This window comes from Onychomys torridus, chromosome 2, assembly GCF_903995425.1.
Source record: "Onychomys torridus chromosome 2, mOncTor1.1, whole genome shotgun sequence".
Classification (NCBI taxonomy): domain Eukaryota; kingdom Metazoa; phylum Chordata; class Mammalia; order Rodentia; family Cricetidae; genus Onychomys; species Onychomys torridus.
In genome coordinates this window covers 85,041,602-85,113,690 of record NC_050444.1, presented here as the reverse complement: position 1 = coordinate 85,113,690, position 72,089 = coordinate 85,041,602, and the positions used below count along the sequence as shown (strand labels likewise).

Genomic DNA, 72,089 nt, shown 5'->3' with positions numbered 1-72,089 from the left:
TAACCACGTGTGTGTTTCACACAGGCCTGTCACGTCTGTCTCTTCCTACCCTATATTAATAAACAGCTCTTCTGTGGATTTGTCGTATTCAGGACGTGTTCCTCGCGGGGTTAAGAACACCAAAATAACTAACAGGTTCCCCAACCTCCAAGAGGGTTTGAATTATCTTGTGTAATGTTCTCTATATCTGAGTGTTCATCCCCTGCTGTATTTGATCCCTAAGTAAAATGGCGTCACAGGCTTTAAGGGTGAGGGGAAACCAAAGAAATATATATCCCAAAGAAAACCGTTCAATGCTTTTACATCAAACAGCTCATTCATCCCAAAGGCCTGGCTAACTCTGGGAGTCCAGTGCCTGTGATAAATAAGACCAACAGTCAGCTCATCTGCCAATCTGTTTCTCATCTTTTATTGTCTCCTGAGCACAGGCAGACAGTCATGCCCTGGAGGAGGTGCACTAGAGAATCCTGCCTGCAAAGCTGAGTTGTATCCTACCTAGCTCAGGAAGAGTCAGGGGAGCCGCCCCTTCAAAGTCCCATTTGGAAAGCTGTTAATGACTTAAAAGGCAGCTCAGAAGTGTCTGTGAGCAAATAGGCTGCTCTGTGGACTCCAGGAGAGCAGGGTCCCTGTGCAGAGGAGTACAGTATCAGGCCTGGCAATGGGACTTGGCCCAGGGCAGCTCAGGAACCACCAACCCAGTATAGACTCCAGTGGCCATGGTGGCCAAAGGAGGTCCCAGCACTCTTCAGAGTTGTACATCTGAAGCCCTTGTGCTTGCCTGATCCATGAAAGGGAAGAAAAACAAAATGAAACAAAACAAAAAATACCAGAGTCAGCATATTGAGGGAAGAAGAAAGAAGGGAAAAAACAAACAAACAAGCAAACAAAACCCCAAACCTTTCAAGGGCAAAATAAATAAAACTAAAATCTCAGAACTGAGAGGTCCTCTGCCCCCATACCTTGCTCAGTATATTCTAATGACAGTCTGACTCCAGAAAGAGCTAATTCCAAGAGAGATGGAAATCCTGCGTTTACCAGGAGCTGTAGTAAAACAAACCAGGGAAACAAGAAGCTAGTGACAGACAAGAACTGTGGCAGCTTCTCAGAGGAAATCACAGCTCCTCTTCAGGAGTCTTGAACATTGTCAAGTAAGTGTGACATTTATTCAACCCCAAGAAGGCCCTCCTGAACATGGTCCTCCCCCCAGCTTCACTAAGGAATCTACCAAACAAATTGTATTTGACTTCACAGATGGGAAAACCAACTTCCAAAGAGGCCAGGTGATATACTCAAGCCAGCACAGCTTCTATTGCTGAAGATTAGCTTTATAGACAACATGTGTGTTTTAAAACATGCCAATTGCCTGTGAAACCTTAAGCAGATTGACAGGTGAAATGAACAAAGAATAAAAGGGAAGCTGACCAAGTCAGGTTTTAATCAAGGACTGTAAAAGATGCGAGCCTCAACAAACATCCACAGACCACTATGCAAATATCATTACTCCAGTAAATAAAACAAGGTCACTACATATTTATCCACACAACACAGGAATGGCATTTTTCAAATGCAGAGAATATGCAATGCCCTTTGAAAAAATGTTCTAAGGAATATGAGAAGGTGGATCCCAGGTTTCCAGGAATCCAGAGTGTAGTAGAGAAACAGTGTGAACAGTCACCTGTGTGGCAGAGACAAAAAGAAGAGGGAAGACTGGAAGGAAGTCAGTAGTCTTAGAAAAGCTAAAGCCTTAGTGTCATGCAAATGATGCCCAGTATTTACCAAAGAGGAATGAACAGTGAACAGTGACACTCTTTGGCAGGCTGGTGCTAACACTTTCTCATTGTGCAACCCTTGGCATATTGATTAACCACTGAGCTTACCACATTCAACAAGGAAAGTAAAGTTGGGGAGATAGCTCAGCAGTTAAAAGCAAGTACATCTCTTTATCAGAGAAGCAGAGTTCAATTCTCAACATTTGCATTAAGTGGTTCACATCTTTCTGTAACTCCAATTCCAAACAATTCAATGTTTCTGTCCTCTGTGGGCACATGCACACCTGTGCACATAATCACACACATAGATAGAAAATTTAAATAATAATAATACATCTTTAACATTATTGTGCAGGTGAAAATAAATGAAAATGCATTTATTTCTTACCACATTTTTGAGTGATGAGTGAAATCTTAGTTCTTTATAGTCTCATTGTGATCATCTGGCATTTCTCACTCAGTCCTCTGTAGATGTCATAAAGAAACCTAGGCAAAGAAATTTTATATAACCTGCTAGAATCCATTCACCTAGTAAACAAAGACTCCAGTCAATGCATTCAGGCTCATTGTCTCTATACATCTGCAGTGTCACCTCCAATGTCATTGATTGTAGAGAATTGGAATATTGCAAATGGCCAGCCAAAATTATCTTCCACTGTCTTTAGTTACTTTAACAGCTATTTATTACCTGTCCTGTTATCTGCCCCTAGTATCCTTGTGACTATCAGAACTTTTGGAATATATTAATACTTATTAGCAGATCACTAGCTTCTACCAATCTAGAAGCTATGAATGTCATCAGATTGTAGCTGAGTGTATAGAAGAGATATCAATGCTATGTAATCTAACCCCTGTGACCCCACCAATGCATTGAGTAAATGATCTATGACTACCTTTTTTCTGTGCCTACAAAAAGTCCACACAAAATATTTTCCAAGTGAGACATATTATTCCAGGCCAACTTGTCGATGTTTCTGGTCTACAGTCACTAATATCAGGCTTAGAACAAACTGTCTCTTATAAAATCTTTGAAGTAAGAGTTGTAATGTGAACAGACAGAAAATTTACAAACTTAGATGCAATTTCTTCCTCTTTCTACCACTGTCTTTATATTGCCTATGAGCTGAAAAATTCGAAAGTAAGGCAAAGCTATCAGTAAAACAAAGACACTGGAAAAGGAAAATTTCTATGAGATGTTTTAATAATCCTCTTGTCTAGCACAAAGATTACAAAGAATATCCTGAATGTCCCCTGACATGTGTGTCACTGAATATAGGGACTCCCCCATTCCACAATGCCACAGATCCACCTCTCAGATAGTTTACTTCCTTTTTTACATTTCATTTTTCCTTTTATTGAAAATAGATTTCATTCTCACTAATACAGCCTGATTACCAGAACTCCCCCCACTATTTGTCCCAGTTCCTCCTCATGTACCCTCCCATCCAGATACCTCCTCATTCTGTCTCTCAATAAACAAACAGGCTCCTAAGGGATAATGATTTGATACGGTGATATGATATGATATGCTAACAAAAAATAACATATCAGAATTAGACAAAACAAACAGATGGTAAAGAGGTCAAAAGAAGGCACAAGGAACAGATACCTCCTCCAGATATTTCTTCTTATATGAAAATGTGAATACTATCCAAAAGTATTCTGTCAGTTGGGAAAGAGGGATAAGTCTGATAATTTTCAATTTCTATCTTTTAAAATTATACCCTTTCCTTCACTTTAAATATTTCACCTTCAAATGGATCATCTTTATTAAACTATACCCTCTTTAGAGAACACCTCACCATTTTCCTTAAAAAGGGATGGAGCAAACCAGCATCTATATTAAAACAAAGATGCTTGACAGAGACAGATGTGTGGGCCCAACCTTAGTCAGATACATGAACTCCCATTTGGGTATCCACTTCATAAATGTCATCTTGGACATTCCCTTCCACCTTGGAAAGGGAAATTTTGGTGCCAGCCAAAACATTGTTAGTTCATCTGCATTTCTGTTGTGGACAGGAAAAGCAGGTAATTAATTGTTTTTCTTCTGTGCTAGGCAGCCGGCTCTCTTTGGGAAAGTTGAGCATTCCTCATCTAGCCATGGTTTCTGCAATTAAAGCTATCCACAGCCAGGAGTTTGATTAATGGCTAGGTGGTTTCTCCTTTGCTGACAAATGAGAAAAGGAGAAATCAGATAGGGAGAAGCTGAATGCATTTGCTTAGCACAGGGCCAACTAATGTTCTTTCCAAAGAAAGACCTGCAGTAATTTCCTAGGGACTGGAGAGAGAGAAAAAAAGAAAAAAGTCTTTGCAAAGTAATGGATCCAGAAAACAGATGTGTGTGCTCCTTAGGAGTAATTTGGGAGGGACAGTAATGGCTAATCTCTGAAGGATCTATTCACACAGCTCCAACAGAAACAGCAATGCCTAGAAAGGCCAGCTGCTTTCTCCAAGGTCATACTACTTGAGCAAAACTCAAGGGCAAGTGAGGACGCACTCTGTACTCCCACATAGTCACCCGCAACCTTGTTCAGAAAAGCTGCTTCCAAGCATTTAAAATAAAGCAATTCAGGCTCTGAATGGAGAATTCTATGAGTCTGCGCTCTCTTCTGCATGACAGCCATATGTGGAAGAAGATGTATTTAGTCATCTAGAATAAGCTCTGTAAGAGGTAAATTGACCACTTTCTAAATTTCATTCAAAGTTCTCATTATCTGTTCTGTAACTGTCCTAAATAATTAACATATCTTGCCTTCTTGGAGATTAAGACAGCAATTCTCCCTCTGCAGCCCTAGGGTGATCTTCTCTCCTGACTAAGCCCAGAGTTCCCAGGACTCTTTCCCAATAGACCTGGGGAAGATGGGAAAGAAAAGTGGAAGTGTTGAGAATAGCAGCTAATGATAGGAAATTTTTGGTCCATGGGGGTAAACTGTCAGCACCAAGGCAAGCCAGTTAGATATGAATATATTGCTTAGTCCAAAATAAATGTCAAGCCAGAGACTAGCAGCAAGAGGAGTTTGGGGACTACTTGGGAACTACCATTGTATTCGTTTCTTACCAACAAGTTAATTTGGTTCTGGATCATCACATTAATTGCTACAGGAAGATTCTTAGAAGATGTGAATTTTGATCCTGCAACTGGAAAACCAATCATTTATGCCCTTTGTCCAGATGGATGTCCAACATCTGCAGAATAAGTCTGTCATGCTTTCACTATTCTGAGTCTCAAGTATTTTCACTGTAAAATGATATCAGTGTTTCTCCCAATTGACAAGGATAAAACGTTCTAATTCAGATGTCAATGTCCATGAGTAAATCTGTGTTGGAACACAGGCTGAATATTCCTTCCTGTTTCATCCGCACTGGCTTTTTTTTTTTTTTTTTTTTAAGGCAGGAACTGAGAGAGTAGTGGCAAAAGAAACCCTATAGCCCTCAGAGCCTCAAGACATACATACTGTTTTGTCCTTCAGAGACAATGTGTGCTGGCTCCTTGAATAGAACCTGCTCTCTGGCCTACCAACTGCCATCTCAAGCTCTTCACAGACCTAGCTTTCTGACCCCACACACAGTGCACAGCTGTGCTCTCCCACCTCTGGATGTGCATAACATTCACCAAGTATTGCATCTATATCTTCTGGCATGAGGTGGTGGTGATAATTCTCCATGTGGCTGTGGACTGATAGACCAGGATATCCAAGACACTACAGGGAATTGAAATAACTATTTTCCCCAGAGTGTATCTTTCTCTTCCCTTGTGCAAACGCACGTGCTGTTTGCAAAGTCCTAACAATTCTAGTCATAATGGAAAGGAATCTCACCCATTTTATTGCCATAGTTACAGAGATTGCAAGTTTAGATGCTGTATTAGCAGTAAGTGCACGGTAATAATAGAAGTCATGGAGGAGGGAACGAAAAGGCTCCTGTTTCTCCCTACAGCATCCTTCAGGGCAAATATACCAGAGACGGTTTGCGTTAAATTGCAAAGTTAGCAATTTTCTTTAAAGAAAAAAAAAAAAAAAAGTCCAAATAATTGCTTTAAAATCTCATGTCTTCCCCTGACTGGTTAATCCTTAATGCAGCCCACCTCATCCTGAAACAACGAAAAGGAGGTTAAAAGAAAAATAAGTGGCCAGGGTTACTATAGAAACCAAAGTAGAAGGCAAGTGAAAGTCATTTCAGGTTTAATTGCATATGAAGTAGACGTATGTGTCTGGACATATTTGCATATAGATATCCATCTCTTCTCCTCTGTGCTATCCATAGTATTCTTCCTTCCAAATCCACCTAAGGACTCTTCCTTCCAGAGAAATTGTCCTGACAGCTAGAATACCCCCTAATCTCTGCATTCTAGAACTCTATTTGAATTGCTGTCTGGACACAGGATTTGAGCTCGTAACAAACACTTCCCTGGTAAGGAAATGTCCAGTCCTCCTAAGCAGTTGAATACTGCATGCTGTCTTATTCCTGTGCCTTTCCTCTTGCAGTGTATACCACCATAACTGTGCTCACTCCCTTGGCCTGGGGAACTCTTCTGATGTCTCAAGTCTTTATGTAGATAGCAATGTATATAGAATATTTTCTCAAGCATTTTACGTCTCATGTCCGGTTAGGGATGTCTCCTCCTCAGTAGTCAAATAGTTCATATTATGTCTCAACACACTGAGTTGTGATTGCTGCTTACACCACTCCTCACCCCTCTCCTATATCTACAGACAGACACAAACTGTATTTTACTTTGTGTACCATTACTGCTAATGAATAAATATGAGAATAAGTCATTCAAATCATATAACTTAGGTCAAAACACCCATTTCCATGGACCAAGAGCAGCTGGTAGATGTTACTATTATAGCTTCTAATTATTAGGATTATCTTCACATATACAAGGTACAATTCTCCCCTGTTGATTCTAAGGAGAACTTGAAAAATATGAGACAGGTGCAGAAAAGGAAGAGAGAGGGGGCTGGGATTGGAAAAAGCTTATCTTAGGAAAAATAGTTCAAAGAACCTGGCACTCTGTCACAGGAAAATCTTGGTTAAATAAAGTTCTATTAAATTCACTTCTTAGAAGAGACACATCCTACAGAGCCTTTGCAATGAGGCAAGTGCAGGAATAGTGACATATGAAAGTTACAGAGCAGTCTGTGTTTCATACACAAAGTTGTGGTGGGTATTGTGTTCCCTGAAATATTGTGTGTTCCCCGAAATAAACATATCTGGGGTCAGAGAACAGACAGCCACTAGAACAAAGCCAAAAATGGTGGCTAGAAAATGGGAAGAGTAAGCCATAACAGAAGTTGGGTTGTGGTGGTGCACACCTTTAATCCCAGCACTTGGGAGGCAGAGCCAGGTATCTCTGTGTGTTCAAGGCCTCTTTAGAAACAGCTAAGCATGGTGACCCATGCCTTTAATCCCAGAAACCCAACCTTTAATCCCAGGGAGTGGGGGCAGAAAGAGAAGGGTATATAAGGCGTGAGGAGCAGGAACTAAAGGAGTAAAACATGTAGTTATTTAAGCATTTGGTTGGTTAAGCATTCAGGCTTTGGAGCAACACAGATCAGCTGAGATTCATGTGGAGGAGGACTCAGAAGCTTCCAGCCTGAGGAAAAAGGATCACCTGAGGAACTAGCAAGGTGAGATAGCTGTGGCTTGTTCTGCTTCTCTGATCTTCCAGCATTCACCCCAATAACTGGCCTCAGGTTTGTTTTTATTAACAAGTACCTTTAAGATTCAAACAACACAAAGTCATAGAGACTGAGAGCTGTTCAATATTAGAAAAGACTATTGCATGAAATACTGAATCTCCCAGCACAGAGAACATTTAGATAATCATGGCATGGTCATGACCTAAGGACATCAGGGAATGAAATGCATGGTGTCTGTTTAACAAATTGCAATGAGGAAACAATGCTTTGATTTGATGGAGGTAGTAGAAACTAGTGGTGACAAGGAATAAATAGATGTGAGTTGGAGAAGCTAAAAAGTAGCTTAGAGAATGCATGTCAGACAACTGTGTTTTGCAAAAACTTCTATTCAGGAATGGATGGCAGGGAAAGGACATAAGGTAGAAAGTAACATGATCATTGATACACACTTTGAAGATGACTCTTTGGGCTATGAATAAGAAAGAACAGGAGGAGTTTCAGGCCTGGAATACACTACGCAACTGTCATAAAAACCAGAAACAGAGGCCTAAATGATGTCAAGGGCAGAGGAATGAAAAGGGGCAGGGTGGGAATATCAAGGGCATGATATCAAAGCAGAAAAACAGGTTGTATCAGCTTGTCCTTCCAAGCATGTTCCCTTCACTGTAGCTGTATGCCCTCCTGGCAAACAGGCCAGCCGTCTTTATTCACTAGCGCAAACTAAGACTGTAGCTGGGCTGGGAAGGTTGCAGTCACCTTGAGTGGATTCCCCACACAGCTCAGCAAGAGGCAAAGCCTGTCCTCTGCTGCTCTGTCAGCTCCGCTTTGCATCAAGACTGCTTTGTATGTCACCAAGTTATTAAAGTTGCGGATTGCAGTGCTGTGTCAGGCGTTGTAGTGCTGAAACTGGGTCAGCAAGGGCTGTCTCTCAGGCAAGGTGTGGATTCCCAATGTTCCCACACACCAGTGCTGACTGCAAAGATACCGTCTCTGCTTCTTCCCAGACAGTATAGTGAGGATGGCATTGCAACCCACACCTTGGCCTTTCTATTTAGCAACTCTAATGGTAAATAATTCCCTACATGAAGATCTGAAAGGAGTTCTAATATCCTCCCCCATCACTCATTTAGCTCACAGCAAGCAAGGGCAGAGTGTTTCAAGCCTCTTTCAAAACCTTCCTCTTCACAGATAGAGAGACTCTAGGAATTGCGGAATCAGCTGTTTCAGATCTTGAGTGTTCCTGTTTCCCTTATGCTACTCCTGGCAGCCCAGGGGCAAAAGGGCAGAGCCAGGTACAAAGACAAACACGGTCAAGCAGGAGGGCAGTGCATAAGGACAAAGCATCAAATCCTCTCCATGGCAGAAATGGTTAAAAAGTACATAGTGTGTATGTATTAAAGCCCACAATTTCAGGGGCAGAAGAGGGAAGAAAATCTTCAAGGCCTGACCAAAGACAGGTCTGCCTCAATTCCACCTAACACATGTGGATACAGCATCTGCTATGCAAAAGTTAGGGAATATATTCAAGAAAAACCAGCATGACAAAGATCCCTGTCCTTGTGAAGTTTATTTTCTAGCAGAAGTAAGCCATAAATCATAAATATAGTAAATACTTAAATAGCATAAATCACATGGTATAGTACAAAAACATTCATTATAATTTGTGGGAAAGTTACATGTTGAAAATCTACAAGATAATAACAGAGAATGAAGTGAGAAACACAGGGAGAGAGGAGGGGAGAAAATGCAGAATCAAACACAGGGAAGAAAAATTCTAAGGGTCTGGGTTATATATTTTTTTAAAGTCTGATGAGGATAGACTATTAAATAGATAATGATTAAATAGAAAAGTAAAGCAGATACTAGACTTAAATAAATGGATAATCCAAGGGAGAGTGTTCTACAGAGAAGGAGGAATCCCATAGGCCCAGTAGGACCATCCATAGCAAGGAGAGTAGTGACCCTGGAATACTTAGGCAAAGGAATAACAGGAGAAAATTAAGCTAATATGAAACCAGAAAGAGCTCTGTAGATTCATATGACAACTTCAGCAAGAGTCATATGTGGAGCCTTTGTTATAACTCTCATAAATTATATGGTTTTATTTAGAAAGACTATTCCAGAACAGTGACTCTCAGTCAGGTATGATTTTTCCTTCTCAACAGGATACTTGGAAATGTACAAAGGTATTTTGGCTATTAAAAGAGGGACTGATGTGTTGCTAGGCTCTAGTGAACAGGATGTAGGAAGTCTCTTGAATATCTTACAGTGAGCAGAGTAGCACTTCACAGCACAGGGCAACACCAGTGAAAATGTCAATTGTGCTGAACTTCAGTTTCCAGTTCAAACAGAAAATTGAACTTCCTTTGGATGCTAGTATCATGTTCTCTTAGTAAAATGCACCACCACTTTTAGAAGACACACGCAGGAAAACCTATGCATCCAAAGAGCCATAACATGTATATGATTTTATGTTAAAGAATAATTTATGATTGATGCTGTATCATATTGTATTACTCTTTATACTAAAAATACAGTATTTTTAATTTCTTATTTTGATGATTTTGATACAGGGTTATACTATGCAACCCAGACTAGCGTCAAACTTATTATCTAGCCTGGACTGGCTTTGAATTCATTATCTTTTGGTCTCTTGTCCAACTCCAGGTAGGAATATGCACTGCAGGATCTATCCCAGAGGTGGAAATTTATGGACCATTGTGGAGATTTCATTATTGAGTCTCACATTTGGGTTATACCAGCTTTTTCAAAATGGAGAGAATGAAACTGGATGAAAAATAAGCCAAAATTCCACATTCCAAATTTGTAATTCTGCAAAACTTTCCAGCTTTTGGAGCTCTTTAACACAGCATTTTTCTTAAGCTTTGTATTGCTCTTGTGAGTAACAGAGAAGGGCGTTCTTATCACACCTATTTCTGCTATGAAAGAATGAAGGCTGGGCATCCACATGACCTGTGACAGAGTTCATAAGAGATGAGTCACAAAATAGAATTTGGAGCCCTTCACTTCTCTTTCAGGACTGACCTTCAAGCCATTACTATGTATTATTCTCAGTATGCCACATGGCACTTTTTAGAAAGTTTGCATTAAAATGCTTATTAGATGAATATTTGAATCAACTTCTTAGTGATCAGAACACCATTATTGTAGGTACTAAGAGCAATATTTAATAAATAAGATTTCACGAAACTGAAAATTTACTGTATGGCAAAGGACACAGTCATATGAACGAAGCAACAAGCTATAAAATGGGGAAAGATTTGTACCCAGAACATATATGATAGAGAACTAAGATACAAAATATATAAAGAACAAAAAATCAGGACATGAAGAAAAGAAACAAATTAAAAATTGGGTACAGACCTAAACAGAGAGTTCACAAAAGAGGAAACTTAAACACCTGAAAATACTTAAAGAAATGTCAACATCCCTAGTTATCAGGAAAATGCAAGTCAAAATTACTTTATTCTCAATCTTATACCAATCCATATAACTAAGATCAATAAATAAATATGACAGTCCATGCTGATGAGGATGTGAAGTAAGGGGAACACTCATCCAGTGCTGGTAGAAGTGTAAACTTGTACAATCAGTATGGAGATTAGTATGACAGTTCATCAGAAAGCTGAAAATAGATCTATATCAAGATCCAGCTATACCACTTCTGGGCATATATCTAATGGACACTACATTCTACTACAGAGACACTTGCTCAATGTTTATTGATACTCTGCTCATAACGGTCAGAGATTAGATGCACACCAGATATATATCAAAGTATAAATGAATAAACAAAATGATGTGCATTTACACAATGAGATCTTTTAATGAATACTTTTAATGTTCATTAAAAATGAAATAATGAACTTTTCAAGTAGTTGGATAGAGTTAGAAAAATCACCCTGAGTGAGGTAAAAAATAAAACAACAACAACAAAAACTATGGTACAAACATAAAAAGACAAATATGGTATCTGCTTGTATGCAGATGTTAAATATTAAGTATTCAATAATCAGGCTACAATTCACATAACCACAGAGCCTAGGTAAAATGTAAGGGACTGGAGGGATGGAGTGGGAGATGAATCTCCCTAGGAAAGGGAAATAGATAGTTATGGACATGTGGGGGGAAGGGAAAGGAACAGGAATATAAAATGGGGATAAAGAGGAGGGCAAAGGGAAGGACAGTTAAAATTAATAGCCATTTAATGGGTCACAGAGAAACTTAATATAGTAGAAACTTGCGAAATTATATACATACATGAAAGAAATCTAAATTGAATCACCAAATAATAGGGGAGACAAATCTCAACTAGATAAGTCACCAAATGAAATCTCCAGTTCCAAAAATGGGTTCCATCTAATCAAGTTTTGGGTAAAAGGGGCCTCATAGAAACCCTTAAACAACCCATGCCATTGCCAAGCCTATTGGTTGCTCTTCACAAGCTGATGGTAAAGCCATCTGACTGAGGACAACATTTATACAACTCACTGAACACAAACAAGTTGAGCTGGTGGTGCCTACAGAGAGCCTTTACATCTAACCTACTGATGTTCTTTGTACTGAAAAGTACTACACATACTATCAAAGGAGAAAGGTAAATAGGAACCTAGCTACAAACCCTTTGATCTACAATGGTGACCTGCCTGTAAGAAGCACTAGTGGTACAAGCTTGTGTAAGTAACCCATGTAATTGGATTTAAGGGCCACTCCATGAGGGGAAACCAGTGCCTGATGCTGCTTGGATATGTGAGAGCCTGAGAGAAGATAGGCTAGGAACCTAGGGAATAAAACAAATAATCCTACTGTTCAGCTAGAGGAATGTAGCAATACAATGACTGCTAAGGACATTCTACTATACTAATAGATCAGTTTTTGTTCAGCCATCATCAGAAAAGCATTCTCCTGCAGTAGATGAGGACAAATACTGAGACCCACAACTAGAAAATATACAGTGAGCAACCTTGGAACATTCAGTACTAAAAGAAATGTATGCATTAAATGCCCCCTTCATGGCTCAGAGAACACTGTGGAAGAGGAGGCTGAAAGTTTATTAAGAGCTAGAAACAGAACACTATGTGATAAATCCCTGATATATCTTAAATAGAAGTTGACCTTATCCCCCAAATATCAGGAAGCAATGGGGATTGTCAAGTGTAGAGAGCTGAAGACTCTGGGTCCCTGCAGTCCCAGGGCAGACAGCACCACTACTAGGAACAAATAAGTGATGGAGAGGTGGGACAGAATAAAGCAGTGCTGCATGGGCTAGAGAGAGAGGTGGAACTAGAGGTGTGATGGTAGTGACAGGTGAGAGAGGGGGCTGACCTCTTCATTCTGTGGTCTCCCAGTAGGGTTGGCAAGATAGTGTACAACATCCCAGAGCTTACGCAGGTGCAGACTCATCTCCTGAGGCTGCAGCTCAGCTGTGGCATCTCCTGGCTCTGTGCAATGAGGGAAGCCAGAGATGAGGAAAGGTTCACTTTTTAGATTGGACCTCCTGAAAGGACCACCATGTCCCTCTATGCGACTAGAGGCCATGTTGGTGTTGGTGGTCCATGCTGCTTCCCCAAGCCATGAAGAAACCTGTGATCCATGTGGACATACCTAGCTGCCTGATGCCTTGGAGATGTCCTTGGGCTTTGCTTCCTTGGGGAGCCATGATGATGTGAGCGGCTTGTTCAACCACCTGAGACCATGTTAGGGATCCTGGTCAATGTCACCACTAAAGGCCATGTGAGGCAGTGGTCCTGATACAGCCAAGAGCCATGTTGATGTCTGCAACCTATGATACCATCCATACCCATGGTAAAGGCTGCTGCCAGAAGTCTTGGACACTGAAGAGCTGGGCCCCATCTACCACAGGACTCTCCTTAGCTGATGACTACTGGAAAATGGATGCAGGCAGAAAAAGACTCATCCTCCCTGGGGCAGGGCTGGCCACTTGGAATTTGGCCATGCTCCAGTGAATGTATAGATAACAAAAAATGGACTTGTTTTTTTTTTCCCCTTTGGCTATGGGAAGACTGGGAGGTGAGCATGATTGGTACACATGATTAGATTTCCAAATAATCAAAATTATAAGTTAAAATAATTAATAATAAAAAATTAAAGAAAACAAAAACATTTAACCTAATTTAATTTAATGTGTGTGTACATGCATAGAGGTTAGAGAACAACATGGGGAAGTCATTTGTGTCTTTATATCATGTGGGTTCTGGGGTCTTAACTCAGGTCATTATGTTTGGGAGCAAGTGCCTTTACCTGCTGGACCATCTTGCTGGCCCCAAATTTACTAGGAAATAAAAAAGCAAAGGCATTAGAAACAAAATACAATTTTACAGAGTTGGGAATTATAATTTACCTAAAGGAAATCCCATTATATTTGATTTCCCTCCGGGTCATTCTCCTAAACATGAAAAAGTAAGAATAAGATTAAGGAAATAAAAGATAGACTGAATCAAGATTCCAAATATTTCAGGAATTTGTGCTAAGAGAGAACCACATAAACTAGATTACTCTACTGATTGGTCTCCCATCCTGTATTGCTCTACATTCTGGCCTGGCACTCCAACCAACTCAACACTTGTAAATAAGTTTCATGTCCTACTTGTTGAAATGTGGCAGTTGAAACCAAGATAGCTAGAAGCTAGAGGGATTTTTCTGACCTGCTCCTACCAGGTTGCTGCCCGCAAGGCCCATGGACATGCTTTTTCTTAATAGCTTCATTGTAGGAATTTAGTCTTTGTCTTTATTTATTCATTAGTTACAAGATGGCCCAAAATCATTCTTGTCTCGTTCTTCATTTAGTAACAAATGTATTTATAGCATCTACCGTATGTTGATGCTTTGTCTAGTAATTAGAAATGGAGAACAAAGGTATATTTTTGCATTCCTAGGAGCACATATAGGTTGAGGTGCAAAGATCATACCCATAAATGAACTTAAATAAACAAAGTAAGACATTAGACCTAGGCATAGCCTGATACACAGAGGAACAAATGATTCTTTTTGTAATAATAGGGTGACTAAAGAAGGATTTGCAAAATATGTGATAAAAGGAGTCATAGAAGACACCAGAAATGTGCCTGAAGTAAAAGAAATTATAGATGGAGCTGCACACCATGAACAAAGTAAGACACATATGAGAAGCCATGTCGTCTCAAGAGTATTACAGCAATAAGTAGGAATATCGAGTACTTATTGTTGGCTCAGCAATGTGTTAAACATTTTACATACTCAGTCCTATTGAATGCTTCCTTTGCCACTTAGTTTTTCCTATTCCAAAGAACTCCATGTCCATGAGCTAGAGTAATCTGAGATCACACAGGAAGTAAGAGAAACTACTAAATGAACATTGACCTGGCCATCACTAAATCTCCATTCTCAGATGCTCCACTAAGCTGCCCATTAATTTTCTTGATGCAGAGACTGTGACCTGGCAGTGAATTTCTTTGTTGAATAATCATTGATTTTTGACTTTGGCTCTGAATCTTGAGAACTTCTGGGCTCTTTCCCTGTTATTTTGTGCAGAAGCTCATTAAAGATACTTCAGTGTGAAGACAGACGTGTTTTCCTTTGTTTTGTTTTGTTCTGTTTTCCCACAAGTTGGTGACAAGAACTGAGTAGATAGCCTCAAAAAAGAATGTTACCCTTCTGGTGTGAATAGATATATCAATACAAACTGCCTCTCAGTTTTTGCATCATGAAAGGGAAAATAAGAAAATAACTTAGCCAGACAAGTTTCGGGAAAAAATGAAAGGGAAACAAAAGTATTGAGCTGATGGAAGAAAGATGGGAAAATCTTTAGGGAGGAAACAGGAAGATAAAGGTGTGAGGTTTTAGGTTGAAGCAGAAGAAACACTAGGGAGTTGAGAGAGAGCGTAGGCAGAAGCATGGTATGCATGTATGCTGGAAATAAAGAGGACAGTGACAGCCTCTGTTGTAGAGGCAAATAAAACACACACTGGCAAAGGCTACTTTGTCTGAAATCCACAGAGGAGAAATAGGAGGGGTATTGTAGAAAATTAATAGAGGCAAAAGCAAAGAGTTGAGACTGGAAGTCCCATTGGTGATGGAGAAAACATCCCAAAAAGAACAGTGCGTGACTGAGGAAGAAAAAAAAAAAAAAATTGGACAAAGTAGGAAAGCCAAGAGGCTTAGCAAAGAAGCCTTGAAGGATGGAAACAGAATCTCACAGACAGAGGAATCACAAGCCACAGCAGGAAGCATATAATACCAACAGAAAACAAGAGATGTGGCCTCTCAAGGAGTAAGTAGCAACAACCCCAGCAGAAGGAAGGAATGTGGACTGAGAAAACAAATGATTCAGGAAGGATCTTGGGGCTGATACCTAATGTTACCAATCATTTGTAAGGTGCCCTGTGTTTTACATAAAGTCTCTTTTTCCATCCTTCTAATTGTCAAGTATGTTTTGACCTATGTTACAGATGGATGAGAGAATGTGTCAATTAAGGTCCTGCAGCTATTTGTGCTGGAAATTTTGATGATGACAGACTAGATTGTGCTTAAGCCCAGACTCACCTTTTCACTTTTGTTTCCTGCAGCCATCAGGATTGTTGTGTTATATGCCAGTGACTAAAGTAGTGCAGTTGGAGTTAGGAAATTCCAGTAGCAGCTTGTATTCATCACATAAAATAGCTAAGGAAAACCCCTGGGAAGAGGACAGTGAGCAAAACAGCTCACAAGGCTGATAGGACACAAAGAGAAAGAACCCCTGTGCTGGAAGCTTTCTCCTTCCCCCTTTTTATTCTGTTTGGGTCCCCAATCTATGAGTTTATGCTTTGCCTATTCAGTATCGTCTTCCTTCTTACTAATTCTTTTTGGAAGCCTTTCTGTAGAAGTGTATATAGGTGACCTTAAGTAATCTTCTAGATGCTTCTCAATCCAGTCAACTGATGGTCAAGATGAAACACTACACTTCCTCTTGGATATTAAAATATAAATGGTAGGGTTAAAGAATATATAATTATTTATATAGTATCTGGAACATAGAGATCATTCCATTAACCTTGGTATTCATGACTACATTTACCTAGAAATTGGATCTAGAAAAGTAATGCAACATGTATGAGCAAGAAGAAATATTTGGGGGGCTGGAGGTCTGGCTTAGTGGTGAAGAACATGCACTGATCATGCAATAGACCCAAGTTCAGTTCCCTGGCTTTATGTTGGACTACTGACATCTATCTATAATTCAGGTTCCAGAGGACCTGATGGTCTGAACTCCATGAACACCTACATTCACATGGATATAACCCCACGTATACATAAACACATAATTAAACATGCATGCTAAAAATAAATAATTTAAATACAAGAAATTTCAAAAGACAGTGGAAAAGACACTCTACTTTCTTATTAACAAAAACTGTATATGTCTTTCTCCATTCCAACCAGTGTCAGTGGTTATTTTGAAATTAGTCATAATGAATATTTAGCAAAAAATTGATAAATACCACTATGGCCTTCTATTCTCCATTTCTCATATCAAGAGAAATGGTAGCTAAACACCAATGACTTTACCCACATCTGTTTAGGAAAACAGGATTTTAGTTACAAGAAAGGGCAAATGGAGTGTTTTAAAATGAATTTTTATATCTCCCAAAAATATATAAAGAGCCATACTTGTAGAAATAAGATCACTTTATTGCAAGAGTGAAATAGATTTATTTGGAAAAAATGTCTTAACTACTTTATGGAAAATGAAGGTGTTGAAGGTGACTATGTATGACCTATATAGCTACATATATGAACTTGGAATTAGACAGAAAGCCATTCAGACACACTAATATTAAATCCCTAAAGTATGGTAGCACATTGCAGAGAATAGTTCCTAGAGTAAGCATGTCAACAATCAATCCTGGTTTTGCCATTTACTAGGAACTTTGGACAATCAATTAACTTCTCTGCTGCAATTTTGTCTATGAAATGAGGGTAATAACAATTCTTCTCAGAGGAAGTCCATATGACCCAGTGAATCAATGCAGGTCAAATGATTTGCACAGTTCTGGTGACATAAAGATTATTTTCTACATGTTGGCTTCTAGAAGAACAACTAGTCAGAAACTGGACCTAGGGAATTAATACTATGTATGTGAAGCATGAATGAAGATAGAAAGTATTAGAGAAAACAATGCCTCTATCTAATTACCCCAGAGTATTAATTGAGACAAAACTTTCAAATGCTAAATTACTAGAGCATAGTATATAGGGGTACTAGTGCTCCACTTAGGATAGAAAATACATTATGGAGATCTGTATTTTTTCCCTGTGGTATAAGGTAGATGGGCGTTTTGTTTCTTCAATCTGCCTAGTCTTAAAATCACCTGGTAGCTGTAAATGAAAACATGCTTCCTGTCCTTAAATTAGAAGGTATATTAAAGTCATTCTGAAGAGCTGGGAACTACAAATATCTTCTTTTTCAAAGAGGATTTTTCAAACCTTCTCTACTAGTTTGTGATAATCAGCTGCGATTGGTGTCCACTGAACTAACTCTCTGGCTTGAATTTATAAACCAAATCTTGTAATATTTTGCACCTAAATGCAGGCCAGCCCCACATGAGTCCTTATACCATTGTGTAGGAATAACCTTTAAAACCTTTGGGGGCCTCATTGACAATTAAGGCTGAGCACAGTTTGGGATTATTATCTTCTAGGGATATTCTTTCCAACTTTGGTCAGGTATAGTTCTAATGATAACTTTATGTTGAAACCACTCCTGGCCATTCAACTGTAATGTTCATCGATCCCTGTTTTCTCTAAGTCAGCATTATGAAGTGTCTACTTAATATATAAGTCAGCACATGACTTGGCATCTTGAAAATGCTTAGAACACCTGCAGTAGAACTCAGTAGACCACAAATCCAACTGAAGCACAATATCCCAACTGTGTTGGTCTGAGAAGTGGAGAAGTTTTGGCTAGTTCCAAAGTTTAAAATATGGGAATTATTTGAAAAGACAGAAATTGAGTTGGAGGGAAATAATAAAACCCTTTGCTCTAGGGAGGGGTGAAATCATCAATCCTCTGACTCTATGAAAGGAGAAATTAGTTGATATGTCTCTCATGTGATGGCATAGTTCATGGGTTAAAGGGAGCCAGAAGCCACTGGAAATGGTAGGGTGACAGAGCCCATGATCACAGTTCAGTCAGTCACTGGGAAGAGACCTAACCTCCTTATTTTTTTTTTATTTAAGGTTTACTTATTTAAAGGTTTTTTTGTTGTTTTGTTTTCCTTTTACATACTGCCCACTCTTCTCCCTCCCTCCACCCAGCCCCTGCAGCCACTCAGACCCAAATAAACACACAGAGACTTATATTACTTATAAACTGTATGGCCATGGCAGGCTTCTTGCTATCTAGTTCTTATATCTTAAATTAACCCATTTCTAATAATCTATAAGTTGCCACATGGCCAATGGCTCACTGGTATCCTTACATCTTGCTTCTCATGGCAGCGCTGGCTAGCAACACCTCTTGACTCAGCCTTCTTCCTCCCAGAATTCTCTTCTCTGCTTATCCCGCCTATACTATACTTCCTGCCTGGCTACTGGCCAATCAGCATTTTATTTATCAACCAATTAGAGCAATACATCCACAGCATACAGAAAGACATCCCCAGCATGGTAGGGTGACAAAGCCCATGATCACTGTTCAGTCAGTCAGTGAGAAGAGTCCTAGCCTTCTTTTTTTTTAAGGTTTACTTGTTTAAAGTTTTTTTTTTTTTTTTTGTCATTTTACATACTGCCTACTCTTCCCCCTCACTCCCCTTCTCCAACTTTCCCCCTTACCTCCCTCTATCTCACCCATCCACTCCTCATAGGGGTAAGGCCTCACTTAGGTAGTCAACACAGGCTGGTACATCAAGTTGGGGCAGGCCCAGACCTCTCCCTTCCATGCATAAAGGCAGAGTAAGGCATGGCACCATAGGGAATGGGCTCTAAAAAAGCCAATTCATGTACTTGGGATGAATCCAGGTCCTATGGCCAGGAGACTCACAAATATATCAAGCCACACATCTGTCACCCTTATTCATGGGGCTTAGTGTAGTCAGTCCCATGACGGCTCCCCAGCTGTCAGCCCAGAGTCCATGGGCTCCCACTAGCTGGGGTCAGCTGTCTCTGTGGTTTTTCCCATCATGATCTTGTCCCCCACTTGCTCTTGAAGTCCCTCCTCCTTCTCCCCAACAGAAATCCAGGAGCTTGGCCAAGCGCTTGGCTATAGAAACCTAGCCTTCTTAAAGTCCTATTACATGTCAGTGTTCTACCTCCAAGTCCTCTTACATGTCAGTGTTCTACCTCCATAACCTAACTCCACTCTGTTCTGAGAAGGTAAGCAAATTTATCCATAGTTTACATGTTATATTTGTTGCTTTTCTTATTACTGAGACCAAATAGCTGACACAAAGAAACTTAAAGGAAGAAAGAGTGTTTCTATTATTATCTTTTCCTTTCCAAACTAACAATGTATTTTAGGTACTTCCTATATTCAGTGTGGTCCATGGAATACTTTATTGACATTAACACTAATCCTCCAAGCCTCTTTATAAGAATGATGATATGATTTGTACATTATAAAGTGGAGATTTAGTGCATAAGTCATTTGCAAAGTTAAGCAATTTGGTGGCAGAGATGAGATACAAATGGACACTTCTCCAAACACAAATAAACAAAATGAAACTTCAAAGTCTCAGCATCTCAAAGATCAGGATACCAAGGTCAGGAAAGTGGAAGGTATTATCCTAAATTATTCAGCCAAAATGATCAATCATCCACTGGTTTGTCAAACATTAATTGAGTATCTGCTATTTGCCAGGAAATAGGCTAGTCAGTGAGAACATAAGTATGGCCTGGAATCTGCACTTGAGTAGATTCATTAAAGGAGAAGATAAGAAGTGATCATAAATTACTAAAATAAAAACAAAATGTGACAAATAGCTCAAGAAAGTCAGAAAAGAGGTTATCAAATGTTAGAGGAAGTATGCATGATTTTTATTTGGAAAATAAACTTTAAAAGAGAATGTGGTATTTTAGATTTTTTGTGGTTGTTGTTTTGAAAGAAGAATAAGCTTTGAATACCAACAGTGAAAAAGGGTGGGGCCTAGAGCTGAAGAAATAGCATGCTAGTAGAAAAGGAGACACCATTTCATCATGGACTCCAGGTAACTGAGGCTTGTATAGTCTTCTAGACTAACAACTAATGGTTATCATCTCACGTTTTAAATCTAACTTTGATGATGCAGGGCCCAAACTACCATTGTCAAAAGTGGCAGTTTCTCCCTGAAGTCTCTTTAAAGCCTAGTCCTTGCAAGCTTTGATAATCTCCATACTGTCTTTCCTGAACCCTCAACAGAAGAGGAAAAATCTACAGTGGTGAAAAGACCAGCAGAAGTATGATGGGAATCAACTGAACAATAGATCCTAGAAGAATTTATTTGATTTATAATTTAAGAAGAGATATAATCCACAATGATGAGGAAGGCATTATAGCAAGAATGTGAAGCAACTGGTTACAAGGTATCTACAGTCATAAAAAAGAGAGGACAGGATGTGGTACTGACCTAAGCAACCTCAAGACTTGGCCCAGTGACTCATTTCCTTGAGCTAAGCCCCAGATAAAGACCTGTTCCAAGGAACAAGAATATGCAGGGACTAACAATTTAAACACATGAACCAATATGGAACATTTCATATTCCAAAGACAATGTGTGAATTCACTGTGGTGATATTTTATTTGTGCTTAAATGTGGTGGTATTTTATTTCTAAGTTAATAAATAAAGTTTGCCTGTAGATCAGAGGACATAGCCAGCCATAAACAAAAGTTAGGCAGTGGTAGCACATGCCTTTAATCCAATCACATAGCAGGCAGAGTCTCTGTGTGTTCAAGGACACAGCCAAGCATGGTGACACTCTCCTTTAATCCCAGTACCAACCATAGAGACCTGGAGATCTGTATAGACAGGCAGTGATGAGGAAGTGAGGTGGCTGAGCTAAGAGTCAATGAGAAGGCAGAACAGCAAGGCAATAAATGTACAGGTTAGACAGGAAGCATCTCTCTCTCTCTCTCTCTCTCTCTCTCTCTCTCTCTCTCTCTCTCTCTCTGGGGAAGATATGACGGCGTGGTGAGCTAAGGTTAGCTGGTGGCTCTCACTATTTCTCTGATCCCTATGGCTTTCACTCCTGTATTTGGCTCTGTGTTTCTTATTTAATAAAATGGTTTAGAAATTCATCTACAATCCACTAAGGTTAAGAAAAGCTTTTGACTTTCTCAAGCTAACTCTGCAAGAGGTAATTACAATCAGGCTTAGGACTCAGGCAAACTTATCTGTATATCTCAGAAACTTTGAGATATGGGATTAAACTTTAGGTAATCATACAGATAAAATGATTCTATAGCTGTCCTTTGCAGAAGAAGCCAGGGAAGTGCACTGATAGAAACGATGAGCGAGAAAGAACATATTTACATATACTGTGCAATTTCAGCGAGCCTGCCCCACTGTCTACTGGCTAACATATTCTACAGGGACTTCAGGGGATCCAAGAAAGGATGACTCCAGTTCACAGGAAGTGGAAAACATGAGAATTACTAATAATCTCACTATCCTCTTTGAACCTTCCAGTGAACTGAGACAATTTTTTGTTGTGTTGTGTTTCTTTTTTCTTTTTTCAGGAAAGGACTCCCCTGCCACATGATGGTTGCCCTAGATTGTGTGTCTTTTTCCCCTGGTGTTCAGCTAAATGCTACCAGAGACATGACAAGACTGAGCCTTTGTTAGAGAATCAAAAGAAAAAGAAAAAGTTGCATACATTAGACAACCCAGTCAGGAAGGCCTCCTATCTCTGCCACTGGGGGCCTTTGCTCAAATTAAATTACCTTCTGTCTGTTGTCATCACAGCTCTCTCTATAAATATCCAGGGCTCCAGCTACTGAGATTAATGAGTACAGCCCAAGTTGTTGGGTCAGGCCACAGGAGACATCTTAGTTGCTACCTTCTCCCCAGAAGAGAACTGATTGCATTTTTGGCCCTGAAGGTCTAACTCTATCCTTTATGGGACAGAGCTAAGATTTTAGTGTCTTCTACTCCAAGTTTCTTCTGTCACAAGACCAGAAATCTCTGTTACAACCAAAAGAGCTGTTGAAGGTACAGTATCAATGTTTTATTGACTGGCCCCTTGAGCCCTGTCTCCCTATATTCATTCTCTCCTCTCTAGTATCATTAGCAGTAGAGATAAAAAACTATTGTTTTGGATTTAAATTTAAACAAATTTCTCATTTATTATGAGAATTCTTTAACTTCCATTGCAGAATGTAATTACAATGTTTTCTTACAGTCCCTATTATTGTACTACACAAGTACATTTTCATGATACATGTGTGCAAGCACATGTGCATGTATAAGGTGCCTATAATTAAGTGTGTGTGTGTGTGTGTGTGTGTGTGTGTGTGTATTATGTTGAGCATTCCTAAACTATAGCCTCTAAAAGTCCTTTATTTTTCTCCTCCCCCTTGATTTATTTTGTTCTTTTAGACTGTTATTGCTTTTATGTGATATAGAAAAACATGGGGTTTTTTGTATCTCTATAAAATGTAAGAGTTACATGTGAGAAAATGCACATGAAATGTCTCTACAATGCTCAATATCAGAACAATGGAGAAAAATAATGTGATACGTGTACACAAAGGAAATTTTTTCCAGTCACAAAGAATTCATCTCCATTACTTGTGGGACAATAGATAAAATTAGAGATAAACAAACTAAGAAAAAAATAGTTTATTTCTCTCTTATAAAGATTAATGTGATTTACTGTGGTTTCTTTATGTGTGCAATGCATAGTGTGAACTGACTATATCTTCTTACAAACCCCAGGCCCCAAATATTTTTTAGTTCTTAGTAATTTTTCTATTTTCACATATAATTTTTAATTTATTTTTTACTTTCTACTTATAAGAGAAAAAGCAAAAATACTGTCTTTCTGTGCCTGGCTTATTTTTCTTAACATGTTTTCCTCCAGTCTATGCATCCCACTGCATGTGACAAGGTCTTATTCTTATTTATAATTGAATAGTACTCCGTTGTGCTTATATACTATGTTTTCTTTATCCATTCTTATAACATCAACCTTAAAAGGTCTTATTAATAAAAAAAAAAACCTGGAGCCAGATATTGAGGTGAACACGAAAAGATCAGAGGAACAGAACAAGCCAGTCACTAGTTCTTACCTCTAGGAAATCCTTAGTCTAAAAGTAAGAGTGAATTCCTATTTGCTTGAGTCTTATATACCTTTTTCTGCCTTGCCATCTTACTTCCTGGTTTTAAAGGCATGTGTGCTTCCAAAGAAAGGCATGAGATCTCAAGTATGTGCCACCATGCCTGGCTCTGTTCCCAGTGTGGTCTTAAACTCACAGAGATCCAGATTCGATCTCTGTCTCCTGAGTGATAGGATTAAGGGTGTGTGCCATCATTGTCTGGCCTCTATGTCTAAACTAGTGGCTGGCTCTGTCATCTAATCCCCAGATGAGTTTTATTGGTATGCACAATATATCATCACACCTTCATCCATTGATGGATATATGGATGGCTCCATATCTGGGTTATTGTGTTATTGTCACAATAAACATGTATATGCAGGTATCTCTATGGTATGCTGGCTTGGATTCTTTTAGATTGGTTACTAATAATGATTTAGGTATGTCACTTGATAGTTTGATTTTAGATTTTTTTTTTTTGAGGATCCCCCACAGTTATTTCAAATCTAACTGACATTCTCCGTAATAGGGTTGAAATGTTTCTCTTCACATCCTTACCTCATTTGATTGTTGGTTGATTTACTTGAGTTGTGTAGAATTTTTGTTTTTTGTTTTATTTATTGTTATTTCACTTTAGTTTATTTTTGTGACAATAGCCATGCTAACAAGAATGAAATGCAATCTCAACTTAGTTTTCGTTTTCTGTTGCATACTGTTATAAAACACATGTTCATCTTTTTATTGAACATCCATGTTTATTTTGAAAAGTTTAGCTCAAAAGTCTTTTTGCTTATTTTTAGTTGTGTGCCCTGGATTTATTATTATTCCTTTTTATTGCCATGAATATATTACTACATATCAACCCTTTGAAACATGAATCACTAGCATATATTTTCTCTAGTTCCTCGAGTATCTCTTCATTTTTTTTTTTTTGAAGCTGGGAATCGAACCCAGGGCCTTGCGCTTGCTAGGCGAGTGCTCTACCACTGAGCTAAATCCCCAACCTCATCTCTTCATTTTTTTTCATTGTTTGCTGTATTAAAGCTTTTGAGTTTGATGTTGTCCTTTTAATTAATTTTTAAAATTTTATTTCCTATGCTTATATAAAAAGTTGCCAAACTATACTAACATCTTAAAGTATTGTCCTGTTTTATTCCAATATTTTTAGAATTTTAAGTTGTAAGTGGACATGATATTAATTTTATTGTATATCCTCACATTTTATGAAAGCACACTATATTATCATGGCTCAACATACTGCAAAGATGCTGCTGAATCCAACTAAAATCATTCCCCATTCAGCTCAGTATAAGAAACCTCCATGTATATTCACATAGCATTTCTCACCTCCCAGGAAATGTCAAGCATCTTGGCAAGGGTGAAACAGCTAGGCTAGCTAAAGTGTGACAGCATATACCATAAACGAGGCACATATAGGTTTTCATATTACATCTTACTGGCTAATATTCACCAGCAAAGTCATTTGGACAAACTACTGCCACCTTTCTAAGCCTTGATTTTCTCCTTTACCAAATGAGGACACTAACAACACCCATGTCAATGGTTTGACTATTGGGTTAAAAAAGAATATGTATAAAACACTTAACACTGTGCTTGGCACATTGTAACTGCTTGGAGGCTAGAACATTTAGTATAAATAGAATTAATAATATTTGTTATTAGTTCTAATATTTTGTGATTGGAGAAGAAATTACAAAGAGTAAATGCTCTAAAAATGCTTACTAGTGATGATTATGAATACTGGGCATGACTTGAACATGACTTTAAACACTTGAATGACATAAAAACAGATTAAGCAGAACTCTTCCCGATGATTTACTCTTTTATACTACTCTCCCTCATTTCCCCATTTCCTATTATTATTATTATTATTATTATTATTATTATTATTATTGGCAGTTGTGGTGTTGATACTATTTCACTGATGCTACAACCATCATTTTTACTGTCCCAGTGTCTCCTTTACCAAAGTCAGCACCATGGCATAGAAATAGAGAAGTCTTTCTTCTTTCCAGGCCATGCCTCTCACTATCCTCATGACAAGAGAAAGAACAAAAAACTAGCCAAAAGAGACCTGAGGGGCCAGCTCAAGTCTCTTGTGCCAGTGGACCTGTTGCTAGGGAACATTTAGTTTTTTTGAGTTTTTACACTGTCCCTGCAGAACATCTCACATCTCCCTGGGCAGGAGATAATTGTCTCATCTTTCTGTGCCTTTTCCCATCTAGAGCACTACTTTAAAAATGAAAAAAAAAAATGTTTTCTGGAGTGTGATCAGATGATTTTCAAGTGGTGTCTTCTGTTTAACTGCACTATCTAGTCTAGGAAAGCACAACTGCTGTGTCATGACTCTGAATTTGAGGCATAAAAATGGGGGAAGAAGATATTGTGTAACCCTGTTACACAACTGCCTGTAAAATTGCAGGCAATGAACACTCTTTACAACAATGACTCCCCAGCTCTGATGTTGTAATAGGCCATGGTGTTTGCCTGTTTCTGGAAAGGGTGGAGTTACTCGGTTCCCAGAAAGGCTTTAAAACAAAACAAATAACTCATATTACTTCAAGCCTGATTTAGAATTTCCCCAGTGTCACACAACCAGTTTCCTTGACACCAACATAAGAACTCACTCTTCCTCAGTGATGGGCCACAAAGTGAGAGGACTTAATGCTAAATCTACTTGTTTTCATGCTATGCTTTCCACATTTCATAACATTAGCATATCAAAAAAGTGTTAGTGTTTGTGACTGACTACTTATACCTGGTACTGTGCATTTGAGTAAGTGTTCAGTATATTACACTTAACTGATGGGTTAGCAAATGAAAACGGGGTAGTGATAAATGATTTGTCAATGGCAGGTGATATCAAACAACTTTTGGCAGCTACATGACTATTTATACTGTACTCTCTGTTAGTTCTGTGCTATTTGAGCTTGGTTTTTTTCTCAGATTTATTCTTTTCATTCATGCTATTCTTTCGGTTGAGGATTCTCATTCTTATTCTGTCATGGTCTATTATTATAGTATGCTCAGCTTTACCACAATGCCCTCTATGATTTTTAATTATTTCCCTTACAACATTATTGTTAGCATAACACATGTGTGCCTGTGTGTGTGTGTGTGTGTAAATGATCCAAACTCTATAAAACTTTTGGAGCATAATTTTGACATGTACTTCTGACTCTACATCTATCTTATATTGTTCTAGCAGCAAAGCAACTTCTTCATAAATGTTAGATGGTAGGAAAAGCAAAACAATGAACTCTTTTGAGGAGGAAAATGAAAGTGAGAACTTTGTATCAGTGAATTCCTCTGCTATCAAATCTGAAATGTAGACAGTGTTCCTGTGTGGCAGAAGCTATGAGACATAGAATCAACACAGACTATTTGATTCCCAGCCCTGGAAATACGCTTTCCAACACATGGAAATAAAATGTATATTAGTTATTCTCCGAAGCAAAGGTTACTGGAGTTCACAAACAGAAAGAGGAGGAGAATCTCACAGAGGGAACAAACACCAGCAAATAGGGAAGTTGCAATTATTGTGCTTGTGGGTAAGGGTGATGGGAGAGGAAAAGAGAGGTTAGGGACACAGAGACAATTCATGATTACCAAGAAAGAACCAACTTAGTGTCCAAAAATTTTAAAGAGGGCCAGCAACATGGCTGAAAAGGTAAAGGTAATTGCTACCAGGTTTGACAAACCTGAATTCAATCCCTGCACTCTATATAGTGGAAGGAGAAAACCAACTGTCATAAAGTTGTAAGATAATCCTCTGGTTTCTCCAAGTGGGTTGTGATCTGCACATGAAGACTTGTGTGCACACTCACGCACACACAATAAATAGATAGATAGATAGATAGATAGATAGATAGATAGACAGAAGACAGATAGATAAATAAATAAATAAATGAATGAATGAATGAATGAATAAATAAATAAATAAATACAGGTAAAGGAAATCTAAAGAAGAAATGGTGATGGCATGTGGCCAGAGAACATAACTGAACTTCTGGTTGTTGGAATAAGGAGCTACCAGGGAATAGGGGAGGGCAGAAACAGGAACACTGAGCAGGTCAAGAGGAAGAATGATGAAGGGCACATGCCAGAGCTCAGGAAGGACTTTGGAAGGGAAGTTTCTGTGAGTCCTGGAAGACAGGCTTTATGTGCACTTTGAGAGCTTGGACAACCATAGATGGCATTTTAAGAAATACAGCAGGAAGAAAGAAGGAACAGAGCCCTCTGCTATCATCAGTCTCCAATGGTGAAATTTATGCAGAGTTTACTCTGAGCTGACAAGAATTCACAGATGGTGAGAGGCACAAGGGGTCGGATGGTGCTTCCATAGCTAGCAAAGTAGGAGCCTGCGATATATCACTTTAAATGTCAAATGTGGGAAACAAGGATAATTGCAAACATTAGTCCAAGACGTGCTCAGATTTAGGCAAACTGTATTTCTCTCCTTAAGATTATTCAAAGTGGCCGAGAATAAAAATTGTTAAACTATAAGATAATCTTGGAAAAATTGTGCAGATGATTAATTTACAAGTTTTTAATTGCATGTGCATGCTAAAAGATGTTCTCAGGATTATACAATTTGGCAAAAGATACATTACTTTTGTGGCAGTTCAATTGCTCTGTGATGAATTTTCTTGAATCCTCCGTTTTACTTGCTCTCAAAGCTACCATGCACATGCCATATAAATACTCTCACCTTTTAGACAAAGAAACAGAAGATGTGATGAAGAAGTTCAGGAACGTGCCTTTGTTAGCAAGCTACCACTTCTTACACCAGTTCACCAGCCAACCATAACTCCTGCTTCCAAGTTATGTTGTCTACCACTCAACTAATCTTAGCTAAAGCCCTAATTAAATTAAATTTAAAATTGCAGCTAAAGCCAAGAATTGAGAAGAGTGGAAACTATTTGTACTTGAATATGTCATTACTCTTCTTTTTTAAAAAAATAATTTATTCATTAAAAATTTTATGCGCATTGATGTTTTGCCTGTATGTATGTTCATGTGAGGGTGTTGGATCCCTTGGATCTGGAGTTATAGTCAGTTGTAAGCTGCCATGTGAGTGCTAAAAGTTGAATGCAGGTCTTATAAAAGAACATCCAGTGATCTTAAACATAGCCATCTCTCCAGCCCCTCAAAGACTCTTCTATTTCTTGTATACTATCATTGTGTTCCTAAATGTTAGAAAACAGGTTAGGGGTAGCATGACAGAGTTACTCCTCTAATTGAAGAATATTGTATAAATGGACTTTTATTCATTTTTGAATATTTACAGATGAGGAGACTGTCTTGTAGAGGTGAGCACTCTAGAATATATGGGGGATGAGTCGAACTTCAGCCCATCATCTTACAGTATGTTGCTTCTTTCCCTTTGGCAATTTCACTAGTGATATCTTCAAATTTATTAAGCATCTATATCTCTCCGATGCACTTCTTTTCTTCCCTCTAACAAGCTCACACTATAAACACACACATTTTTTTTTTTTACAAGCAAACCACATCCTGCACATTAGTGGTTCTAACTCAAGTGTGATACTTAAGCCAGGATGGAGTCTTCCGTGGTTAATCTACATTGTAAACTCTACAATTGCCAGCTCCTAATTCAGTAGAATGCAGTATAGAGTATGTGCTGGCTGTCAGGCCACAGCCAGTGCTGCAGAAGATGATGAAGGGTAAAGATTCAACAGGACCCTACAGGGCGATGAGCTCAGCACTAGCCAGAGATTCATCCCTGCAATTCATTTCAAAAGCACTCTTTTCAAGTAGTAAGTTTCTCTAGCAGGCATTTCCCACTGGGGAGCCATAGACTCCTCCAGACAACTCAGGGTGGTTAGTTTAAAGGCCAAAATGACTGAATTTTAGCCATTAGCGCTCACTGCCTTTTCCCCCAACCCCAACAAGGATGAAAGGGATTCCTGTGAAGATTGACAATTATACAGCCAGTCTATACAGGAAAGCGTGGTATTTCCCAGAGAAAGCCATTTGTTGAATCTTCATAAGTCAGTAAAAAGTTGAATGCTCAATTTGCAAATGACTGGTAAGTTTGATGTAATATGTTTGGGGTTGATAAACCAATAAATTAAAGCTATTAACAGATGCCTCCAAGTTCATGACACACAATGATATTTTTTCAGATGTAAGCCTATGCTGCATCTCAACTACCAAGGAGGATGAAAGAGGCAACATACTTTGTATAAATAAAGAGAAATAAATTACTTTCAGACTATATATAACTTCTAAATGGGTATAGGAAGATGAGATAAAGCAGAAAATATTCTCTTCCATGAGTCTTATCTGTTAGGATTGAGAAGAATCAACTATACAGTGTAAATGAAAGAAATAATCAGGTAAGTAAGACACCTACCTCCTTTTTTTTAAACAAAGATAATCACATATTTCATTTTGTTGACCTTTCTTTGGCTTTCATAAACCTTAGAAATAAATTTCAAGGACAGAACCCACAGCCATATTAAGCATGGTACAATATCTTACTTCCTATTAAAACAGTCATTCCCAGACACTTAAAAATTGCATGTACAATATTTTAAAAATACAGATTCTTAAACTCTGAGTCTCAATGAAAAGTTCTAGCAAGAAAGATGATAAAAGCAGATACACACAAGCAGACATATTTAACTAAATAAAGCCAAAAATCATCAAGTGACTTTTAAGCCTGGTAAACTTGACCATCTTGGCGTATTCTTATTTTTATGACTTCCATTACAAGATCTGCCTTGAACTTCCTGATGTCCTTGGCAAAAATAAAACACAAATAAAGGATGAGAGAAGATGTTATGATAGATGGTATTTTTTTGTTATTTTAAGAGCGACATACATACAAAATTAAACTGCATATCTTCTTCTACCTTTGAGGACTGAGAGCATCAAGGATTTTTCAAATATTTGAAGAAGGACTGTTTTTTCACTCCTAAGGAAGGAGCTCAAGATAAGTTCTTCAAGGGTGCTTTCCTTATTTATATATAATGCCTCCCATGAAATCCATTGAGCAGAAAATGTATTCCTTACTGACAATCTGGGAAGATCTTGAAGAAAGGCTTTATACTGCTAATTCTCAGGGTGAGGGAAAACTGACCATGCAATTCTATATCATTTCTGGGTCCTAAGAAGATAGAGGAATAAGGGTTTGGTAAAGAGTCTTGCTGGGTTGCTTCTGGCTAGTCATATCTTGTTTGTTGTAGGTGACATAATGTTGTTCATGTAAGACAGAAACTCAAATTGGCAACTGACTGGATTTGATTTAATTACACAGTGTGATAGTTTCTTAGGTACAAACAACACGATCCTTTCTTCTAAACACAGGTTTAATTTTCAACAAAACACTTCTCACATAAATACCACATTATTTGCAAATCCTTATGGTCATTCCCAGAATTGCTTGCAGCTTTTCAGAAACACATTATTTTATAATTATAATCAGCACTATTAGAACAGGACAATTTTTGCCAAAAAAAAGCACATTTACACTCAGACTCATCACTTAGCACTGTCACAGGAGGGACCATCTTCATTTCCATAGAAATCAAGGAAAATCACATGATCTGCCTCTGAAACCTTCAGTTTGTAAATGGTATGGGAGTTGCTGACCTTGTCCAAATGATTCTCTCATTACTACTCTAACAATCTCCAGCAAAAAAGTCAAGAACATTGCAACAGGGCATTGTATGGTAGAAAGCTGGCAGCCCTGGAAATCAAGCCAACTTACATTCTGCCCCTTACAATTGTATAAGTTGTTCAATGTATGTGAATTGATGATGTTACTAAGAGCTGTATTAGAAGGCCATTTATGCAATTCAATTAAAATAGTCCCAGGTACATATCAAATATTTGGCAGATAGAGTTTATTATTATGATTGGTAATACATTATAAGCTGTTTTGCCCGTAGGACAAATTATCCATTCTCTCTGGATATCCATTTCTTCATTTTGTCAAAGTGAACTCTACCAAGATGCTACTTTCCATTTTATGTACTGGAACCTGGGCTGCTAGACTTTTCAGGGACTTTCAAGATATCATGTACATAAGTGGAGAAACAGGGTTACATCTCACTTTCCATCATGAAGGATCTTCTTGGGGCACTAGGTTCCTACTTCATTAGAAATGAGCAATATTTGGTCTTTGTCCATTACAAATTCCAGAAATAGTCTTCAGATTCTGTGTCTTTTAGAGAAGTGATCTTCCTTGCCTTGTTTTTCTATTCTGTCTAAGACCATGTTATGAGATCTCCTGCTGTAGGAGGTCTCCAGAATTCCAAGCCTCTAAATCAACTTCATGCCAGGCTTGTTATCTTTCTCATTCTCGTATGTGTCCGTTTAATAAGGTAAATTAAGGTCTTTGTTGAGTCTCCCGAGAACAATTTATTTTGTCTTCATAGTAGCCCTATGGTGTAGTGGAGAATGACCCTCAGTGCCTAGGTAACCAAACTGAAATTTGGAATAAGAAACCTGTTCTAAATTACTTTTTGAAGATATGATACAGCCACAATTTCAACATAGACCAACTCTTTACATTTACTAGAACTGTTATGTGAAAGAAGGCAACCTCCTTCTTTAGTAATAACTAGAATAGTTAATGCTGGAAATAAATAAATCAAACTCGCTAATCACTTAATTTTCAGCGCATCTGCAAAATAAATTGATTGCACTATAGTTAATAAGCTTAAATGCTTTGAATCCTTTAATTTTACAAAGTTAAAATAAGATGCAAGAACGATGAGGAGGAAACTCTATCAAAGGACAAACTCTCTTGATTCAGAAAGTACAACTAAAGTTCCATATTAAGTTGCATTGCAAAACTCAGTGTCCTTAGACTCAAACGGCTTAATGATTTCATTGAATTGGTTTCTAGTGAGAAGTCTCAGCTATTTAATGGATGTTTGAAAGAATGCCCAATTAAAAATCATGTGACAGAAGAAATCTCCAAGTGAAGAATGTTGGGAAATTGCTATAAAGACAGAAACAGCTGGTCTTATTAGACTGGTTGTTTGGATGGTGCATTAGCATAAGTGGAAGCTTTGTGGAAAAGAGTTTATTCTATTAGTAAAGAGGTCTGAATTGTGGAGACTTAGTCTATAGTTGTCGGAGACAATTGTGAACTTCAAATAATGTCTTCGTATTTTTCAGCTCCTCTTTCAGCCTAGCCCCCTTATCCTCTGGTATAAAATTCATGAATGAATTCCAGTTTTGAGTTCTGAATATAGTACACAGTAAATAAATAAAAATAGAGAAGAGTAGCATTCAAATTTTGACACCAAATAGAAAGAAAAACAGTGAAGAAACCATTTGATAGAGTCAGTTTGAATTTTTAATTCTGCCATTTAATACCTTGTGTACATTGGATATGTTAATAAAAATCTTCTGTGTCTGGGTTACCTCACACAGGATGATATTTTCTGGTTCTATCCATTTTCCTGTAAATTTCATGGTGTCATTGTTTTATTCTGTGGAGTAGCTCTCCATTGTATATAAGTACCATATTTTCTTAATCCATTCTTCAGTTGAGGGGCATCTAGGTTGTTTCCTGGTTCTGGCTATTACAGAAAATGCTGCTATGAACATAGTTGAGCATATGTTCTTGTGGTATGATTGATTGTACCTTGGGTATATGCCCAAGAGTGGTATAGCGGGGTCTTGAGATAGATTGATTCCCAATGTTCTGAGAAACTGCCATATTGATTTCCAAAGTGGCTGTATAAGTTTGCACTCCCACCAACAGTGGAGGAATGTTCCACTTGTTCCACATCCTTTCTAATATAAGCTGTCTGCTGTGCTTTTGATCTTAGCCATTCTGAATAGTGTAAGATGGTATCTCAGAGTCATTTTGATTTGTATCTCCCTGATAATTAAGGGTGCTGAGCAATTCTTTAAATGTCTTTTGGCCATTTGAAATTCTTCCTTTTAGAATTCTCCGTTTACCTCTGTAACCCATTTTTAATTGGATTGTTTGTTGTTTTTGCTATCTAGTTTCTTCAGTTCTTTATATATTTTGGAGATCAGCCTTCTGTCAGATATGGGTTGGTGAAAATCTTTTCCCATTCTGTAGGCTGTCATTTTGTCTTATTTACTGTGTCCTTTGCCTTACAGAAGCTTCTCAGTTACAGGAGGTCCCATTTATTAATTGTTATTCTCAGTGTCTGTGCTACTGGTGTTATATTTAGGAAGTTGTCTCCTGTGCCAATTTGTTGAAGATTATTTCGTACTTTCTCTTCTATCAGGTTCTGTGTAACTGGTTTTTTATATTGACGTCTTTGATCCACTTGGATTTGAGTTTTGTGCATGGTGATAGAAACAGATCTATTTGCAATGTTGACATCCAGTTATGCCAGCACCATTTGTTGTAGATACTTAATTTTTTTCCATTGTAAAGTTTTGGCTTCTTTTTTTTTGAAAGTTATATGTGGGTTAAAGTCAAAGTCTTCAATTCGATTCCATTGGTCCACATGTCATTTTTTTATGCCATTATTGAGCTGTTTTTATTACTATAGTTCTATAGTAGATCTTGATGTCAGGGATGATGATACCTCCAGAGGTATGGGATTTTGATACCTCCAGAGGTGGTTTTGTGGTACAGGATTTTTTTTAGCTATCCTGGGTTTTTTCAAATGAAGTTGAATATTTTTCTTTGCAAGTCTGTGAAAAATTGTGTTGGGATTTTGATGGAGATTGCACTGAATCTGTAGATTACTTTTGGTAAGATTGCTATTTTTACTATGTTAATCCTACCTATCCATGAGCATGGGAGATCTTTCCATTTTCTGACATCTTTTTCAGTTTCTTTCTTCAGAGACTTAAAGTTCTTGTCACACAGGTCTTTCACTTGCTTAGTCAGGGTTACCCCAATGTATTTAATATTATTTGTTGCTATTGTAAAGGGTGATGTTTCTCTGATTTCTTTCTCAGATTTTTTGTATATAGGAGGGCTACTAATTTTTTTGAGTTAATCTTGTATCCTGCCACAATACTAAAGGTGTTTATCAGCTGTAAGAGTTCCCTGGTAGAATTTTTGGGGTCACTTACATATACTATCATATCATCAGCAAATAGTGAAAGGTTGACTTCTTCCTTTCCAATTTGTATCCCTCTGATCTCCCTTTGCTGTCTTATTGTTCTAGCTAGAACTTCAAGTACTATGTTGAATAAGTATGGGGAGAGTGGACTGCCTTGTCTTCTTTCTGATTTTGGTGGAATTGCTTTGAGTTTCTATCCATTTAATTTAATGTTGGCTGTTGGCTTGCTGTAAATTACCTTTATTATGTTTAGGTATTTTCTCTGTATTCCTGATCTCTCCAAGACTTTTATCATAAAGGGGTGTTGGATTTTGTTAAAGGCCTGTTCAGCAGCTAATGAAATGATCATGTGTTTTTTTTTTTTCCTTTCAGTTTGTTTATATATTGTACTACATTGACAGACTTTCATATGCTGAACCATCTTTGCATCTCTGGGATAAAGCCTACTTGATCATAGTGGATAATGTTTTTGCTATGTTCTTGGAGTTGGTTTGCCAATATTTTATTGAGTATTTTTGTATCAATGTTTATGAGGGAGATTGGTCTGTAATTCTCTTTCTTTGTTGCATCTTTGTTTGGCTTGGGAATCAGAGAAACTGTAACCTCATAAAAGGAGTTTGGTAATGTTCCTTCAGTTTCTTTGTGTGGGACAATTTGAAGAGTATTGGTAGTAACTCTTCTTTGAAAATCTGATAGAATTTTGAGTTGAAACCAAACATGGTATGTACCTTCTCATAAGTGGATACTAGATATAAAGCAACAGGTAATCAGGCAATGGTCCACAACTCCAGAGAAGCTAACTAAAAGAGAAGACCCAAAGAGGGACCCGTGGACAACACTAGGAAGGGAAAATAGATGAGATCTTCATGAATAAACTGGTGATGAGTGGTGGGCAATGAAGGATAGGGGGTAGGGGATGAGAGCATAAGGCAATGGGATGGTTGAGCTGGAACAGGGAGGGAGGGGAAAGCAATGAAAGAGATACCATGATAGGGAGAGATATTGTGGGAATAGAGAGAACCTGGTGCTAGGGAAGCTGCCAGGAATCCCCAAGGATGACCCCAGCCTGGGCTACTAGCAATAGTGGAGAGGGTGCCTGAACTGAACTGGCTTGTCCCAGAGATCAGACTGGTAAATACCCTAAATGTCATCCCAGAGCTTTTCTCAAATGACTGATGGAATCAGATGCAAAGATCCACAGCCAATCACTAGATAGAGTTCCAGGAGTCTAGTCAAAGAAAGAGAAGAGGAATTCTATGAGCAAGTGCATCAGGATCATGATAGGGAAACATGCAGGAATGATCAAACAAATCTAGAGGGAACTCATAAAATTTGGATCAATGGCAGTGAAGCATACATGGGCCTAGACTAGGTAGGCCCTTTGCATGGCAAGACAGTTGTGAAGCTTGATCTGCTTGGGAGGATCCTGGCAGTAAGAACAGAATCCATCTCTGGTGCATGGGTGGGCTTTGTGGAGCCCACTACCTATGATGGGATACCTTGGGCAGCCTTGAGGCAGGGGGAAGGGCTTGGACTTGCCTCTACTGGATGTGCCTCCACATGGAGGCCTTGCCTTCTTGTAGGTGAGAGTGTGGAATGGGTTGGGAAGGGCAGGAGGAAAGAAGAGAGGGATCTTTGATTGGTGTATTAAATGAATAAAAAAAATTCTTAATTAAAAAAAGAAAGGCAATTGAAATTCATCAAAAACACACTTAAATCTTAAAATGATATTGAGGAAAATAATTAAACACAAAACATTATGTAGATATAAATAAAAATAAATACAAATCTTGAAGCCTTAATTTCCAAATGTGATATTGGGAGTATTCATCAAATTGGTATGGCATGAGAACTTTATTTAGGGATCATATAAAAATTAGATGAATAGGACTTTAAAGTATGTACTAGACAAAACTATTGTTAGAGAACTCTTCTCGCCCTACCTTCTTAAAAGTTTTGGGAAACGATGTCAAGCAAACCAATGAGGAAATAGTTGAGAATATCCATGCAAGTGACAGACAGGACCTGTCAAATCTTTGAAAACTAAGTGGACAGCTAAGATCTGTAGGACTTTGAGGTCTTAACTGGGAGGCATAGAGGACAGGGAACATCACACAAAGAGAAGGTACATTAATGATGCATCTGTTCTTCAAATGAGAAGGTATTATCTGTCTACTTAGTCAAGCATAATGCTCAACACAAAGGAAGTAAAGATGGTGATAAGATGTGGCTCGCTTCCGTGGGCCCTGCAGGAAGGCTCCCCTTTTCCAAGTCTGCAGGCAGACACTGCAGTCTCCACACCCTGCCCCCACACCCATTTGCCTGAGACCCCAGCCACATCCAGAGACTTAGAGACCAGACCCCAGCTTCCATCCTGCCCTGGAACTCCCACCTGGACCAGAGGTGAGTGCCTAGGGTCACACCCAGAGAGGCCCCCACCTGGGTCCCAGCCCAAGGCACCGGCCACTCTGGGGAAGACCTGCCCAACTGGGCCCCAGGTTCTAGCCATAGGGTAGGACCCTCCATCCCCACTGGGAAGGTTCCTTCTCTCTAAGACCCTCTGGTGAACCATACAACCTCCACCCCTGCCCACACACCCATCTGCTGGAGACCCCAGCTACTTCCTGAGACTCAGAGACCAGCCCCCAGCATTCCATACTGTCCTGGAACTCCCATCTGGAGCAGAGAGCCCCCAGCTACCATCCACCCCAGAACTCCCATTTGGACCAGAGCTTCCATCCTGTCCCGGAACTCCCATCTGGACATGATAAGGAGACCCCAGGGACTTTCTGAGACTCAGAGTCCACCCCCCAGCTCCTATACAGCCAGCACTATCATCTGGACCAGAGCTCCCATCCAGCCCAGAGCTTCCATCTGGACCAGAGAGAGGCTCCCTAAATCTGTCAGCTCTCTCTGGACCAAGTACACTGATAAGACCAAGAACGAACCCACAATGAGATGGGCAGACCCCAAGGCAGAAGTACATACAACAAAATAAAGAGCAATACAGCATCACCAGAACCTAGCCCTTCTCCAACAGCTAGACCTGAACATCATGGAATGGAAGAAGAAGAAGAAAACAATCTTATAAGTAAGATCATGAAGAGGGTAGAGCCTTATATAGAAGAAATCAAAAATAAAGTGGAGGAACAGACAAACAAAAAATGGGAAGAACGCTATAAAAAACTAGAGGAAAGGACAATTAAAGCAGAAGAAAACAATAAGTCCCTGAAAGAAAATCATGAAAAAGCAATGGAAACAGTCCAAGACCTGAAGAGGGAAATAGAAAAAAATGAAGAAGACACTAGCAGAAGGAATGCTGGAAATAGAAAATCTGAGTAAACAAACAGGAACTTCAGATGCAAGTGTAACCAACAGAATGCAAGAGATGGAAGAGATGATCTCTGGTGTTGAATATATGTTAGAAGAAATACATTCATCAGTCAAAGGAAACACTCCAACGAACAAATTCATGACCCAAATTGTCCAAGAAATTTGGGACACCATGAAAAGATCTGTACTTCTGCCTTGGCATCTGCCCATCTCCTTGTGAGTTCATTCTTGGTCTTATCAGTGTACTTGGTCCAGACAGAGCTGACAGATTTAGGGAGCCTCTCTTTGGTCCAGATGGAAGCTGTGGGCCAGATGAGAGTACTGGCCGGATAGGAGCTCGGGGGCTGGACTCTGAGTCTCAGAAAGTCCCTGGGATCTCCTTATCCTGTCCAGATGGGAGCTCCTCTTGTCCAGATGAGAGTTCCAGGACAGGATGGAAGCTCTGGTCCCAGATAGAAGTTCTGGGGCAGATGGGAGTTGGGGGCTCTCTGGTCCAGATGGGATGTCCGGGACAGGATGGAATACTGGACACTGGTCTCTAAGTCTCCGGAAGTGGCTGAGGTCTCCAGCAGATGGGTGTGGGGGCAAGGCTTTGAGGTTATAGTGTCCACTGGAGGGTCTCTCTGGTCTCTGGTCCAGATGGGAGTTCTGGGGCAGATGGGAGTTGGGGGCTGGTCTCTGAGTCTCAGGAAGTTGCTGGGGTCTGGGGCAAATGGGTGTGGGGCAGGGTGTGGAGACTGCAGGGTCTGCTTGCAGTCTTGGGAAAAGGGGAGCCTTCCCACAGGGCCCGCCAATTGGCTGGAGGGGAAATCACTTTCTAAATATAACACCAGTAGCACAGACACTGAAACTGTCAATCAATGGGACCTGTTGAAACTGAGAAACTTTCATAGAGCAAAGGACATGGTCAACAAGACAAAGCAACAGCCTACAGAATGGGAAAAGGTCTTCACCAACCCCACATCTGACAGAGGCCTGATATCCAGAATATATAAAGAACTCAAGAAAATGGACATTAAAATGCCCAACAGTCCAGTTAAGAAATGGGCTATAGAACTAAACAGAATTCTCCACAGAGGAAGTTCAAATGGCTGAAATACATTTAAGGAATTGCTCAACATCCCTAATTATCCAGGAAATGTAAATCAAAATGACTCTGAGATACCACCTTACACCTGTCAGAATGGCTAAGATCAAAAACACAGAAGACAGCTTATGCTGGAGAGGATGTGGAGCAAGGGGAAGTCTCCTCCACTGCTGGTGGGAATGCAAGCTTGTACAGCCACTTTGGAAATCAATATGGCACTTCCTTAGAAAATTGGGAATCCATCTCTCCCAAGACCCAGCTGTAGCACTCTTGGGCATATACCCAAGGAATGCTCAATCATACCACAAGGGCATTTGCTCAGCTATGTTCATATCAGCATTGTTTGTAATAGCCAGAATGTGGAAACAACCTAGATGCCCTTCAACTGAAGAATGGATAAAGAAAATGTGGTACATATACACAATGAAATACTACTACACAGAGAAAAACAATGACATCATGAGGTTTGCAGGCAAATGGGTGGATCTAGAAAAAATCATCCTGAGTGAGGTAACCCAGACTCAGAAGGACAAACATGGTATGTACTCACTCATAGCAGGAGGATACTAAATGTAAAACATAGATGACTAGACTGCTACACAACTCCAGGGAGGCTACCTAGAAAATGGAACCCTAGGAAAGACCCAGGCATCACCCAATGACAGAGAAATGGATGAGATCTACATTAACAACTTGAATGACAGTGGGAGTAATGAAGGGCAAAGTTTGAGGGAAAGAAAGCTTAGGGGACTAGGAGATCCCAGCTGGATCAAGAACAGAAAGGAGAACAAGGAATAACAGACCATGATAAATGATGACCACATGAGAAGAGGAATAGGCAGAGTGCTGGAGAGATCCCCAGAAATCCACAATGATACATCCTCTGTAGACTGCTGGCAAATGGTCAAGAAAAAGCCTGATCTGACCTAGTCTAGTGATCAGATGGCCAAACACCCTGACAGTCGTGCTGGAACTCTCATCCAATAACTGATGGAAGTGGATGCAGAGATCCTCAGCCAGGCCCCAGGTTGAGCTCCAGGAGTCCAATCATAGAGAAAGAGGAGGGACTTTAAGAATGTTTATTGTTGAGACCAAGATTGGAGAGGCACAGGGACAAATAGCCAAACAAATGGAAGCACATGAATTATGAACCAAAGGCTGTGGAGCCCCCAGCTGGATCAGGCCCTCTGGATAAGTGAGACAATTGCATATCTTGAACTGTTGGGAGGCACCCATGCAGTCGGACCTGGACCTGTCCTTAGTTGCATGAGCTGGCTATTTGGAACCTTGGGCTTACACAGGGACACTTTGTTCAGCCTGGAAGGAGGGAACTGGACCAGCCTGTTCTGAATCCACCAGGTTTAAATGAATCCCCAGGGGAGTCTTTGCCCTGGAGATGGGAATGGAGGGGAGGGGATGAGGGGAAGGTGGGGTCGGGGGATGGAGGAGGGAGGACAGGGGAACCCATGGCTGATGTGTAAAATTAAAACACAAATATAATAAAAAAAAATGAAAAAAAAAAAAAAAGATGTGGCTTACAGGCTCACAAAACACGAAGGAACATGACTGAGAACTCTTACAAGTCCACACATGACTTTCCAGGAACCCACTAGAGATTTTTCAAAAGGCCGTAGAGTCCAAGGAGAAGCTAGAGTTGGGTAACACATATTAGTAGAATGCAAGTAAAAAAGAAACTATCTACTTTAGTCACAGGAACTACTATGGTCCTACAAGCTCTGAAAACAACTATGATCAAAATGTTGTCATTGTGAAGGCCACTCAGTGCTTCTCTCTGACCACCCTTGAGAAAGCCCTTTATATTAAATATATATTTTACTTTGCAATGTCCTAAAATTTAATATACTCAGCTTCATTTTACTTATAAAGTACCTAGCTCAGACAAGTGAGGCCCAAGTCATACAGCTGGTAAGCTCTGAAAATGAGTTCAGGAAGTCATACTTCCCAAAATTCCAGGGGATCTCTCTGGAATTGCATTTGGAATACACTGTTGAAACATCCCATGTTTTCCATTTCTTTCTTCTATTGTTATTTTCTACTTCTTATTAACCTTTATTCCTCATGTATACTTTGCTGGAAGCTCCCCAAAGCCCTTTATGTAAAGACGTGTTATAAATAAACCACTCTGTGCATAATGCATGCATGCATATGTATTTGCTTAATGATTCATGGTTTAAGTTGCAAAACCCTGACTGGCACTAGCCAGACAGAGAACTGAGGGGGTTTCACTTCTTGTTTTGCCAGTTTGAAGTATGAAGCAATGGGCTAGAATGCACAGTAGTTTCTCTGAGAGAGAGGGAGGATTAGGCTGGGGCCTTGTCTCTTGTGTGCTGACTGGCTGATTGACAAGACCTTTACTGCATTGAACTTCAGGTGTTTCATATCAGGAAAATGGAGAGATTAATTCTTGATCTGATACTTCATCTGGCTAACAAGAGGCCAATAACTGTGTGACTATGTTTCAAGTTGAAGGGAATTATAAAAATTTAAGACACCCTAGTTAATATTAATAGCTCAATACCACCGTTTGAGTCTCTTTCAAGCAAATTTATTTAAAATAATTGTGAAGAGCTTATCCTATGCCTGTTTTTCTTTTGTCTTCCTCTTCTATTGTTCTGCATATTATTTCTTTCTGTCTTTACTCACCTTAGCAGAAGTTCCTAGAATTTAAGTTCCTTCTGTGGTTAACGTATTTCACTTAAAATAAAGAAACTCCATTTCTTTTTTTTAAAGAGTATTTATTTATTTACTTATTATGTGCATGCAGTGTTGTGCCTGCATGCCAGAATAGGGCACCAGATCTCATTACAGATGTTTGTGAGCCCCCATGTGGTTGCTGGGAATTGATCTCCAGACCTCAGGAAGAGCAGCCAGTTCTTAATCTCTGAGTCATCTCTCCTGCCCCAGAAACTCCATTTCTATCCATATTGTCACAAATAATATTTCCTTCTTTTATAAGGTCAAACAACATTCCACTGCAAGTATATATCCTACTGCCTCTATGCATTAACCTGTCAATGAACATTTGGGTTGTCTCCATAATTTGAATATTATGAATATTCTCATATTGAATCCAAATGATTTTTTAAAATCTTTATTGCCAGATCTTGTAATAGTTCTACTTTGGTTTACTTTATCGAGAAACCTACACAGTTTTCTGTAATGGTTTAACTATGCTATATCCCCACCAACAATATAGTGCTTTGTGAACACACACACACACACACACACACACACACACACACACACACACGTACACACACACAGTATATATATATACACAGTGGTCATGACGCCTGGAATAAAGTAAAAGCTCATTGTGGTTTGAATGTTGAAATTCCCTAAGAATGTCTTCACTGTCCTTTCTTGGAATGTGCCATTATGAGAAAATAGAAAAAAAAAATACACTTTTCTGAGAAGCCCCTTGATTGTCCTGTTTTCTTAATGATAAAATCTTTCCTCCCTAAATGTCATCAGAAGGTGATACCTAACAAGAAGCAGCAATGGTGTACTCCCAACATTCCCTCATCTCTCAAAGCATGTCCAATAGTGGGAAGAATGAAGGGAAAAGACTTCAGATCTACACCGACTCCATGAAGGGCTCTTCCAGCCCATCAGTCTCCTTCCTGAAAAAGAACATTAATTGCAGCAAATCTTGTGTTTCAACGCAGCTATGTTTCTAGAATTATCAACAATAAATGATCAAGTTATCTGATTTCTGTTCTTGTATGCATCTCTACTCGGCCCCCCACCCCTGATTAAAAATACCCTGTCAACCAAATTATTTTTAACACTGCCTCTGACATCCATAACTTTGTAGGTAATAATTTAAGAATGACACTCAGTGGCATAGTGACAGAGTATATTTTACACACTTGCTTGAAAAATTGTTATTAAATATGGGCATTCCTAGCACATCTCTAACAGTCTTATTTATGATAATTTATGATAGGAGTATACAGACAAGGCATGAAAAATTATAACTAAATTCATAAAAATAAAAGTATATTAGGAATTTTTATTTAATAAATACATCATACTAAATATTGGCCAGGATGTCTGTGAGCATGTATTAATCAGGTTTTCTGAAGAATTAGGTACAAAAAAAGTCATAAAATGGAAGATGAACTTTGAATCAGAGGCATTCAAAGAGAGCCAGCGGAATTTAATTGCATTCAGTAGAAAAATGGAAAAGTAAGCAAACATTTAGTTTAGTTGAAACTACCAAAATTCATTTAAGGTAGTTGAAACACAGTATATGACATATTTTATATTCAAAAGGTCAAGGGAAGACTAATGTTCCTTTCTAGTCTCACTGGGGCTTAGCCTCTTCAGATTGATACAATAGGAGTTGAGTTTCTTGATTATGATTCTTTGCAGAGTTCTTGATTATGATTCTTTGCCAGAGTTCGTTAAAGAACACACCTGAAAGGTATGGAGTTTAATCACAGTATTATCTTTTTCTGCTCTGTGAGGTCCATGAGGATACCAGACTTTTGATACCTTGTGCACCATGGGATCCTTGTCTACAGCAGAACAATGAGCTGTAACATTTAACACTTGTAAACAGAAGTGTTGGACCCAGAGTTTTATCCTCCTCAGGTGGAAGTTGTTGCTTCTTGTTGATTGTTTTCTCCCTCTGCTGTTTCTTCTGGATTCCAGGCTCTCCCGTCCAACAGAGCTTTTTTAAGCCTTCTCCAGAAGATGTGCCTCCCCAGAGCATTGTCCTCCCACTCTAGGTATGTGTTCCTGCTGAGAAGGCGATACAGCTCCACCTGTTGCCTCAGCAGAGACTTCTCCACCTTCTCCAGGACAATGAAGATGATGCCAGAGTGGCTGCTCAGAAACTGCCATGTCTGAGCAATCTCATATTCAAAGATACACCAGCGACTTTGGATAAAGTGTCTAGACACCACCACTATAACCTTCCGGCTCTTGTGGAAGCCTTCCTGGATGATGTTGGCAGCGATGGCTACACCAGGAATAAAGTCTCTGTAGTGGAGGCAGAGCCGAAAGGGGGGCACCCCTTCTTCTAAATTCTTTACCAACTCATTTCTCACCCAGTCCTCATCCTGGCTGGAGTAGATGACAAAGGCATCATAGGTACTTTCACCTCTGCTGTACTTTTTACAGCCAGCAATAAGTATCAGGTGAAAATAGAATTTGTAAATCAGAAACGCTATAGTGGATACCACAAGGACACTGATCACTGACAAACTGATGATGGTCCTGTGCATATAACAGGTGGCATTCCTAAAATCCAACACCAAGGAGTCCTTCATTTCTACGGGTGTTGCACATGTCATTTGTTTAGTGTTCACTAAGAACAGCCTCTGGTCCTTGACCCACTGCAGGAAGTTCTGATGTTCACATGTACAAGCAAAAAAATTATTAGAAAGATTTAAGAAGGCTAGATTCTTTGGAAAATGTTGCAGTATTCCTTTGACGGTCTCTATGTGATTGAAACTGCAATCAAGAGTCTTGAGGGAGTGCAGCTGTTTATAATGGAATGGATCCAAAATCAATAGTTTGTTATGACTCATATTTAGTAACTGAAGTCTATGGAGTGTGTCAAACACTCCCCAAGATACCTGTTGTAATTGGCATTTAGAAATATCCAGGGATGTCAAGTTTGTCATATTTGTGAAGACATTTGAAAGAGTGTTGTCTTTGAAAGAATTGCCAGCCATTTTTAAGGTGTTGAGACTGGTCAAGCCATAAAACATGCCATTGAACTCAATTTTGGTGTTAGTATAAGAGATGTCAAGATAAAGCAGTTTTTCAAGAGATAAGAACACTGGGAATTCTGTGGCCTTCTTTAAAGTAGAATGCTGAAAATCCAGGTATTCCAGCTGTTCTAAACCCATGAAGTTTGCACTCATACTGATGACACCATTGAAGCTGAGGTTTAAGTGTTTCAGGATGCTTGTTCCAAAATCATCATAAGAACAGCAACCCCTAAAGCTCAGTCCATTTCCACTGAGATCTAGATATGTGAGGCTTGGCAGATTCACATCTTTAAAACTGGTTGTCCCTTTGTTGCTAGTAAAAGTCAAACGTTTAAGGAAGGGGTGCTCCAGAGGTGGAAATTGATTAAATTCACATCTAATGACAGCTAAGTTTTGCCATTTGAAATATTTAGGAATGTCTTCTAGTTGTCTTAAATACACACTTGCCAGAGATATTGCAGAAACATTTGCCAAGCAATTGAAATCAGTAATATCACCTGAAAACTCATTTGCATATGTTAACCGGAACTCATCAATGACCATATTGCACAGTCCTTCCATCACAGAGCGGTCAAAACTTTCTACCTTCCTTTCATTTTTAAATTCTCCCAAGATCAACCTATGCACTTGTAAACCTTCCAGGTTTTGAATGCAAGTTTTCATTACATTTGTGCTATTAAAATTACTTCTTAGAGTCAGTTCATGGAGCTTAATTCCTTGAAAGGCTCGAGGTTGAATAAAGTCAATTGGGTTCAAGGACAGCTCTAAAGAGAGATTGTACTGGGGATTTTCACGTAAAGCCTGTAAGTCTTTGTGGGAAATAGTTTGAATATAGTTATTAGAAAGGTCCAAGTGTTCTAGGTTAGTCAGATTGGAAAAATATTCAGGTAACTTGGAGGAATGTATAAGATTGTGAGCCACATTAAGTTTCTTTAAGGTTATAAGGTGTCCAATAGGTAAGACCTCTAGAGAAGTCAGTTTTATCTCCACAGCCACCAGATTTTGTAAATTTGCTAGTCCAGAAAAACTTCCCAGGGATAAATTCTGGATAGGGTTTCCTGTCAGTATCAAGGTTGAGAGCAGCTGTAACCCCTGATATGCCTCATCTTCAATTGTCTCAATTTCACACCTATGGGGAAAAGAGATACCAATTAAGTACTTTTGCTTAATAAAGCTTTGCAACATCATGAAAACCGCTGCAACCCCACCATAAAAACAGATGTGATATGCCATATTATTGTGAATAGACAAACATACTAAGCAAGGCAGGTGACAATGGTGTGAGCAGGTGAGAAGCTCTGCAGATTTGGCGTTTTCCCACTTCCCTGAACTATGCAGGGTGGCAAATCCATCAGAAGGACATCAACTCATGATCAATAATTGGGGCACATAACAACTGTTTGGTTGACAGAATATGTAATTGCCTTAGATTAAATTAAGGTGTTTCTTTCCCAACATAGCTGTGTTTGTACATCTAATGGGTACAGACTATATGGGTGGTGGTTAGTTGTTAGTCCTGATAAATGACTAGTGAAAGTCAATTCCAAAGATATAAGTAATCACACATAACTTCCAAGGATGTCATTAATATTTACAAAAAGTTACTTACATATGACAGCTAGGTATTTTAAATCTGTCACTATCACAGGTAAATGTTAGTAAGTGATGACATGAGTAAGTTTTGTGGAAGAAGTGGAAAGAGGGCTTTGAATGTTCACATCAAAGAAATTGACCCTCTTCCAAGGGATGAAAGCAGACTTCTCTGAAAATATTTAAGTGGAATTTTTAATAATAAATGGGAATGAAGGTGAAGCAAACAGCAGGTCTAAAAGCCAAAGTAGGCAGTAGGCATGTCACATACACCTTGTCTGTGGCTGTAGGGCAATAAGGGAACTGAGGGAGGCTAACATGAGGTTGTGATGGCAGGTGTTTGCAAATAAAGTAGAGAATCTCAAGCCCAATGAAATATTATCAATTTTATCCCAAGATAAATGAAGGTTGTGCAATACATAGCATTCATAGAGACAAGCTAACAGCAGAACTCATATGCAGCCAACATACAGCGATGCAAGATAGACTTCACTGCAGGTACATAGCAGACACAGTTTGCAAATGAGTAGTTTCCAAATCTTTTAGAGTAAACCTCACTTTTCCTAGTCTTTTTGGGATATTCATAGGTAATAAAATCATTCCGGTCTGTGTTTTGGTTTTTAATTGGTAATTTGAAAAAATTTAGGGGTATGATAGAAAGAATATGGGAAGAAGAGGTCATGTAGCCACAGCTGGATCTATCTACTCTCCTACCTCCATGCATAATCTTTGGAACCCATATTTTGTGTGGGTTTCCATCATACCACTTCTAAATGATGCAGCACAGTTTGATGCTTTCTCAAGTTCCCTCTTTCAGTTATATGATTTCATAGCCCATAAGCATACTCATATATTGCCATATATAACAGAAAAAGACAAAAAGGTCTTTCTCTGTTTCTATCTCACAATATTTAGCTTATAACTTTAGAGATATGGAGTGATACGGTGAAGAAACTTTGAACTTGGAAGCCAGAGATATGAGGATGATGCTCTAGTCTGCCGAGATAAACAATATTACTCAATATTACTGTAGATAAGTCAATCAAATCCTTCAAAACTCAGTTTTCTTAGACAAAATAAGAAAAAAATATTATACATACATGTATTCTTCTAAGGGCTACCTGGTCTACCACAAATCACTCTTGGGAGCCCAGTCTAGTTACTGTACATTAAACACCCTTGAAAAAGCATGGGGAATAGCCTGTCTACCTGGCTCTAATGCAAAATATCCCATGAGATAAGGGAAGAAGAACCTGACTTCTTTCTAAGTACATATTCAAAGCCTTTAAGGAATGTTCTTATACTGTGCTGTAGACTGATGCTCAAATATATAGGACCTTGATTAGAAATTACGTTCTCTTTTTATTGAGAAAAGGTTATTCTGTTTACCTCTTTTCTTCCTCCCTGTCTTATTCAGTTCCCTTCAAATCTCCCTGGGAAAACTAAAATGTAATGAAATAATTACAATAGCATTTTTTAAACTCATAAAACTCAGTAAATAATTTTACTACATGCAGTACCTAATAACATTTAACCATGCAGGGGGATTTATCATTTTCATTTAATATGAATGATAATTGAGACTGAGGTAAAAGTTACATGCATCAGGTCATACAGTTATAAATGTTGGAGAAAGAATGAACTCCATTCTTCTTTGTGTCACAGAATTGTTGCCCTACACCTTTGTAATACTCTATTAATACCCAAGAAAGAGTATAATACACTGGGTAGTTGCTAACTTTTTGACAGTATTGACTTCTCTGCAGAAGACTTCTAATACCATAATCTTTATCTTTATCAAGAAATTTTAGAATAAAAACATGTGAAATATTTCTGTAGTTCTACAAACATTGCAGGAAAAAATAGGTGATTTATTTATTTCAAATTTTAAGGATGCTCCTCATCATTCCAACCCCTGAGGTAAAGCGGAAGTTGAGCTGGAAGCTTCCCTCCCTGATGGCTAGCTTTCATCAAGAGGGTGCTATAGAGGCTGCTGGGAGAGAGAAGTCATTAACAGTGTCATCCAGCTATGAACCCTATGAATTATAGCACTAACCTGCCAGGCAAGATGTGTCTGTCTAATAATGAAATGTTGGCATAACTTTTGTAGGGATAACAAACCTTATTTGAGTTAGATTTTTGTCCCATCCCACAGGAGGTTACCCATGGCTGGTATTGTTAACCTGGTCAAAAAATAGTGATTAGAGAGATAGATGACCCTGATGTTTCTGGTGGCAGGGAGGGTGGTTATTACTGTGGTTTAGTAAAATTAGCATGGCACCAGACTACTATCTAAATAATTATATTTATACCCATTAACAAATATCACTCCTCTTTCTAGTAAACAGTGAAGAATACAGATATTCTTAGATGTCCTAGATGCTGTGAGTGAAAGATGGTTCTATGCTCTGCCCTGAAACAGACATTTATAACACTTGCTCTAAGGGTCAGAGAACATAGAGAAATAGGGAGCAGAAACAATATGAGAGCCAGAAAACAGGCAGAAGAAGAGCTGTCTTTGGGCATGACACAGCCATTGTAAACATAATCTCACAGGAACTGTGCGTACCTGAACAAGACTAAACCTACCAACATAAAGCCATGGATCAGGGAGGGGACCATGGGGTCCTTCCCTCTCTGTTAAACTTTAGATTCTAGGGAATAGACAGTCATGCTAATTTTACTAAACCACAGTAGTAATATTATTATTAAGAATAAGCCTTCTTGTGTGATTTACTTGGGAGCTGGGTGGTGGGCCTCCCTAAGGGGTAAAAACCCACAACATAGGATGTGGTCCATAAATATTAATGGAATAGTTTAAGCTAATGTAAAAGTTAGAACTGTCCTTAAATATTCTTTTCTAGCTGTCCATCAAACTGAAACCTGGTGAATAAAAGTAGCTTTTCCAAGGATTACAGCAAGTAATACATTTGCTGAATGAAGAGTGAAAGAAGTTGAGTTAGAATAAGCTAGATTTTCTTGCCAGGAATGCAATGATAGAAAATTAACTATCTCACCTTTTGCAGCATGTAAAAGGTCATTCATTACCTGGATAAATCCAGCAACTGAAGTTCTGGAAAATTAGAGAAGCTATGGCTTCCTAAGGTCTTCAGGGGGTTGAAGCTCAGATCTAAGTTCTTGACTGAAGAGGGGATATTGTGAGGGATTTTGCTGAGATTCTGATCCATGCATTGGTAGGTAATGTTAGGATCCACCTGGAATGATCACACAACATTTATTTGTTCCAAACTGCATATGTTCACTCTCCTCCCCAAAGACAAATAATAGGATGGTAAAACTCTTATACAAGCATACCTGTCAACCTTCTGTCCGTCCATCTGTCCATTCAGTCATTCTGTCTTATTTTGTTGAAACAGGGCCTCATTTACCCCAGTCTGGACTTAAATTTGCTATATAGCCAAAGGTGATATTGAACGCCTGATCTACCTGCCTCTACCACACAAGTACAAGTATTACAGGTTTATGACATCACATCCTTTTTCACCCATTCATTGATTCTACTTCATGCCTATAAAATCTCTTATTCTATATATTAGGAAGGAAAATGTGTCCCCCGAATTCTCAATGTGTTAACATTCTACTAAAAGATAATTATAATTAAATGTGGAACAACAAAATCAGGTGTTAAAAGTCTCTCAAGTCTTAAATCCTTGGTTTCATAACAGATGTTCTGTGCCACTTGGTACAAAGTCATTTTCTTATTATTTTATTTATTTTTGAGATTATAATTATATAACACCATTTCCCTTTGCCCTTTTCTCCCTTCAAGTCCTGCCTTAGCTCCTTTTCTTTGCTTTCTTTCAAATTCCTGGCCTCCTTTTTTCATCAGTTTTTGTAATATACAGATATCAACATATATGTAAATATAATCCTAAATACTCAAGTATGTCTTGCTCATTTGTGTAATAGTGCTCATATGTATGATTTCAGGGCTGACCATTTGATGTTTGGTAACCAACTGGTGTTCTATTCCCTAGTAAGACTCTTCCCCACTCAACAAAGAGAAACCATCAATCAAAACACAGAACTCTGGAGCCCAGTCAGTCCCAAGGGATACATTTACAATAAACTCCTGCACCTAAGGCTAAGGAAGAGGGGGAAGGAAGATCATAAGAGCCAAGGGAACAAGACATTTACTGTGAGATTGTGTCTGCTAATAATCTCAGAAGCTATATCCATAAAGTCTGACTAACATGACTGCCTGAACATGAGCTGAACAAGGACTACAATTAGACATGCTACCATGCAAAGAGTAAAAAGGCCAAGAGTCCTCAACTCTCTACAAAGAACTATAGGCACTTAAGGGATGCTGAGAGTGAGGCAACGTTTTTCTTAATGAACTTAATTAGTTTTATATAAAAATGTATTTTGTAAATAACATAGTTTTATGTAAAATTGCTATCATTCTAATTACTTATCCTAATGGTATACAGCCATGTGGAGAATACCAATAAAGATGTCCAGACCTTTCCTAGCTACCACCTATTTTTGACAATTGCATTTTCTTCCTTGGCTTATTGACTTCAGCCACTTGGTGAAGGAATGAGAGGCAGTCTTAAAGTGCATGGATCCCAGTGGTGGAAAAGAGGGATCAAGACCAAGTGCTTTGTGCTGTTATAGTCCCCACTTAGTTTTATCTATTTTTTCACATTTACTGCAAACTCTGTTCCATTACCTTCTACCTAATTTTGTAATTATATAATTTCTTCCAGAAAAATGCTTTGTTTAACCCAGTGAGTTTTGTTTTCACTTATTGAAAAGCAATAGAATTCCCAAAGGACTAAATGAGATCAGAGCTTATCTCAAAACTTACTATAATGAAAGTGATAAATATTAATGTTAATTATCATTGGCTATTATTAATCCCTTGATGCATATCAACATTTTACTGACATGTTATGTATTTTATGCTCACCTTCAAAAAATCTTTTAAAGATGAAGAAAATAAGAAGATAGGGTAATGCACATACAGTCAGAAGATTTATACATGTCTGTTCCCCCTTTCCATATGTCTGTTTAAAGGATTCTTATCATAGTATCCTTGAAGGCATTGCTTCTGATAGAGTAAGGTATCAGGAAGAAATTCTTCTCTTGCTCTCTTTTATTTTCTTCACAGATTTTGACCACCAGGCAACTTTGTGTTGCCTACGTAATGATTTTCCAAATGTTGTTCATTTGATGAACTGGATCATGAGTTTTGATGCTCTGATGATTTTGTTTGCTAAATTGTCTCCAAGGTACAGAAAGGTACATGGTGACCTGTCAATGCCTGCTGACATTTGTTGGATGAGTGAATGATAAATGTTGTATAACTAATGGAATAGGAGTTCACATAAGCCAAATGGTAGGCTTTTTCTGCTAGGGCCATGGGCAGTACAAAAATAAATGCTATAGGATTCCAGTTGGCATTGAACTCACTACATCAGCTAACAGAGAAGGAAAGTTAATAAGACCTACAAATCTTGCCTGGTTCAGGGGAAATGGAGACTGATTCTAGATCCAGAACATGAAAGGTGAGCAACATCCAGATATGTGGAAAAAAAGGAAGAAATGTATGTCATAAGGAGCCAAGAACATAAGCAAATAAAGGGTGGGAACAAATTCAGGTAAACTGGATAGCAACAGGCACAGAGGAGAGCCTTGAGTCATGAGCAGTCACAGTCTGAAGACAAGGGTCTCAGACAATGGCCAGCAACCATTCTTTCATTCACTTCACACATAGAAATTGAAGACTTATTACAATCTAGACATTGGTAGCATAGTGATGAAGCCAGCAGAAAAGAAAGTACAAATAATAAAAAATAGACAAAAGCATGAAATGATATGATCGATGGAAATACATACTGAGAGGCCACAGGCAGAGATCTCCATGTGGCTATCAAAGAAAAAATATCCAGAGAAAGAGATACTTATACAGAGATCTACATAAAGTGAAAAGGAAAAAATAAACCCTGAAATCAAAGCCCTATATTCCAGTACTGTAGCTATAAGCCACACACAACTGTTGAACATGAACCATGTGTGTAGGATAAATTAAAGTATGTGGTAAACATAAATACTGCTGACTTTCTAATATTCTGTACCAAAATGGAACATAAATTATCTTCTAATTAGTTGCACTACATTTGATTTTATAAAATATGTCACTAAAACTAACTTCATCCATTTATTTTTAATTTTTCACTTTGACCATTAGGAAAATTTTGAAATACAAAAGCGGATCCGAAAATTTTACCATAAGACAGCTCTGACCTATGAGATGGATACTCTGCGTTGAACAAAGACCCTGTAGGGTGAAACAGCCTTTGTGGCACTAAAGAATTATGAAAAGGTTATAAAGGAGTAATTTGGGAGATCCATGCCTCTGGACCAATGGAAACAAATAAGGATGAAAGTTTGCTTACAGAAAAGGAGTGTAAATTAGGAAGCTAATCATCATCCCTCCAGATAAGGCCAAGAGAACTGCAACCCAGGCCTATGGAGGGGACAGGCTGACTTTGAGGGTTGTCAGAATACAGTATACACCAACGGCAGTGGGATTTTATCTCAGGGTGAAACTAATTGGAAACTATCTCCATCGACATAACTAAGGAATCTGAAGGCAAGATACCAAAAGAGCAAGGAGTTAGTCTTTGCTATAACTTACAATATTTTCTCCCTTGCCAGCTCTATGACTTTAACTTGTTATACCTGTCTTGAGCTTCTGAGCCTGCCTCACCCTGAGTTATTTCCTTGTTTTCTCCATTCTATTGTAAGCTTCTGAGATAATTGTGTGGTCTGTGCAGGGAGAAAACAAGAATTAGTCATGAATCAGATTACTCACTAGTCTGTATTTCACAAAGAAGGGAGTCACTGCCTTAGCTGATATTTTACATTGCTCTCTGTCTGTCTGTTGTCTCTGTCTGTCTCTCTGTTTCTCTCTCTCTCTCTCTCCCCACTCTCCCTTACCATCCTTCCCTCCTTCCCTTCCTCCCTCCCTCCCTCCCTCCCTCCCTCCCTCCCTTTCAGTATCTTCTAAAATTAATGGCAGAATTCCAAACTCCCAGAAAATTATTTCATTTTGAAAAAAATGTTAGTTATTAACATGTGTGTGTGTAAGTGTTTGTGCATGCGTGTGTGTGTGTATGTGTACACTTTCATGCATGCTCACACCTGCCAAGGCAGACACTTGGAACTCATAGGATATCTCAAAGGAGTAGATTCTCTGCTTCTACCATGTGGGGCTTGAGGACTGAACTCAGATCTTCAGGGTTGGTAGCAACTAAGCACACTTGCTGAGCCACCACTCCATCATTCAAAGATGCTTAGGAGATAGAAGTGACATCCACTTTCACCTGAGTTGGAAAGGTGAAGAATGAACGCAGAAAGCAGAGTGCCCACAGTACCAACAGAAAGGCTTGACATTGATAGCCTTCTCCAATCCCTCTAGTGAGCACAGCATTTCTTTTACAATGTGGAAACTGGCATCAGAAAGGTTCAGTAACTTCTTTGATGTCACTCAGGCAGGTCACAGAACAATACAATATGTTTAAACTAGTTTTACTAATTTCAAGTCTCTAGTCATGGCTCAGAAGAAGTCATAAACGGATCAAAACACCACACTAGCTGCCTGTTCCTGCCCTGCTGACACTGAGTCTTTTTGTTCCCACAGCTTCTCAAGTTTTCGGTTAGTTTAACTCCTTTGTGCAAAATAAACAAACCAGAGCACACAGCAGGAAGCTCTGAGCTGGGGTCAGTTTTGAGAAATGAGGGAGACTAGCAGAAAAGGAGCTGGTCAAGACACATACCTCCACACAGGGATCCAAGCTTTCTGGTCTCAGGAAGGAGAGGAACAAAGCCATTATCAGTGTCCCAGCCAGGCAGAAGGGAGGAATCATCCTGGCATGTTCTGCAACCAGTGGAGGCTCTGAGAAAGCATGATGAACTGACTGGAACCGTTGGCAGGGCCGAGTCCCTGGGGCACCAGCCTCTTCTCTCCCGGTGGGTGCCCCTCTGCGAGGACTGTATTCAAAGATGTTCTGGGCTAAAGGGGGAGAGGAAGTGAGAGTGGCAACCTTAGCATTCTCACTTTCGTTTTTTTTTTTTTTTTTTTTTTAAATCTAGAATGTATCTGCCCGATCGAAGGAGGCAAACTACAAGACTAAGGGGAGAACAGGAAGAAGAAGGCGTTTGCCAACCAGCCCTTGGAGGAACAGCAAGAGGAAGCTGGCTTTCATCCCAGGAAGTCATCTGACCTCTGGGCTTAGTGAAGGCAGGAAAGTAACCAGACTCATAAAGCCAGTGTATGTGCCTGGAACAACATCACCTTCCTGTTTTGTTTTCATTCGTGGAGACTTACTGCTCCAGCTAGACTTGTCAGTCTCTGATGGCCCAGTACTGCAGATAGGGTATTACAAACTACAGGAACTTCTGTTCTCCGGATGCTGAAGGCTGGAACAAGGAATCAAGATGCCATCGAGTGTGTCTGTGTCTTGATCATTTTTCTTGTGTGTGTGTATGTGAGCACAACTGCTTACTCATGGGAGAAATGGATATTTTATGTGTATGTACCTCTATGTGTATGTGCATGCAAGCATGTGTGTGTGTGTGTGTGTGTGTGTGTGTGTGTGTGTGTATAAAACAAACAGAGTTCACTATTGGGTGTCTTCCTTGTTTGTTCTTAATCTTCCTCTGCTATTATTAATTACTAATTATTAAACTATTAGAGATGGGAACAGACACAGTTTATTACAAAAGGGAAAGCCTTCGCAAGAGCTGAAGTTAAAACTCCAAAGGTTCCACCATAGTTATGAAGCCAGAGTCTCTAACTGAACCTGCTCATACAGTCATACAGTGACTAGACTGACTGGCCAGCAAGTCCTTGAGATACACTCATCTCTACCCCCTCCCCAGTGCTGGGGTTACAGATTCATATAACAGTATCCATTTTTTTTTTTAAATGTGGGTGCTAGGGATCAGTAGTCTTCATGCATGTGAAACACTTCACCAACTGAGCTCCCTAACCCCTGACCTCTTTTAAAAATAATGCCATTTGTATTGCATTAAAGTAGATCCATATAACATTATTTTACTTTAATTATCTTATTAAATAGCAGTCACAAGATGAGATGATGGGAGATGAAAACTTCAATATACAAATGTCAGAGAACACTACAAAATTCTACATGTGACACTATTGGTGAAGAAATGCCCGCCTATGAAGCTAATTGAAAGGCTCCAGTGAAGTGCTATGAGGAAGGGATTCAGAATCACATACAACTGAGGTCAAGTCTAGGTTGGATGACTGATGACCAGACAAGGCCACATTACTCAAATGACTTAATTTTCAAGCCTTGCATTTGAACCTATAAACTGAAAACACTTTTTTTTTCATTATAGAATCTGTTATTTAAAATACTTATTCTTAGAAAGCTATATGATTTTCCCTGGTTCATCTATGATCCCAGAAACTTCTGATAAAATCAGTATTGAAAGAGACTCTGGCATAGCAGAGGTTTTCTCTTGGACCCCGGATTGGGCAGAAACCACACCCATACACATGTTTTCACAGAGAGATCCTTTATTAAGTGGGAAAGAAAAGTTAAAGCAGCTGCTTTCTGACTCATGCAGAAAACAGCTGCAAATGACCTTGCAAGTGTAATGTTTAAAAGGAAGAAAGGGGGAGGCCTGTGTTAGAATGGCCTAGGATGTGGTGGCAAAGGAGACAGGAGATGAGAGAAAAGTGGAAGGACATAAGGGAAAAGGGGAAGGGCTCCTTGTCCCAGAGGGACAAAGGGCTGCCTCTGGATAGAGGGGAGAAAGACAGATGTGGCACATAGGCAAATGACAGTTTTAAAGGTAAAGGGGGAAACCCCGTGTTAGGATGAGGTTTCATTTTAATTGAGCATGTTAATTTGGTGAGCCAAAGGGGGTTTTTGATTGGTGGACTTTGGTAGTCAGCCTCTGGAGAAGGAAGTGACCAAATAAGTGTAAAGACCTTGGTGGCTAGCTTTAGGAATGTAATCTAGCAGGTTTTAGCAAGGCAGAAGGAATAGGGGAGGAGGGCAAGGCCTGCCAGAGCCACATGCTCCAGTGAGTCTCTTCATATATACAAATCTCCATTGGTGTTTTTCACTTTGAGACTTTGGGGGAACTGACCTACAGAAGGAATCTTTCATCCTCCAAATTCCTTTTTCCACCCTGTAATACTCAAGCCCACTGCAAAATGATGTACAGTCACCACTCCCACTGAAAGACTGCATCCCTTCATTGTTCTGATTACAAGATCAACCAGCAGCTTCTGAAGAAAAGTAAAAGATACACGATGCAGTCAGATCACACAGCTACCAATTCTGCATTTGCTACAATGTAAAATGAAGATAAAGGGCTGGAGAGATAGCTCAGTAATTAAGAGCAATGACTGTTCTTCTGAAGGACCTGGTTTGGTTTCCAGCACACATACCAGGACTCACAACCATTTGTAACTCCAGTTCTAGGGAACTTGTTGCTCTTTTCTGGCCATACATGAACATCATATATGATATGCATACAAATATGTAGGTCAACACTCATACATACACCAAAGTAAATAAATCTTTAACTAAATAGAAGATAATCAAATTTATCTTGCATGATTGAATTAAATTAGCCATAGCATAGATTCTCATCATATCCTATAAAAGATAATTATGCCAATTATTAAAAATGTATGTAAAGTAAGGATAATCATAATTCCTCAAAGATGTGTTGTAAAGCTTTTAGAACAATGTCTGCATGGAAAGGCAAGTTCACTATAAGTTTCTGATTAATAAAAGTAGGTTAAACGTCACTGGACCAGTGTCTTAGTTGATACCCCCAAGATAGGCCATAAGCATTTCATATCTAACTTGTCTAAAACTATGCTACAAAGGAGCAGACCATAGTGGATCAGGTGAGGATTCCTTCAGATAATCCTTGCCAGAGGCTCCCTGGGGCTTCTTGGCCAGCAGCCTACCTACAGGTTTAGCAACAGACTCTTTCCCAAGGGAATAAAGTACAAAATCATTGTAGGACACTCAAGTCCTATTTTGTTCTCTACATGCAGCACAGTCATGTACATACACACATGGGCATATGACACACATAGGCAAACAATTTAAAGTAAAAAAGTAAATTCTGTCTTTTCAAAGTTAATCATCTCTTGCTTTAATAATCTCACCACACATTTAAATTGTGCCAAACTCTAGAAACTGCAAATACAAAATAATTCTAAGATGTAATTGCTGATTGTTATCCATCATCGACTCTATCCTATTGGTTTAAATATTACGGCAACTCCACGTAGTTAAAAGGGAGGTTTATTTTGTGGGGTAACTTACAGATGAAGGGATAGGTAACAGGGTCTGGTAAAGGTGAATCACTGTCTAGCGATGTTCTCTGGAGAACTCTGCTCAGTCTACCTCCAGCAGCCATGATCCAGGAACCAAGAGAGCCAGATCTGGATCTCAGGTTTTCAGCGGTCCTCTCTAGGCACTGCCTTGTAGGTGTGACAGTTACCAAAGTCTCAATGGGGGTGGCACTTACAGATCAAAGCTGGAATGGGTACCCACTACAATGTCCCTTGGTCTAGGCTAGTGTAATATATTGTAGATTGCTGTGGATATCGGTCTGTGTAAATAAAGTTCTGATTGGCCAGTGGCCAGGCAGGAAGTATAGGCGGGACAAGAGAGAAGAGAATTCTGGGAAGTAGAAGGTTAGAGAGAGTCACCGCCAGCCGCCGCCATGAGAAGCAACATATAAAGACACTGGTAAGCTACAAGCCATGTGGCAAAGTACAGACTAACAGAAATGGGTTAATTTAAGATAAAAGTAGATAACAAGAAGCCTGCCACAGCCATACTGTTTGTAAGCAATATAAGTTTCTGTGTGTTTACTTGGTTGGGTCTGAGCGACTGTGGGACTGGCGGGTAAGAGAGATTTGTCCTGACTGGGCCAGGCAGGAAACTCTAACTACAGTAGATCAGTTGCAAAGAATCCAGACTCACCTCTTCAGAAGTCTCAACTTTCCCACTATCTCTTATCTTCCAACTCAAGTTTTCTCAGTAAAAACATACAAAGTAGAACATATCTTAACTGTCTTAGTAATATTGCTTGGATCTCCAGCCTTCCCTGACACCCCTTATATACAAATACTTCACCTAAGGAGGACAAACAAACATGTGTGTTAATTAAGGACAAATATAACTAGACACCCCCCGACACACTTACTAGGAAACAAATGTCCTTTCTTGATACTTTTGGAAAGGAAGCCCCTGAATGGTCAAAATGAAGTCAAAGAGACAGAATCAAATAATCCCTTCCAGACCATGCCTCATGAGGCATTGATGCATATGTTTTATATACATCTTCATGGAAAGTTTTCCTAACTATGTAGAATATTCCTGGGAGTGTTTTGTGTGGATATTTCCTTGTGAGAAACTAATGGGAATACATTAGCATGTATGACCTTAACCAGGTTATTTCAGTTCTATGAGCCTCTTCTAGAAGACAGGACATGTACAAAACACAAGAGAAAAACCTTAAACAACCAAGTTTTATTTGCTTAACCTCAATAAACACATCAATGCAGTGTTGCAATGAGTAATATACCATCATGAGTAATATACTCATTGGAATGAGTAGTTACCATTAGGAGCTCAGTATTTATACCACCATGATGGGTGGACTGACTAGGAAGCCACTTGGTTTTCTACATCATTATCATGCAGCAGATTCAACTGAAGATCCACAATCACTCAGCCAGTGGGGGAATCTCATCTCTTCCAGAAACAAATAAGCATCTGGTCCAACTTGTCAGATACTGAATATTCAGCAAGAAATATTCAATGTTATAATAATGTAATTTCTATGATGACATAACACATATACATAACATGACACATGTTTCCTGCTCATGAAATGGTCTTTAAGAAATTCAGTGCTTGCAAATATGCAAGGAATGATTCATGGAACCAGGGTCTTTTTATTTTATTGTGCTGCTACATTTGATACATAGCCTTGGAGTTTTCTGCAAGATATGTAAAGAGGAGGAAAACACATCCATATTTGTAACTAACTTTCCTCTGTTACCTCTGGTGTGCATCATCTTCGCTTTCACTCTATAGTTAGAACCATTCCTAAGACCTCATCAGTTAAAATCGGTATCTCTAACCTTTAAACCTCCTGTCTTACTTCAAGCACGCGTGCGCATGCACGCGCACACACACACACACACACACACACACACACACACACACACACACACACGAGAGAGAGAGAGAGAGAGACAGAGAGAGAGAGACAGAGAGAGACAAAGAGACAGTGGGAGATGGAGAGACAGACAGAGAGTGTGTGTCATGGACTACACAGTAATAATGCTGCACTATAAATGAGTAACAAAATGTTCTTTCATCATCAAAATATATGTAACATAATCTTACAGTGTCTAATTTCCATTTATGGTGATTAAAAGACTGTAAGAGTGAATAATCACAATATAATCTGGTAGAAAGAAGATAGTTTCTTTTTGCTAGTCATATATTATAACTTTGATTCCTTCCAAGTATCTAACATTTCTGAAGTTCATACTTAACACTTCTCAGCTCACAATCGGCTTCCTGATTGATGATGCATTATAGTTATAACTGGCAGGGGTTTTAAATTTTTTCTTAGTGGTAAGTAAAAATATGTCTTACAATCAATAGTATGTTATATTCAATGAAGAATTGTTTGTCTACAAAGGAAAATAGGTTCCTTTTAAGTAAATAACAAAAATTTAAACAGAAGGAAAATTTTGTTTCCTAAGGACTACTGAAAATATTTACTCACTAATATTATATATATTTCAGTCTGTTGAAGTAAAGAAATACAGCAGTATTTCTCCCATTATTTTGAAACATGAAATTCTTTTTTATCTTCAGATGCCAATTTACAATCTGCTATCAATTAATGTTCTATGTTCAACATGTCTATGGTATAGAACTCCTTAAATTAAGAGTGTGTATTTTATTAACACTCTACAGCCTCTCTAATTAGGCATTGACAACTTCTTCTTAGCATTCACACAGAAAATATCTGTCATGTTCACAGAAAACAGTTTTCCTTGCCCAGTAGGCCATTAGATCCTCCAAAACAACCCCTGAATCTGTTCTGTCTCTGCATACTCCATGCCCATCACAGTGCTTTGTACACTGGAGGAATTCAGTACACATCAGGTGCATCAATGCTTATGGTAATACTTTTGAAAAATACTAGTAATTGATTTATCTATCATTTTATACATTGTCCAATGAGAAACAAGGCAGTACAAATTGCAGTGTCTGCTACATCCTTAATTCTAGCCCTAATGCCCACTGGTATCTATCCATTGTAAGTGCTTTAAGTTAAAGAAGGGCAGATTCTTTACAATCATCCCCTTCTGAAAATGCTGCTCATCATATTTCTTCTGTTTTTATCAACTTTTTATAAGGGAGAAGGGTAAAATGTCTACTCACTCTCTTTTCAAGAAGGTGACTAACGACAAATACTTTGAACTGGTCTCTGATGCAACAATGGGCTAGACATGCAGGTCACTATTACACATGATTATGAATAGCACATAACTGTGTAACACAGGGTGTTGTGCCACACATTTTGCAAGGAAATTGGTAAAGACATTAGTAAGTTGTTTTATTTGACAAAATGTTCCTTATTCCATAAAAGAGTCACCACTTTTCCTATCTTTCATACTCAAAGAATATGAGCATCTGTACATGAAAAGACTAGAAAATGATGCACAGATATTGAAATTGCAGAAATATAAATGGAACATTGGAATGTGTCTATGAATTGATTTCTACATAGTCCAAAGAATTACATAGAACTAAGAACAATACTTTTGATGAAATTGTTACTTCTTTCACCCCAAGTATCTAATTTTGTCTTAGCCATAGTGAAATGACCTTAGTCTTCTCCTCCAGAATTTGTTTTGCTTTTCATTCATTCTGCTCTCTATGACCAATACCACAGGGCCACAGGAAATGGAATGTAGGAAACTGGCTTATGAAATTTCCCACTTCTGGGGATCTCTAATCAAGAAGCAATAAGCAGCACAGATCCATCCATTGCAAGGCTCTGTTTCTTCTCTTAGAAATCCAACAAGACAAACTGTGGAGGTGCTACCATAAAGAACTAACTGATTCTCAAAGCTTCACACCACAAACATGATAGTCAACTACAATTACACCTTCCTTACACTTCACATTGGCTATTAAATTTCAACATGCAAGTCCTTGAGGCACACACATAAATAATGTTTAAACCACAGCAATTTCCACACTTGTTCACCCACTCTGTCTCACTCTCCACCCAGAACCATGGACCTTTATCTTTTGTATTAAACTCTAAGAGTTCTATTAATCATAGAATTTCCAGTGCATGATTCAGAGGTGATGGATATGGAAATAGAAATTTCTCAAGTCCTAAAAAGAGAATGGCACAGAAGCTACCTTGGTAGAACCACTACAGGTAGAATCAGGGGATAATACTCAGGGAACTAGTTACAGTAAATTCCCCAATGTCTTCGTGAAGCAACAATCTCAGTGACGTGATATGGAGCAATAACTAAAATGTAGACTATTCACTGAGTGGAAAGCCCTTCCTTTAGATACCCACTCTGTCACTTCCTGTCCGTGGGATGTCAAACAAATGACTTGACTTTGTAACCCTTTGTTTCCTCCATGTATTACACTCACTAACAGGAAAATCAGCAATGTAGGCAAATTTAAGATTTGCTGTTTGGGCTCATGTTAATGCTTGAGGAAGATTTCTTATTGTGCATGTGGCATTTTTATATCATATGCCTTTCCTTATCCTAGGTTGGTTTTTATGATGTTTTAAATCATTTAATTAGCTAGAGATATCTATAACTTAAAACGATCTTATGGACTAGAGAAGTGGCTCAGGAGCTGAAGAGCATTGTTGACTAGTCTCACAGAATACCCGAGTTCAATATCCAGCACCTGGTATATAGTGGCCCACAGCTGCCTGTAACTTCTCAACCAGGGAATCTAACGAACCCTCTGACCTCCCCAGGGACTAAGCACACACATGGGGAGGTGACAAGGAAATCATGTGGTTTTGTCTATTGAAGTTTAGTGCTTGGCATTGGTTTTAATCTTTGAAGGGGGTACACCCTCTGAATAAGTAGGCTTACTGTGACTGAGCTGGGGAAAGAATTGATTAGTTATGATGTTTTGGAAGTGAAAAAATGTCCTAGAGGACTCAGTTCACACTAGTTTTCTCTAGTTTCTTCTTAAATATCCTCTACTGTCAGCCCCAAATACTCAACTGATAGATCAGAGTTATCTTGTTCTACATTAGATATATTTCACTAGCCTTTATGCATACTAATCTACAGTACTTGTTTTCAATCAGGAATTTCACCAGGAAAAGTAACTTGCATTGCTCATGTACATGGTCTAAATAGCACGTCATCCTGTAATAAACATTAAGTCATAGAAGAAGATACTGAAAGAGAGGAAAAGGAGAGAGGCAGGAAAGAAGGAAAGAAGAAAGGGAGGAAAGGAGAGTGGGTGGGAGGGAAGGAGGGAGGGAGGGAGGAAAGCAGAGAGGAATTAAGGGACAAGTGAAGCACAATAACTTTTTTAAATATTAGATAATTATTTATAATGTAGCTGCCTGAAACCAAAGAGAAAAAGATGATTTGATACTACAATGTCAAGTTCAAAAGTGATACAGCTAAAAGGAAATAAAAATAATATTCATTGTACAGTCAATAGAATACACTCACTGTTTTCTTGTTCTGGAGGCTTTGGGGCTCTGAAACTAGGACATGACACCGTCGGCCCAGCTGCTCCAGACCCTCTCCCCAGGAATTTGTTTCCCTTCTACCAATCACTAACCCTGACTTCTGTTACTGTCCCAGCCCAGCTGCAGAGTACCTGCCAGAGAACTGACCACACTTCAAATCACTCTACTCTTGGAAGTCTGTTTCTATGGTGGTATTTCTATCCTCTCTCAGTACCTCACCTTTGAATGTGCTGACAGGGGAGTTTGAAATTAAACTCAGAGCCCATATGGCAAAGCCCATGGTCAGCATATGGCACAGATTTTTCAGAGCTGAGCTATAGCATCTTTAAACTCACCGTCCATCACTCTTTACATGGAAGGCAGTGCTAGTGTTGGGATTCTGCACACTAGACCACTCTACCCTTTGTGTGAAAATATGAGATTTATATTTATCTTTCAGGACAGATTTGCTTTCTTCATTTTTTTTTTGAGCAATGATAAGATGTGGAGGGAGAGAATATACTTCTATTTATTTGTGATCAATGGGAAGAAAACTGCTTGAGAGTAGTTAAGTGTGATTTTCCACAATGGTCAATCTGAGAAGACTTTACCTAAAGATTAGGTGATACTCATAAAAACTGCAGTAGAGACAAACCCATCCTGTACCAGTAGGAGCATATTAATATACAATAATGCAATGAGATGACAAAAAGGAGAGGTGTTCTATGTCAAAGCATGAGAGCTATATTTTTATTAGCAGAACTAACTATCTAAAGAGGATGGAGTACAAAGTAAGAAATCAAGTGTTCACATCAAGTCATACTTGGTATATTCCAGAAAGAAAATCTGAAAATCACTTACTATCATATTATCATTATAAAAAATAAAGAATAATGTTGTATATAAGTTAAAATTAAGAATGTTTGATGGGACACTTGGTAGTAGTTTGGCAAGACACTAACATTAGCCTCTTAGAGAGTCAAATATCAAGAGAAGATACTCTTGAGCCAAGGTTGTGGACTCAGGCCAAGATAACAAATGTTATACTTCACTTTGAGTGGTATCCCTTACTACCTCAGTAAATCACAATAGTAGCAGCCTCAGTTTGTTTTAATTTGTCTATCTCAACATAGAACAACTATCGACCTTATCAGTTAGGATAGGGGTATTTGGGCTGTCAGTAGTCTGGGAGCCTAGGATGGAGTTTCTATCCCTTCAGTGGAGAAAAAAAAAATGAACATTCAGTTATTGGCAACACACACCCACAATCTATACTGACAACAGGTAAATGGAAGAATGGAAGCCACTTGAGAAATACAAATATCCTTTCCTTCCCTAGTAGACAGGTAGTTCCTAGGCTAGGAGTTAGGGTTGGGGATGGGTGGAAACCTCTGTTCTTCACCTCACCTATCCAGTGTTCAGTATGTCTCACTAATCTTGGAGAACATGGTGTCTGCATGGCTTTGTCTTGCTTCAGATCCTGTAAACAATCACTATTCCCATTGAGTTTCAGTGGATTGTCATGAATACATTTTCTTCATTAGTGGTGTGCCCTTTGGACTGTCCAGAGAATTTAGATATCTATTTGTGGATGTAGAATACTACTCATCATTTTCTACAAGAAAGTGATCTATAGATCACCAAATGTTGCCATTGTAGAAGTTGAACCCAAATAAAAATAGTTTTCAATCAGAGGTTAATATCTTAAATATAACATTAATATTCATAACACAATATACACAAAGACAAGGTGAATAAAGTACTACACACACACACACACACACACACACACACACATCACCATGGGAAGCAAAATTTTCAAAATAACCATAACTGACTCAAACTGGGTCAAAAATACCTTGACTTTCTCATGGTGGTCCGTCATTAAACAGTTACTTGCTTCCAGACATCATTTAATTGGTCTCTCTTCTTATGTTGTGCTTTCAAAAGGTGGTACTAAGGATTATACAGACTGACAGACAAACAGACAGACAGTTAATTCTCCCCTTTTTATCCTTCAAGAATAATCTCATGTGCAATTTTCTGCAAAAGCTATTCCTAATTATGAAGACTTGACTCAATTTTTGTTGAATCCCTTTTCTTCATTTCCCCCAGTAATTTATCCACATCTTTTTAGTGATTTTATCATTTATTTCTTCCATGCTGAGGTCGTTGGCTTTCTGTTCTTCCCTGTCTATTCTTCAGTAATACTCTAGAAAGTCAGTCCAAGGTGTTTTTCTTCTCACTATCAGGATAAACTGACAATCCCTGACCCTACACACACACACACACACACACACACACACACACACACACACACACACACACACTTAAACACTTTTCAGAGATCTATTAGCACAATATTGTACTCATAGTCTCCCTTTCATCCTAGGAATCAGTGACACTGAATGTATAGATTGCAACAATGAGATAAACATGTAACTAGATTAGAAAGAAAGAAAAGCACCCCCTTTCTTGGAGAAGAAAGGGGTTAGTGAGAACTGAAAAGCTAGGACTCTAGTTTCTTGGTTTGTGTAGACCTCAAGCATAATAGCAATACTCTCTTTTGAACTATTTCACCTGTTGTCTGGGGCACCACTAAGTAGAGAAGTGGCCTAGCATACACAAAGACCTAGTTTCTATTCTGAACTCTGAAATAAAACAGGTGTGGTAACGCACACTTGTAATCCCAGGATTCAGAAAGTGTGGGCAAGAGCATGAGAAGTTCAAGGTCAGTTTCAGCTTCCAGTGAGTTGAAGATCAGCTTGTGCTACAAAAGCCCTTCATAAATAAAAAAATAAAAAAAGGACTATTCAGAGTTTCTAACACACTAAACAAGGGGAGCAGCGACAATTTAGTGTCAGAAATCCCTCAAAATTTTAAATTTGAGAAAAAAAAAATTTCTTTCATGACAAGGTTTCTCTATGTAGCTTTGCACCTTTCCTGGAATTCACTTTGGAGACCAGGCTGGTCTTGAACTCACAGAGATCCACCCACCTCTGCCTCTTGAGTGCTAGGATTAAAGGCACATGCCACCACTGCTTGGCTATTAAAAAAATACTATTTTTAATTGAGTAAAAAACAGTATACAAAAAGAGAATGGCTACTGCTATAAGGTGTCACAGATCACCAGTTTCTAAAGGGAAATTTCTCTTTTTTTCTTCAGTTACACCATCAACTTGAATAAAGAGCCTATAACTTAAAAATATTTATTTTTATTTTATTTTTTATTTCCCCTCTTTTTTAATTAAGAAAAAATTTGTATTCATTTTACATATCAAAGATCTCCCCACGTCCCCCCTCCTGCCTTCCAGCCTCTCTTTCCCAATCCATTCCAATTCCCTCCCAAATCACCCCCTCCATTCCCTCCTACAAGAAGATAAGGCCTCCCATGGAGAGGTACATTCAGTAGATGCAGGTTCAAGTCCCTCCCCTTTCCTCAAGGATGTGCGAGGTGTCTCATCATAGATGTGGGCTCCAAAAGGCCTACTCATGTTCCAGAGATTGATTCTGATCCTACTGCCAGGGGGCCCTTTAAGCAGATCAAGCTACACATCTGTTTTGCTATGCAGAGGGCCTAGTCCAGTCCCAGGCAGGCTCCACAGCTGTTGATATAAATTTCATGAGTTCCCACTAGTTTGGTTTACTTGTCTCTGTAGGTTTCCCCATTATGATATTAATGCCTCTTGCTCATAGAATCCCTCTTCTCTATATTCTATTGGACTCCTGGAGCTCGGCCTGGTGTTTGGCTGTGCATCTCTGCATCTGCTTCCATCAGTTACCAGAGAACGGCTCTATGATGACAGTTAGGGTATTCACCGATCTGATTACTGGAGTAAACCAGTTCAGGCACACTCTCCACTATTGCTAGTAATCTAAGCTTGGGTCATCCTTGAGGATTTCTGGGAACTTCCTTAGCACTCAGTTTCTCCCTATCCCCATGATGTCTCCATCTATCATGGTATCTCTTTCCTTGCTCTCCCACTCCATCTCTGTTCCACCTTGACCATCCCATTCCCTTATGTTCTCATCCCCCATCCCCGACCCTCCATTGCCTGCCCTCATTCCCAGTTTACTCATGGAGATCTCTAAAGATGCTTATTTTTAACAAGTAAAGAATGTTGGACATACGATCTCCGTTTAGAAATTCTTTGGCTCCCAGAGTTTTAGCCTAGGTAAATAGATTAGCCTCATCTCAAAAAGATCCTTCAAGTCCCAGGTCTATTGAGAAATCTGGTTTAAATTTGTAAGGAACCATAACATCTCAATTAAATAGACAACGTAAGAACAAAAGGACAAGACAATGAAAAAGTAGACTGAATTATTTGGGGAAGGAGGGAATTCAGTTCCTTGCTTGCACAAACAAAATCTTCATTTAAGAAAGGGTTCTCAGAAGTCATCAGCTCCATATGAATTACATATAAAATTACAACAAAAATGATTAAACAATAAGAAGCATCCGAGTTTTACATGAGGTGAATGAAAATTCAATATCTAATATCTAATGGAAATTTTGGATCTTTTGTACCTCTCTCAGAATACAGAATTCATCACTTCTGCATTTACCATAAAGAACTTCCAAATTAGGCCACACTTCTAAACAATTTTCCAGTAGGCATCTTGACAAATGCCAATAATAGATATGTGATTACTATTAACATCAAAAGGAGAAAATAACTCTGAGGGTGGTACTAAGAATAAGCATACATCAGTAACTTGACCTTCTAAAAATTTTTTTCTAGAATTTTTTTCCTCTCTTTTAGGAAGAAATGATATCTTTCCATTTTTAAAAATGTTAAGTAGATATGGGTTGGGCAGTGGTGGTACATGCCTTTAATCCCAGGACATAGGTGGCAGAGGCAGGCGAATCTCTGTGAGTTCTAGGACAGCATGGGATACAGAATGAGTTCCAGGACAGGTGCCAAAGCTACACAAAGAAACCCTGTTTTAAAACAAAACAAAATAAAAAAAGATAAGTAGAGATGATAATGTGATTAATATGGATAATTAACAAATTAAAATATTTCTGAAATTTTGATATTATATTTCTTAAAAACTGACAAGCCATTTCTACAGGAATAACTAACAGTATCTCCATATGATTTTTCTTTTTTTGAGCTGAGGATCGAACCCAGGGCCTTGCGCTTGTTAGGCAAGCACTCTACCACTGAGCTAAATCCCCAACCCCAGTATCTCCATATGAAGAAGAAGGATTTGCTGAAGGAGGCAGGAGGATCATGAGATTGAGACCAGCCTTGGAAGAATGTATTTCTAAGAAGAAGACATGAGCTTATTGTGAAGTTGTTTTCAAACCTAATCCAATTAAAACAGATTCTTTATTCTTGAACAAACAGACTTTAGTCAAATATGGAACTAAAAATTATGGTAAGAACTAGAAAATGTATGTAGAAAATTTTATTTTAGTTGCAAAATGTAGAACAGAATGGAAGAATGAAAGAGCAGAAATACCAAGGCAAAAAGAAAAGATGTTTCAGAGATAAGCGAGTTTGAGCTTTGAATCTCTCTCTCTTTTTAATATATATATTTTTTCATACAGATATTTGTGTTTTAATTTTACATATCAGCCATGGATACCCCTGTCCTCACCCCTCCCTCCCCTGCTCCCCGCCTTTCCCCAGCCCCTCCCTTCTCCAGGGCCAAGACTCCCCTGGGTATTCAGCTCAACCTGGTAGATTCAGTACAGGCAGTTCCAGTCCCCTCCTTCCAGGCTGAGCAAAGTGTCCCTGCATAAACACCAGGTTCCAAACAGCCAGCTCATGCACTAAGGGCAGGAGGTCTGGGTCCCACAGCCTGGATGCCTCCCAAACAGTTCAAGCTATTAAATTGTCTCACTTATCCAGAGGGCCTGATCCAGTTGGGGGCTCCACAGCTTTTGGTTCATAGTTCATGTGTTCCCATTAGTTTGGCTATTTGTCCCTGTGCTTTTTCCAATCATGGTCTCAACAATTCACACTCTTACAATCCCTCCTCTTTCTCGACAATTGGACTCCTGGAGCTCCACCTGGGGCCTGGCCAAGGATCTCTGCATCCACTTCCATCAGTTATTGGATGAGAGTTCTAGCATGACAGATAGGGTGTTTGGCCATCCAATCACCAGACTAGGTCAGTTCTGGCTTTCTCTCCACCATTCTACAGTGGAGGTATCATTGTGGATTTCTGGGGACCTCTCTAGCACTTTGCTTCTTTCTGTTCTCATGTGGTCTTCATTTATCATGGTCTGCTATTCCTTGTTCTCCCTTTCTGTTCTTCATCCAGCTGGGATCTCCTGCTCCCCTAAGCTCTCTTTCCCTCGAACCTTGCCTTTCATTACCCCCAATCACATCCAGGTTATTCATGTAGAGGTCATCCATTTCTCTGTCATTGGGTGATCCCTGGGTCTTTCTTAGGGTCCTGTTTTCTAGATAGCCTCCCTGGAGTTGTGAGTGGCAGTTTAGTCATCTTTGTTTTACATCTAGTATCCTCCTATGAGTGAGTACATACCATGTTTGTCTTTCTGAGTCTGGGTTACCTCACTCAGGATGATTTTTTTCTAGATCCATCCATTTGCCTGCAAACCTCATGATGTCATTGAATCTCTACTTTTGGCCAATCGTGTGATTGTAGGCTAATAGTATATTTTCATCTATCAGATGGCATAAATGTATTTTCTTATCAGACTGTCCAAAAGATGTCATGAAACAGAATATAAAATAATGTAGGCCAGAGTCTAGCATACAGTGAATTTGTTAGATATATAAAACATAATCATTTTCATGTTATTTTTCTCTTCTTTCCTTCAAGTTACATTTGAGTTTATTGTAAATGTAATGTTTTTTTTTTTCCCACATAGAAACCATCAGTGGATCTAGAGGAAACAGTGGTGTTGATCCATAACCAAGATCATATAAATTGCCCAACTGCACATTGTTTGGCATTTCCTATGTTGTATGCATTCCTAGTCATTGGTATCTAGAAAATACCAAAAGTATTAGAAGAAAGATCCTAGTCCCAGTTTCAGTAGTCATGAATGGTTCCCCATCTCTTTGTTATACAAACTCCCTACAGTCTTTAACCTTTCAGAAAATTATTTTATCTATCAGCATCACATGATCCCAGCTATGTGTTCATTTGGCTCTTGGTATTTGTTAATGTTTCTATCATCTGTTTGCTTATTTGGGGGGTTAGTCATTATGCATGCCGTATTATGCATACATGTAGAAATCAGAGAACAATGCTCTGGAGTCAGTTCTCTTCTACCATGTGGGCTCAGGGTTCAAACTCAGGTCTTTAGGCTTGGCAGCAAGTACCTTTACTTAATAAGCTATTTGGACTACCAATATTCTGGCTGACATTTTCTCTTTTAATAATTTATTCACTTGCATCTCCTCACCAAATCAACTATCTACACTCCCAAAACTTCTCTTAAATCTAAATATCACTTTATAATTGAGAAAGTGCTTTCAGACTCATGAACTCAAAGGAAAGCCTACTGAATATCCTCAACTGTGATGGAAAAATTAAATGTCTACTCTACTATAACAATTACTTTAGAAGGAGATTCCCTGTCCATTCCTGCCATACTTGCTTATTTGTTAAATTAACTGACTTCCTCCCTCCCTCCACCATAGATAAATACATGGAGTCACAAGACAAATTCAAATGATATTAAAAGACAAAAATCTTGTCTAATGATAGCACAGAGCTTTGATATATGCAGACATATTTCTAAACAGTCTTATTAAACAAGACACACAAAGCCAAATACAGAGGTGCAAGCTATAGAGATCAGAGAAATAGTCGCCAACTAACCTTAGCTTACCACATTGTCATAACTTCCCAAAAGAGCCTCTTCCTGTTTACCCTGCACCTTTATGACCTTGCTGTTCTGCCTTCTCATTGGCTCTAAGCCCAGCCACATCACTTCCTTGTCCCTGCCTGGCTATACAGACCTCACAGTCTCTATGGTTGGTACTGGGATTAAAGGTGTGTGTCACCACTCCTGGCTGTGTCCTTGAACACACAGAGACTCTGCCTGCCATGTGATCAGATTAAAGGCCTGTGCTTCCACCTCCTGACTTCTATTTATGGCTAGCTATGACTTCTGATTTACAGGCAAACTTTATTTATTAATATACAAATCAAATATGACATTTCAGAACAAATAAAATATCAACACAGATATTAGCTCAGAAGAAAGGCAGAATGCACAATGTATGTTGCTTTGAGCTGTCCCAAATAGAGTCCTGTTCCTTTATGTTGTGTTTGACAGTGTTTTGAATGGATTAAACAGATAACAAATACTCACTGAATCTATATAAAATAGTTTTGATGGAAATTTCAAAGCTATCTATCAACTAAAGTGCTGATATAAATGAATCCTACAATGTTGACATTATGATATGGGCAAAAAAATTAATTAATTAAAGTTAAGAAGATGAATCCTGGGGAAGACAAATTTTAACAAGGTAGTTGTGTTTGTAACCTCAGTGACAGCAATAGAGTTTCCATCCACACTAAAATGACTCAAAACACATCTTCCATCTCCTCAAAAATGGATGAAATGTAGGCTAAGTAAGGTTTATCACAGAACATCTTAATTCTACCCCTAGTTGACAAATTATGCCTTATCTTGCTGAATATTACAATTAGCTAGCTGTACAAAAGAAATTCTCAAATCTTTCAACTATCCTGTACTCTGCTACTATTTACTATGTAGGTGAGGAAATGGGATGCTATTATAGTGTTCTGAGTTGAATCTGTTAG

At 38.8% G+C, this 72,089-nt stretch overlaps 1 protein-coding gene and 1 non-coding gene across 2 annotated transcripts; both read right to left on the bottom strand.

Annotated features, from left to right (window-relative positions):
- Positions 1-24,632: 24,632 nt before the first annotated feature.
- Trnaa-agc lies at positions 24,633-24,707 on the bottom strand. Its single transcript has one exon. It is a non-coding gene; the product is annotated as a tRNA-Ala (tRNA).
- An 18,486-nt stretch (positions 24,708-43,193) lies between these two features.
- On the bottom strand, positions 43,194-54,698 carry Tlr4 (toll like receptor 4). Its single transcript, XM_036180058.1, has 3 exons — positions 54,329-54,698; positions 49,569-49,735; positions 43,194-46,059 (listed from the first exon to the last, which is right to left on the bottom strand). Exons 1-3 carry the CDS (start codon positions 54,416-54,418, stop codon positions 43,800-43,802), a joined length of 2,517 nt encoding a protein of 838 aa, XP_036035951.1. The 5' UTR covers positions 54,419-54,698; the 3' UTR covers positions 43,194-43,799.
- Positions 54,699-72,089: the final 17,391 nt, after the last annotated feature.

Coding starts and splice junctions, on each gene's coding strand:
- Tlr4 (XM_036180058.1), bottom strand. CDS start 54,418: ATGATTCCTCCCTTCTGCCTGGCTGGGACACTGATAATGGCTTTGTTC. Junction 49,736..54,328: donor GCTTGGATCCCTGTGTGGAG/GTATGTGTCTTG, acceptor TGATCATTCCAG/GTGGATCCTAACATTACCTA. Junction 46,060..49,568: donor CAGTTGCTGGATTTATCCAG/GTAATGAATGAC, acceptor TTTTCCCCATAG/GTGTGAAATTGAGACAATTG.